The sequence below is a fragment of the Aristolochia californica genome, unplaced genomic scaffold (assembly GCF_029961685.1).
Source record: "Aristolochia californica isolate CCGP_79_NKW_82.1479 unplaced genomic scaffold, dmAriCali1.0.hap1 SCAF_14, whole genome shotgun sequence".
Lineage (NCBI taxonomy): Eukaryota > Viridiplantae > Streptophyta > Magnoliopsida > Piperales > Aristolochiaceae > Aristolochia > Aristolochia californica.
In genome coordinates, this window is record NW_027181815.1 from 26512727 (window position 1) to 26584815 (window position 72089).

At 36.8% G+C, this 72089-nt stretch overlaps 2 protein-coding genes and 1 pseudogene across 3 annotated transcripts; 2 read left to right on the forward strand and 1 right to left on the reverse strand.

Moving 5' to 3' along the window:
* Positions 1 to 12226: 12226 nt before the first annotated feature.
* On the reverse strand, positions 12227 to 13824 carry LOC137949474 (F-box protein At5g07610-like; the record flags this gene model as incomplete). Its single annotated transcript, XM_068795520.1, has 2 exons — positions 12227 to 13545; positions 13808 to 13824. Coding segments are annotated over 2 exons (1161 nt in total), but the record flags the coding sequence as incomplete, so codon positions are not given.
* A 19513-nt stretch (positions 13825 to 33337) lies between these two features.
* Positions 33338 to 34790, forward strand: LOC137949475 (pentatricopeptide repeat-containing protein At5g46100-like; annotated as a pseudogene).
* A 28571-nt stretch (positions 34791 to 63361) lies between these two features.
* Positions 63362 to 65548, forward strand: LOC137950467 (protein FAF-like, chloroplastic). 2 transcript variants are annotated; one of them, XM_068796946.1, is made up of 2 exons: positions 63362 to 63546; positions 63714 to 65548. In XM_068796946.1, the coding sequence occupies exon 2, from the start codon at positions 63731 to 63733 to the stop codon at positions 65093 to 65095; it is 1365 nt and encodes a 454-aa protein (XP_068653047.1). In that variant the 5' UTR covers positions 63362 to 63546; positions 63714 to 63730; the 3' UTR covers positions 65096 to 65548. The 2 variants fall into 2 exon arrangements, with proteins under 2 accessions (XP_068653047.1, XP_068653048.1); XM_068796947.1 differs by having other exon boundaries at positions 63371 to 63437.
* Positions 65549 to 72089: the final 6541 nt, after the last annotated feature.

Below are 72089 nucleotides of genomic sequence, written 5' to 3' on the forward strand. Positions count from 1 at the left end.
TCCATCTCCATTCATTGTCCCATCTTCTGTCTAGCCCTATCCGCTGCCTCCATCATCATCTTCCTTACCACCACTAAAAGGTGCAAGATATCTCTTTCTTAGATTTTTTACCTCCCTCTACCTACTCTCTTTAGATGAACCTTTTTTTTCTGAGAGTAGGTTCTGCTCTCACTTCATTTCAGCTTTAGAGATACTCTATCGTTGTCTAGCCCTATCCACTGCCTCCATCATCATCTTCCTTACCACCACTAAAAGGTGCAAGATATCTCTTTCTTAGATTTTTTACCTCCCTCTACCTACTCTCTTTAGATGAACCCTTTTTTTTTTAGAATAGGTTCTGCTCTCGCTTCATTTCAGCTTTAGAAAAAACTCTATCGAGCAAGACACAAATTATTCTTGTTTATCTAAGACTTCCATGTTCCACCAAAGGTAATAAATGTGCCAGTCCTAGAGTGGTATAATATTCCCTTGGGTTATCCTTAGTTAAGCCATAAGTTTTCAATTAGATGATTTGTATTACTTTGTCTTTAATGTTTTTCTCTCTTGAGATTCAGAGAGGTTGGTTGCAATCGCTACCATGCAAGAACCTTATGTAGTTGTTGATACTTTTCTCCCCTTTCTTTGGTATTTTTGCTCAAGAAGTTCAAAGTTGATGGAAGGCGCACCATAAATACCCCTGTTTGTTGTGACTTGGAAAATGATGTTGAGTTATTTAGCATTTTAGAAGTTTATGGTGTTATGGTAAGAGTCATTTTATTGACCAGAAAATAGGCTTATTAAAGCTGTAGTAGCCACTCATGGTTTTGCAAAGTAGGTTGGTTTTGCTAGTTGTTATTTTAATTGTTAGAAGTTCTATTGTGAATGGTGGATCCTTGTTGTGATTTGAGTAAATTCTGGTTTACATACTTTATGTTGTTTAGGCTAGGGGCGTTCAACAAAAAACTATTTGAAAAAAAGTGATTTTGTGTAGAATTATTCATAGACCAGTATTCATACTTGTAACTTTGCTTGGATTCTCCACCAACTTTATATCTATCATAAAAGATTTTCTTTTATACAAGCATAATAGTAATGTGTACTAAGACTCTATAGCCAAATGGGTAAGGCAGTGACTAATCAGAAATTCTGGGTTCGATTCCCAGCAAAGTATTTTGAAATGATTCTTCCTTCAAAATAGCTTTGTAAAAAACAAAAAAAAAAATAACAAGGGGATGATTGACATGTGTTGAATTTCATCTAAACTGTTTAGCTGCTTTATCTTGTTCCTAAGTTCATTTTTTGGTCATTAGGTATATAGCTACAATGGCAAGCAGGAACTTAGTTTAAGCCCAGTTTAAAGGTTTTTTACTTTTATGCACTCATCTCTCTCTTTCAATAATATATTTGAAGAGAGGCAAGAAAAATTACTCTTATTCTTGGTGTCTTGTAGTGTTGTCCAAATCTATAGAGGATAAGTAACTTCCTATAAATCAAAACAGCTCATAAACAATCATACAAGCTAAATGAGACAGTTATCCTTTCTCTTTGTCCTCCAATGTATCATCCAGTTGCTTTTATGCTCCTCTTTATTATAATGATCATTATTTCAATAATGAGACATTTTCATGATCTTTAAGCAACAACACTATGTATGAGATTTAGAATAGCTTGGATTTTACTTTTGTGCAGTTGTATGATTGTAGTATGTTTTCATGAAATTTGGTTATGGTTTAAATTTGTATTCGCTATATGAGTGTTTCTCATGTCAACAATTTCAAATGTTAGACATTAACTGTTATCTTCAATATTTGAAATGCTTTCCTTAGACACTCAACAATTTTTCAATGTTTTCCAATCATGGAGATTTTGATTATTTAAAAGTCTAAGGTAACAACTCTTTTATTGACCAAATTATTGAGAAATGAGTTGAGGAAAGCATAATAACACCTTGTTGGGAATTGAACCCATATCTTCGATTAGATCAATGATTTATTCATTATGCCACAGAAGTCTCTTACATATTCAACAAAGCCTTTTTGTTTTTTTTTTTTTTTTTTTTGCATCTATTGCCTTGTAAAAATAATCCGAGATGATATAAAAACTATAATATTATCGAAGGTTGTCAATTGGATAAACATATATGTCAGCACCTCCATTAAGGTTGGCAATGTAACTGAAAGTATCATAGTTTATGCCAAAATTACCAGCCAAACAAAGAAAGAGAAGCAACCTACAAGAAAACGAATACTAACATTAGTCATAAATGCTTATGTGAAACAACTGACAACTTATTTTTTTTTGGTTTTTTACTACCAGTGCTGCAAGGTATAAGAACCCAAAGTTGTTGGTTGGACTAGAACCTTATCTATTAGGTATTGAACCTTGAATGTTGAATAGAAAAGAAGATGTCGTTAGGGAATGGAATCATGTTGTCTCATGTTGCTTTGATCAAATATAGATAAAACAATATCAATACCATATGAGAAAGAGCTAAAATAGTAGTAAACAAATGTTGTTAATTAAAAATCAGCACCTAATCAATAATAACCTCAATAAAGAGCACTTGAAAAATTAAATTGCATCTAGTAGGTCACTATAGAAACTCTATTCAAGTGCATTTCCATTAAATAAAGGACAAGAGAAAAAGAAAGGGAAGAATTTGACCATTTGTCCAATGATATCCACAAGAGCATACTATAATATGACTGAGATTAGTTTTTCAACCACTTGTGGCAGTAACATAATTAAAATTTCAACCAGACTTCTTCACCATAAAATAAACTTGAATGTTTTGTTATTGTTGGTTTGGTTAAACAAGATATTGGTATAGTTTACTTATTCCAATGAAAATAGATGCATACAAAAATCAATTGGTCTGCAAATAGAGAAATAGGTGACTTTATTATAACATTTATCATTTCCTAGTAAGTATCTATAAGCATTGTTCCAAGCACAAATGAAGGAATTAACAACAAGATTTGTTGAAGCTGCAAATACGAAAACAAAAACATATTATCGTGGTCACCTGATCAACTCCAGGATATCTAAATGTAGTCGCCTCAACAACAATGGAGCAACTATTTTGAGTAGATCCACCTTCATATATGATGGAATTATCATGTATCGGATTTCTTCCCCTATTAAGGGGATCATGGAGGGTACCTTTTGGCTCCTCTATCATGATTGTGTTATATAGTCCAAAAATACTTCCATAAATAAATTCTTTTACTTAAATCCGTGAAAGTTGAAGTACTTAAAACACATTGGATAATTATTAACAAAATTATTGAAGAGAGACATCAGATTTTACCACCATGTTAGAAGATGGGCCCAAGCCCACACGTCCAAAAGGTGTGTTGAATTTCTTGAAAAGAAGAAAACTTCATTGACTTGATGTAATCTGAGTACATGAGCCCCTATTTATAATAGAGGAAAGTAATAGAGTCTACTTACAATTAAAGTACCCTTGTCCCAATTACACCCAAAGTCTAACACTTGAAGATAGGTCCCAGCATAATTAAACAACTCAACATAAATAAAAGACTAACATAACTAAAACACCTTTAAATTGAGACTCTTTTATGAGACCATCATCTGTGAGACTCTTGAGTCATGTAAGAGCCTTCCATATCTTCTCTACAACACCCCCTCCCTCCCTTAAGCTGGAGTTTATAACTTCAACTTGCAATTTTCTTTGTTGCAAAAAAAAATCTTCATAGATGCAAAAACTTTATCTTTTGTGCTTCCCCTTTCTTGAATATTTTGGTCACATAAAAATTACCATAACATGTAAAACAAAATACCTATTTCTTGTACTTCTTCTATTTCTCCCTTTCAAGCTAAGGATAAAAAACACATAAAGACTCAGCTTGGACACAACACAATATAGGAGCAGAAAATCACTCCTAGTCATACGACAAAACTCCATACACCAATCAAAACGGTCATAGTCTGAAACAGCCTCCACTCAATTTTAAAGGTGAAAAACTAGCCCAATTTTAGGGCTTAAAAAAGAGTAGTCACTTTTTAAGGGTAACTCAAACACAACTCACCTCTTGGGGTGAAAAATAAACGACTTGACTCAAGCTAGATGTTGGGCACACTCCTATACTTTTTAGGTAGTGGGTCTAGGCATTGCTCTGAAGTGATAAAAACACAAGATGATAAATTCAAGAAATACTTGAGGAAAACAACTTTAACCGGAAAGAGACGACTATGCAACACTCAAACTTCCAAAGTGAACTTTTTTTTTTTTTGGAAAACTAGGGGAGACTATAATGGTAGAACTTAATAAACTTGACCAAGTATAACTTTTTTTTGGGATGATCACAATTTTTCAGAGTTAACTATGTAGAAGATATATAACCAAGTAACAAAAACACAAAACTTGAAAACAACATTGATGTAATATATTGCATATCTTGAATGAGCACATCATGGAGTGATTAAGTTGGACCAAAACTCTCTGATTAACAGAAAATTTTGGCTAAGAAACTCAAATTTTAGGGGAAATAGGAAACCCAAATCATGCCAATGCCTAGAGAGATGATAGGAGAGAAAATAGGAAAAAAAAAAGAGATTTTTGGTAGAACTGGCCTTTAATACTTCTAATATCAATATATCCAAAAATATGGCTCAGAATCACAAATAGTTTGTTTATTAAGAAACTAGACTCAAACATATTTAATTTTATATCTAAATTGACATAAAAAAATCGTTCACAAATCCTTTATGACCTATTGATTCTCTTCATTCTATATCTTGACCCTTGCCGATTGCAATACGAATATCACCTTAAATATAGATCAAATTGACATGAAATTTTCCTCTTACGAAACCAAACTTTAATATATTTCATCCAAGTATAATTTTACCTCATAAAATATACTTTGTTTAAGATAAATAAGTTGATTTATTTAAGGAATTTAGAATCTAGTCGAATTGAGAACTCTTTCTTCTATGGCCTGCATCACCATTGACTCTTCCAAGATCGATATCTCCCTATAAAAAAAGTCAGATTGAGAATTGGCTGAATAGTTAAGAAAATAGACTTACATATACTTCTTTGGAGCTATATATCTCTATATAAATCCTCATTTTTATGGCTTAAAACGGCTACAAAATTGAAGTTTTCTGCTGCTGCTCGAACCTCTCTTGCAATTTGACCTTTGCTATATCAAATATCGATTCCTCTTTGTAGAAAACTTTGATTTCAAAAATTATTTTTGAATTGGAAAGTAGAATCGAATAAATTTCCATAAATATATAATTTTCGATATAAAAATCTCAGTACCCTATTACAAACACCAGGAAAACAATGCATATTTGAACTGAAAAGAGAAAAAAAAAAGATAAATATGAACCTAAACAACTAGAGATGATAGATCATAAAAGGATCACATTATCTCTGTGGTTGACCCCAACTCACATAATCTGCTATGATACCATGTTGAATTTCTGGAAAAGAGAAAAACTTCATTGATTTAATGTAATCTGAGTACATGAGCTCCTATTTATAATAGACGACGCTAATTCAATTACAATTAAAGTACCCTTGTCTCAATTACACCCAAAGTCTAACATTTAAAGATAAGCCCTCATAATTAAACCACTCAACATAAATAGAAGACTAACATAACTAAAACACCATTAAATTACAACTCTTATGTGAGACTCTTGTAAGACTTCATGATATTAATTATGGCTTTGTGAGACTTCTTACTATGAGAGTCATGTTTGGCCCTTCCATATCTTCTTTTCAACATGGTGGCATCTTGGTAAATAAGAAGACTTCTCATGAAGATGTAATTAGTTGACAAGATACATGTCTATTTATGTCTTTTCTATTGTAAAGATTGTAGCCCTAAGGGCATTATAATCATTGTAACACACTCTAAAATTATAAGTAGAGGACCTTGGCTAAGAGGTAGAGCATTAAGTCCTCTCCTCTCTTCTCAAAATCGTCCAAGGTATCCTCTTCCTTCTCTTGGTAGCCGAACTCTAAACTCTCTCATCTTTCCTTCTTCTTCTTCTCTCCCTCCTTTACTCGAGATCAATATGATGGAGTCCTACATTCTATACACCACAAATGAATAGTATCACAACCCTAAAATTAGCACATTGCTCAATAGATCCTATATCATTCCAAATGATTTTTGTTAGAATTTACTCAAATGACAAAAAAGAGATCCATCAAGAACTTCTAACATTCTAAAACAATAACTAGCAAAGTAGTCGACCATGAGTGGCTACTGCAATTTTAATAAGCCTGTTTTCGTATCAATAAAATGACTCTTACCATAACACCAAGAACTTTTGGATGCTAAATAATTCAGCATCATTTTTCGAGTCAACACAAACAAGGGTATTTATGAAGGGCCTTCCATCAACTTTGAACTTTTTGAGCAAAAATACCAGAGAAAGGGGAGAGAAACACCAACAACAACATAAGCTTATTGCATGGCCTTGATTGGAGCCAACCTTGTTGAATCTCATGAGTGACTTGATTAAAGACAAAAAATTATAAATCAGCTAATTGAAAACTTTTGAGGGCCAAAATCTAATCTTATAACATAACTAGTGACAACCCAAGGGATTATCCTACCATCGTAGGCCTGACACATATATTACCTTTAATGGAACATGAATGTCTCAGCTGAATGGAATAACTTGTGGACTTGCTTGATAGAGTCTTTCAGAAGGTGAACTCAAGTATGAGCACGACCTCTTTTTTTTTTTTTTTTAAAAGGATTTGTACAAAGAGCATAGATAGTGGAAGGAAAGAAGAAAGAGATATATAGAGAAGAGATGTTGTGCATCTTTCATTGCGATAAGGAAGATGATAATGGAGGCAACGAATAGGCTAGACAAAGGAGGGGATGACGAAGGGTGATGGCAAGTGACACGAGGATATTCCTCTCCTCACTGTCATGGGGAGAAAGATGAGGGGAGGAGCTTGAATGTGCTTGGAGGGACCAACGAGTGGGACACCAAACAAGGGTGGCCAAACTTAGGGGCTTCCTCTCGGTTGGCAGGAGGCAAAGAAGATAGATGAAAAATCATTTGGAAGTGTAAGTTAGGAAAAATGAAATACAAAAACCATTGATCTATTTCATGTGTTGATCCAATGGCTTAAATGCAATTTTTGCATGTTTCACATCTTAAACTGTTTCGTATTGGATCAATATTAGTTGTTTCCCCAAGTGATCAATCTTTCATCTCCAAGGCTTCTATAACCACTCCAAAGCATAAAATACTTTGAAATTAGATTTGGAGATTGAATTTGCGCTTTCAAAAAGACAGTCCCCCAAGGAACTAAGTAGTTTTTGGGCTTTTACTTTATAAAATATTTATTTGCTTAACATCTTTTGTGCTAGAATCATTGTTCTCTTACTTCAAAATCACATTATTCAATCTAGCAAGTTGATTTGTTGGGGCATTTGAAATATCATTCATCATTTGGGGCTAAACTTTTAAATCCAAGGGTCAAAGTGATTTTACTTTGAAATCTTTTTAGAGGTCTTTTACTTTGAAATCAAATTACCTTATTTAGATTATTACTTATTGGGCTTAAATTATGAATTTTTTTTTATCGAGTTGCCTTTAAGTGATTCCCCTTATCTGAAAAACTAATCCAATTTTATCTTGAGTATTAATTTTGAAATCAAGTCAACAAAGACTTTTGAGTTGCTATTACAGAGTATAAAAATATGGGATTGGTTGTGCTTATCAATTGTGTTTGTATTTAAACTTTCATATTTGAGAATTTTTTCTGAATGTTTGAAGTGTATGCAAGTAACCCTTGCAATCATTGGTCAAGTCTTGTGTAGACCAGAGTTACCCTCATCTCAATTCGATTGAAAGAAGCCTTTAGTAAGTTTAATATATGTTGCTCGTAGACTGCTAAAATCCACTTGAAGGTAGATATTGTTAAGCCTGGTTTCCTACAACTAAAAGTCCTTATGTAGGCCTAGGTAAGTGTACATAGTTTCTCTTGACTATTATTAGAAAGCTTGTTATGTTTTCAGTTTATGATCTATGTATTATACAAGATTAAACGTGCCTAAGGGTATCTTATTTATTTTGGGTTAAAATGTATCCACCTACTTAGAGTGGCAGATAAATAGGATAACGCTTTAATACGAGGAGACATGACTTCATAATTATACAAGTTGTTGCCTATGTCTTTGTGTCTTTTTTCTTTTGAGAGATGTATCCTAAGGACATTAATGACATAGTATACATCACTCTACAACTATAAATAAGATTCAAGGGGAATAGAGAAGAGTATCAAACTCTAGCATCTCTTTTCTCTAGTTCATTTCTTGTAAATATTCTCTCATCTCTCTCTTTCTCTTTCTCTTTCTCATGGTATCTAAGCATGCATGACCATGCCATGGAAAAAGAGAAGAAGATAGAAAAGAAAGGGAAGAAGAAGAAGAAGAACAAGAAAAGAAAAAGAAAAAAGAGAAAAAATAAAAATGAGTGTTTTTTCTTCCCCACTTCCCATAATTTCACTGGATTTCAAACTATCATACAACACTTTTCATATTTCAAATTATATATTTTAAAAATAATCTTTAAGTCTAGTATCCAACAAAAAAAAATCACAATCAGAGTTTTCTACATAGAGTATATATGAAACAACAAAGGTCAAACACTAGAAACGTTTTAAACAATAGTAGAAAACTTCAATTTGCAGGAGTTTGTGCCAACAAGATCAAGATTTTATATAGAGAATTATATGCTAAAAGACATCTCTATGAGTCTATTTTTTAACCCAATAAACCATTTCTCAATCTGATTTTTTAGGGAGATATGAAGATTGAAAGAGTCAAAGGTCAAGTAGCAAGTATGTTGCTTGTGAAAATTTGATTTTCAAGCACCCATTCCTCCTTTTTTGTATCCATATTTTTTGAAAAATTTCCAATTCCTACCATTGTTTATGATTGGCGAGATTTTTTCACTTAGGATTTGTTATTTCAAAAGAAAAGAAAGTTAATTTTCAGTCAAGTTTCCTCCTACAAGTGTATTCCTCTTACATTTCTACTTTTGGAAGTTTACCTTGACCAAGATAATTCATGTTCTTTCTTAAGGAGTTCTTATATGTTGGTCTCACATTACTTAGATAAGGAAAACTTTCCCCACCTCATGTGAACCTCCCTTCATCAAAGAGAAATTCTTTTTCCCTTCTTCATGTAAAACATGCAGTCAGTTTCTATTCCTTGACTATGTCTTAAATGTCAGAATTAGAAAATCTTGTTCTCTCATTATAAGTTCAAAATATATTTGTCCTAAATGTCCCTTATTCTATACTTTATATCTTGCAAAATTCCTCTCTTGGTCAAGTTATGTTGGAAAGCAATTGCCTTACATGAGATTTTTTTTAGAAAGTTTCTTATGTTCCATTTCAAAACTTTCAGTATTAGAGTTTTTTTTTTTTTTTAAATAAATCATACAATGTTCATAGAATAATATTTTTTTATCTCCCTTTTGAGTCAAACCTGGTCACTTTTCATCTATCTTTTAGTCTAAAAGTGTCTTTTTCTTATTTGGAAGTATAAAGAGCTACATTGCACGCCTTGTTTTGTTTTGAAGTATGAGAACTGCTATTTTTTTATTCACACCTTTAATTCCTCAAAGTACTTTCTTTAATGTACCTTTTTTTTAAATCAGTTCAAAGCAAGGCCTGTAGACCCACTACCTACAAAGATCAGGAGTTCATTGAGCATCTAGCTTAATTTTATTCTTTTATTCTTTTTACCCAATTGGTATTTTGAGCTACCCTTAGAAAGTTATTACACCCTTTTCGTTGCCCTAAAATGGGTTAGACAACCTTTAAATAGGAACAACCATTTTAGACTATGGTTGGAGTTTTATCATTGGGCTAGGGGTAATTTTTCTGCTCTCACCACTATTTTGTGCAAGTTGGGTCTCTTAAAAGAAAATAAAGAGATCCATAACTAAGGATATGGGGAGGGGAGCAAATTTTGGTAATCAATTTTTATGTGATTAGAATATCCAAGGGTGAGAAAAAAGATAAAGATTATAAGCAATATGTGAACAAGAACAAGATGAATGAAAACAATCAAAATTTCTTTTTCAAGCCATACAATACCAAAATTTCTTTTTCAGCCACATAAGATCTATGGCCAAGATTTTTTGCAAGCTGAAGTTATAAGCACCAGTTTGAGGGGGAGTGTTAAAAGTCACCCATGTGTGTAGGGTGACATTATGGTAAATAGGATAACTCTCCTATAAGAGGCGGTATGACTTTGTAATTATACAAGTTGGTGTATGTCACTTTGTGTCTTTTTTTCTTTTGATAGATGTAGCCTAAGGGCATTAATGATATTGTGTACATTACTTTGCAACTATAAATAAGACTCAAGGGGCATGGGGAAGAGTATCAAACTCTAACCTCTCTTTTCTCTAGTTACTCTCTTGTGATTATTCTCTCCTCTTTCTCTTTCTCTTTTTTCTCTCATAATCTCTTCTTCCTCAGGCATGTCCACCTTATGAAACTTAACATAAGTTCAAGTTTATAATCAATAAAAGAAGGAGAACGAGGAGGAAATATTAGGGTGAGTGGGGGTTCGTTCTTCCCTATCTCATTTTGTCTTCTCTCCCCTTTTCCTCTCGAATTTGCTCCCGCTTCCCTATTTCTTCTTTTTTTCTTAATTCTTTCTCCAACACATTGTTTCTTCTTTAATCATTGTGATTTACATGGTATTAGAGCAGGATCTTTAAAATTTAAAAGATCTTAGTGTTTGACTTTTTCTTTTTCTTTTTTTAGTTTCAATTTAAAATTTAACCCTTTAGAGGGTTAATGGAGCAAACTAGCTGATCTTAAATTATGAACTCAAAAAGGATCTTCAACAACTCAGGTAAACACTCATGAAAAGAGTGTTAATATTTGATCTAGGAAAAAAATAGTTTTATTTTTTTTCTAGTTAATTCATCATCAAATTCCTATAGGGTTAGTCAACTTGAAGTCTGAGATGATCTTCAACCGCTTGACGCCCTTCAACACTTGAAGTCGTTAATGGAGAGCAAATGACATTTCATCTGGATGAAGGGGATGAAGCGGTCCTTCATCTCCACGGTTTAAAATCCTTCATCTCAAAGAAGGCCATATTTGATCTTCTTTGAGATGAAGTACGTGCGACGCTTCCTTTTTTTGGTTTTTCCCCTCTCTCTCTCCTCGCACCCCCCTCTCTCACGCGTCCTCATTTCTCTTTTTTACTCCCTCTCTCCCGCACTCCCTCTCTCGTCTCCCTGCGCCCCCGACGTCGTTGCTGTATCTCTCTATGCCATTTTAATCTCCCTAACCACCTCTACATCGAGCTTCTGCCCGAAACACATAAACTCAAGCAAGCAGAGCATGGCGAGCTAGAAAGATTTCAGATGCGAACGCTTCCTGCCGTTTGGGACTAAGATTTCAGACTTTGGAAGAGAAGCTCCAAAACCCAGATGCAGGCTTCGCCGTAGGACCTGGTAAGTGAATCACGAGGTTGAGGCGAATTATGGAGACGCCAGAGAGGACCTTACTCAGTGGAGTTAATGTTGTGTTGGTTAGCGCTGAGAATGCGTCCGCTATGAGTTGCGGCGGCCGATCGGCGATGGTAGTAGGGCCTTTCCTGGTGAGGGCGTAGTGGGCTAGGGCGTGATCGGAGACGAAGGTGTTGGAAATTAATATCCCGTTCTAACTTCTGAAAAAACCACCCCTTAGATCTGACGGTTCAAAATATTAATGCCCAACCTAACCGTTAGATCTGTAATCACTTTCATATGACAGTTCAGATCTATAATAGTTTTTTATCTTACCCTTAGATCTATAATCCCGCAATCCAACGGTTTATATCTTATAATTGAATTGTAACTGCCTGATCTGACGATTCATATTTTAAATTTCAAAGATGAAGATGAAGATAAACTTGTTCACACTAATACCATCTTCGAACATGAACTTGTCCACACTAACACCCATTTCGAAGATGGAGATCATTTAGATGCATGAGATAAAGATGAAGATCAAATTTCTAGTCCCCCCCCCCCCCCCCCCCCCTCTAGTCAACATCCTGCTCAATTTTTTTTGTGGTCCATTGATTGGTTAATACTCGAGGTAATTTTTGTTATTATTCTATTTCTTTTTGTCCCCTTCTTGGTATAAAAAAACATTTTTGTTAGTACTTCGAAAATTCCATAATATTTTGTGTTAGCAATGAAACCTCTTGTATGTCTTCAATTTATCATATTTTATTTTATCATTTCTATATAATGTTCACAAAACCACAGGATGTAATAAACAAGAGTGCACCCAACAATCCGACATGAGTCAAGTCTTTTTATTTACATAAGTAGTGATTTTTCCTGAACTACCCTTGTCGTGAGAAAACATGTGGCTGCTTGTCATCTTGTCCTTATCCCTGATCATTTGAGGGCATCCAGTTCAATGCGTTTGGCCATGGTTGATACAAAGCAACTGACTCAAAAAACCATGCTCTGTGGGAGCTACCTGCAATGCACTCCTCAGTACAACCCAGCTCCTCCAACCTCGAGCTCATGAAATCATAGGAAAATAGCTTGCAATGTGTTTTAAGGACAATAGCTTCTCTCTCTGGATGAAGCTCAAATGGCTGCAGTGAGCAGTAATATAAATCATGCCAGAAGCGGTCACAGATTGGTAGGCAAATTTGCTTTTCCAAAGCTTTCATGGCGACAGTATGCTTCAAAGTCCAGTCACTGCTAGAAGTATCCTCCAGAGTCCATATATCAATCACAGAATTGTCATGGCTAACGTAATACAGGCAACCTCTGAAGCACTTCAAAAATGAATAATGGCGACGACGTTCAGGTAATCTGATCAGGTGACTACCCCCTTCTCCGAAATTGAATCCCAAAATATACGAAGGTAAACACAGAATATATAGAATCCCGCTCATGAATTCACCATCTTTTGGGAGAGAACCATGGCTGACTGGTACACACCGGTGGATTGACTCCACCCACTGGCCGGAAGCGGAGGAGAAAGTCTCAGTCATCAAACTGGTAACGTCCCAATCAGATGGGATCAATATATGAATGACTTGGAAATCAGGAGAAAGAGAAGGATCGAAAGCCAATCTGGTTATGTCAAAACCCACCCACCGGCGAGGTTTAGGTAAAGCTATCCATCTCTTTGTAAGTGGGTTACAGACATAATACTCTATTTGACAAGTTCCTTCTTCCATCTCCGACCAAAGAAGAAGTATCAAACCGTTGCAGGAGTCGATAATTTCTAAATTGGGATAGCGAGGCAAGAAACTAAGGCTGATATCTTGAATTCCACCATCACTAGAGTTTGAATCTGACAAACAAATGTATCTGTATTCCTCCGGTTCAGAATCACAAGCCTGAAATGGGTAGAAGAGGCCGTGTGGCAGCAGCAGTCTTCCATGTAACTGATCAGAAGATATTAGGCGATTCCATAATTTGCATACACTCTTCAATCTGAACAGAGGCTTGATAGGCAAACGAGAGAAGATCTCCGTGAACAGATCATCGCCCAGATAGCTATTAATACTTCTATTAGAAGTGTGATCACTCAAAATCAGATTCTGCATCTTCGTTTTCCTTCACAAATTTGGAATTAGACAGACACAGACCCTAACAATATGGATCATATACAGGAAGTAAATTAGGGGAATCTACAAACCCTATTTTTGACAACAAAGAGATTAACTTACTTCAATCCGTTCAAATGGTTAGAAAGCAGAGAAAACATAGACGATTTCAGGTTTAAAGTAACATAAGTTCAGATCAGATTCGAAGTAAGTCAAGAACTCACCGCGGACGAACAGCCGACGTTCAGACGTTCAAAATTTCTTCAAGGGGTTGTCGGAACTTCCAAGCTCATCTAAGAGACAAGTAACATATGCAGTTAGCAACCAACCGGAGGCGTCAACCCGGCGACGGGGTTCTCTCAGGCAGGGCAACGGGGGGCTGCAAATGGGTAGGTGGCATTGGATTGGATTGGATTGGATCAAATTTTGATTTCGGTGACTTTAGATTAGGTATCGATTAGAGCATGCTACAACTTGGAATAGTTTATTTACTTATTTTTTCACTTGGGGTTCAATTCTGAACTTAATATTTTACTTAAAATTAACATGAAACTATTCTATCCAGATTTTAGCATTAGTTGAGTTGATAATTAGGAACTGAAGAAGAAAGAGGTGAAAGTTCCTTGTGTATATTGAAAAATCAAATGAAAAGTGTTAGAAGATAGGGCCCAAACTCACACGACTAAGAAAGACCCACATATCTAAGTGTGTTAGAAGATGAGCCCAAACCCACAAGACCAAGGAAGACCATACATCCAAGAGATGTAGAAGACGGTCTCAAGACCCACAGATAAAGGAGAAGACCCATAGGCCCACATACAATGATGACAGGATGGAAAATAAAGGGTTATCTCATAGAGATGTCATTGATATAATTAAGTTAAAGTTCCAGGGTTAAAACCCTAAATCCTAAACCCTAAGTCTAGGGGTATTATTGTAATACAGTAGTTTTATTAATCTATAAATAGAGTTTCAGGGAGAGAGTTAGGACATCAAGTCCATAACCTCTTCTTCTTCCGGTTTTCTCTCAATGAGTCTCTCTCCATTTTTCTCCATAAGCTAAATCTATGGAGTCCTGAAAATCAACATGGTATCATAGCTTTGATTTTCAGGATTTTGACTATGGTTTTTTAGGTTTCATTCTCCTTGGTTTAGGATTAGAATTTTTTTTTTTCATCATTTTGTTGTTCGTTTTTTCCATAGTTACTCCTGATATTAGTTTCCGAAAACAATCTTCTGCCAATTTATTTTATTTTGAGGCTCTAACCAGATAACAAGGTCTATACTGAATCTCGTTGTTGTTATCGGAGAAGACGACAACACAAAAACTCTACCAAGTTCCTTTTCCAGTTTCTGTTACTACTTGCTGGAAGGTGGCGTTATTACCAGGTGTGAGTTGATAATATGTCTGAGTTATCTTCTATCTCCTCTCTGAAATCGTCTCAGCCTGTGATTTATCTCTGGACAAAAATTTTTGTTGGATCAAATTGGTCCGACGTACTCTAGAAAATCTACTGCTACCATATCATTACAACCGATCTGGCCAATCATCAGAGATCAACTCTGCCTTTCCATACCAAGATACAAATTCTGATCTGGCTTGCTGTCATTATGCCGAGTTACTGCATATAAATGATTATCTCTGTTACTGTTATCTATCGTTGCCTCTTCCAAAACTTCGTTACTGCATATACCAAGATTTTTACCAAGTTGCTGATTATAACTGTTGGTTCTTCCATGTTCATCTTTGCTGCTTCATCTGAAGATCTTACTACTATTTTTATGAAACTTTCTATTCTTCTCAGAGTTGCTTCTCCGTGATCTTCCTGGTTCATCTCCAGCTTAATTGTCCTTTTTGGTTTTCCTCTCCGTTCGGAAGTGGGGAAGAAGACGATGTTGTTTCTGGATTTAATTCACCAACTTAGGCTCTCACTACTTTTTCTTCTAGGCTCGGTCTTGCCAAGTGATTATGCAGGTTGATTATTCGAGATGCTGAGAATAGAAAAAATTGAGAGTTGTTGAACTAATTCCTGCAATTGATTCTACGTGATTACTGTTTGGACAACAAGATATAGTAGCTAAAAATTATTTCTGGAAGATATCTCCCCTACTGGATTGATTTTTATTCGAAAAGTTCCTCTGCTGATTCTCCGTGAGATATATTCTGCTACTGTTGGAAATTTTCCTCCCCAAGAGCTCTGGTTTTCCGCTCTGTTCGGCGCCAAGAGGAAGAAGAAGGTACTATTGTTTTATTTAGATTTCCTTAGGAAAATTTCATTGCGCCGGTTCAGTGCCTGGTCTAGCCCAACCTGGACCGGTCCGGGTAAACCCAGCAACCCGAGGCTGCCCTTCTAGCTGTTGTTGAGCAACACCAGTCTACCGAGTCAACCCAAACCAATTGGGATCGAGTCAACTTGACTCGGGCTACTTATCTTCTACCTTGGTATACGTGTCTGGACCAAAGCTTATACAAATTTCTGCAACGACTCGGATATATTGGTCTACTATTGGACTCGGCACGACTCAATAAATTTTTCTCTGGTTGGATTATTATTTTGAAGAATTGACAGATTATTCCTTGGTCAGCATATTATTTGGTACAAATATGTGCATTGGATTATTTCATGGGTTAATTTTACAAGGATTATTTTGGTTCGTGTTATATGGGCCCAAACCCATTTTAGCTATTGCTATTGTGTCTCTTTGGATGACACAACATTATTAAAGAAGAGGTAGCCTCAATACCTTTTCTTATACCATAATTTATTTCACTTCTCAAAAATATCACGGTAGGGACACCACCCCACCCCAATATAATGTCATTTATTACTCTACCATTTGAGAGTCATTGTCCTGTGAAGGGACACGGTGGTGGAGGTGGACACTTCAGAGCAATACCGATAGACACACTACCTATAGAGGACTGAGTGTGCCCTACATCCAGCATGAGTTAAGACTGGAGTACGAAATAATGTCTTAGCGGCTAGGAGTGATTTATTTTCACTTATATTATGCCAGTTGGGCCTCATGAACGAGAGCACCATTGTTAGGGGGAGTGTTGGAAGATGTGCCATTTTATACAAAAAAGATTTTATGCATAATTTGCAGAAAGTTGGGAGTTCATGTTGTTTTCTCATCCCTAGCTTGAGGGGGAGTGTTGGAAGATAGGCCCCAAGGCCACACGACTAAGGAAAACCCACATATCCAAGTGCGTTAGAAGATGGGCCCAAGCCTATAAGACCAAGGAATACTATACATCCAAGAGATGTAGAAGATGGGCTCAAGGCCCATAGATCAAGAAAAAGGCCCATAGGCCCACATACAACGATGGTAGGATGGTAAATAAAGGGTCATCTCATAGAGATGACATTGATGTAATTAAGTTAAAGTTTCAGGGTTAAAACCCTAAACCCTAAAACGGGGTAATATTGTAATACATTAGTTTCATTAATCTATAAATAGAGCTTCAGGGGGAGGGTTAGGACATCAAGTCAATAATCTCTCTTCCTTTAGTTTTCTCCAATGGGTATCTCTCAAGTCCATAACTTCTTCTTCATTTGGTTTTCTCCCAGTGGGTTTCTCTCACTTTTTCTCCATGAGCAAAATCCATGGAGTCCTGAAAATCAACAAAAAGAATCCTATGATTCAGAAAATCCAAATATACTCATTACAGACATCATAGTAAACTGAATATACTGAAAATTGGACACCATTAAATGACTAAAGAAACAAAAACATATCATTAGCAAAAATGATAAAGAGGAATTTTTTTTTAAAGTAACGAAACTTAGTAAACTTCCGTTGGGGGTTCAATGGAAGTTGGGAAGGAAATGCCAGCGTTTTTTTGTTAGGGGCTTGTTTGGAACCCATAGAAAAGAAAAAAAAAAAGGAGAGAAAGTTATTTTCTGTTGTTTGGCAGCAAATAATTATTGAGAGAAAAGAAAATAAGAGAGAAAATCACTTTATCTCTCAATTAATAAATTTTCTTTCACAAAATGATGAAATTTGGGGAGAAAAGAAAAGAAACAAAAATTTGAGAGAAAATCTTAATCATCAAAATTTTAAAATATTGTTTTTTTATTCTTTTTTCATGTTTATCCAAATAATATAAACTATATTTCTCTTCTATTTTCTCTCTCATTTACCATGGGCATCCAAACAAGATAAAAAAACCCTTTTATTTTCTTGTCTATATCCTTGTTTATTTCTTTATTATTCCAAACATAGCGTTAGGGTCGTAGACAAAGGGTTGAAAATCAAGTCAATGAAAGTAGGATAAGGATTAAACAATAAAATTGCCACAAAAAGAGGTAAATTAGGGGATAAAGGGAAGATAAATGCATTGGAGTAGGATTTTCGGTAAGCGAGGGTAAGGAAAAATGGAGAACATGGGGAGAAACGTTAGGCTTTCTAGAAAGCTTAACTTTTTATTCCTAAAATGCTTTTACATGATTTTATTTTTCCAAGTTTAATGTATTTTTATTTAAAACAATGGCCTTCAATGTCACAATATAAGTTGCTTTAAAAAATTGTTTCCTTAAAATACCTTTAATTACAAAATTCCATGTATATGTTTGGGAGTTTAAGATCTTTAAAAATAAAAAAATAGGCTACAAAACCATAAGAAAGAAAATTAATTTTTTTATTTCCATAAATACACCTAGAAAAAAGTAACAAAACCTATCGACTTCTTAGTAAATATATAGAAGTTTAAGGTCCTTTTTGCCAAAATAATGGATTTAAATGTCATAAGGAAATCTTATTTAGAAAAATTATTTCTTTCCTTAGATACCTTGAGATAAGTTATGGAATTCAACCTATTTATATGTCAACATATATGACATGTTAATTTTCTATAGGTAGGGAATTCTGGGATGGGTCAAGTTCAAAATTTTTAAATCAAATCCTATCCATTTTAAATTACAAATTGGATTGGTTCGGGTTGGGTTTTGTTAGTAAGACATCCACATATTGATCCATATTATGTGTGATCAATATTTTTTTGACTCACATACTAATTCAATCCATTTCTTTACAAATTTGATAATATTCTATGGATCGGGGGTAGTTTTATTGTGGATCAACTTGTTCCATTTGTAGCCCTACTCTCAAGGGTGGCAAAATTTAACCCCACCTAGTTATTCGACCTTAACCTGACCTATTTATTTAGCCTATGCCTAGCCCAAACTTGATCCAAATTATAAACAAGTTGAGTATGGGTTGGCTTCATCTTTCACACTAGGACTCAACAATCCTGGTTAATTAGACAAAAAAAAAAAAAACTTGATTGAAATAATACGATTAAATATATTTACTAACCATACCCTTTATTCTTGATTTATTAATACTTATAACAATGTATCTACCAATACAAATTTTAATAACATTTTATCTTTTAATTTTAAATAATTACATTTTGAGTAAAGATTATAAGTATATGTTGTGCCTCACCTATGTTGAGGAGTAAAGATCTTGTTGGACAAACAAAGGGGCAACGTGTATGCAAAAGACTAGTAGTACATTTTTCCTCACCTATAGTGAGGTGTAAGGATCTTGTTGAACAATCAACAAGACTATGTGTGTGTAAAGGAATATAAGTACATTGGAATATGTTAATTGAGAATAAGGAATGGAAAATTGACATAGGTAGTAAAAATAGGTATATTAAAAAAATGCACTTGGTTGAGTAAATCAATGAAAGCATATCATGAGATATTGTTATAAAAAATGTATGTTTCACAGGATCTAGTAGCATCTATATTTGTACAACTGAGAAGTTAAGGATGAAGCGGATTCATGTTTATGCTAAATTTCTTCATGAATTTTCCATGTCCAATCGATGTTATTATTAGATAGTATCCATTGTGTTAATGGAATGATACTTGCAAGAGTGAATATATAGAATTGGTTGATGGTTGACATATGTAGGATTTCTGAATTGGGTTAAATGGTAAATCTTATAGAAGCATGTATAAGTTTTAGGTTTGAATATGTGCCATCTTCAGTAGTGCTAAATAATGTTTTGAACTTCTTATTTGGTTTCGAAGTTTTTCAGTGATTAAGAGTAGGACTTACTAGGCAAAAGCTCATCCACCTATGTGAACATTTTTCAGAGGTGTAAGGGAGTTGAGTCGCTTGCTTCACATGTAGGTAAAAACACATAAGGAGTCATAAATATGAGATTGGGTAGGTGTAAGAGTTTAAGTTTGTTGAGACAATTATACATTTTTTATTTACAGTTTGGAGGGTTAGTACCCCACTGGAAATGCATTTAAGTAAGTAGGTTACAACGAAATGTGTATGATAATAGGCCCTTCAATGTATTTATATATATATATATATTTTTTTTTTTTTTGTAAATTAAAGGGTTTTTTGTAGAGTATGACATTATTGCATGTGTCAAAATGTTACAATGATGTGTCATCAAACACAAAAAATTGCAACACTCAAAAGAGGTTTTGTCATGCCCAATATCCTGCAAGTTAAATGTTGGGATGTGATACTATTAGGGTCATCCTTCCATATAAGTTACTTGCTTTCCATTCTGAAGGCCAAGCAGAGAAGAAGCTTACACCTCAGAGGCATGCAGCTGACGAGAGGATTCCTACCCAGAGGAGAGAAACTAAAGAGGAGCTTCCTCAATTTATTCCCTCTCTTTGCAGTGGATGCTTCCAAACTGACCACATACAATAAGTAGAGGAAAACTATAACTACCACATTCACCAAAATGTCTTTGGCCTTTCTAATCCACATTGCAGGCACCATAACTGAACAATTTGCCCCCATACTAGAGAAGATTGACAATGACAACCACTTTCCTCAGTCCACCCACTGTCCTAGATGTTAGTCTTAGAATTTGTGTTCTTCATTCATGTACTGAGACATGTGGTCTCAAGACCCATCATTTTCTATCTCTAAAGGTTTGAACTATAAATAAAATAAAATATTTTTTATTGTGAAACAATCTTATTTTTGTATGCTTTTAAAAAAAATTATTTTGTTTTGATTTGATGATGTCAAAAGGAGGAGAAATTCCATGGCACATAAAAAGTTTAGTCAAAACTCAAACAAGGAGTAACCAAACAAACCAAAATTCATGCATTGAACTCTGGGGAGGGGGTGTAAGAAAGGGTTATCAAACTCACAGTGCGTTTTACAAAAATATTCATGCTTAAACACTCATTTGCACTTAAATATGTATACGGCCTTTAGTGTTTGTCATCATTATAAAGGGAGAGAATGTTGGTTTCAAGATCCCCAGTAAATGAATTTTGATGATACAAGCATTTACCAACTAATTATTTGAAGTGAAAAAGTATGGAGAGCACTTAAAAGCCCTATTCAAGAAATTGTAGAATATAACCATTTGACTAGTCATGAAGTGTTTGAACAGTCTATAGGAAAATAATGGAAGCAATTAAATGTGGAAGACACACTATCATAAAAACATAGTGGCACCTATTTAAATGATCAACTTTAGAAACATAGAAAAACTCTCATGAAGGAACTATCCAAGCCAGCATCCAAATGGCTAGATCACCATCCAACAAAGTAAGAGATGCAAAGGCCATCCATTTGAACAGCATGAAGCTTACCATTTGAATGATCAAGAGCAAGAAAGGTCTCTGTTAGGATATGTTCATCCAAATCTTTGAATGGCCAGTCTAGAGGAGGTTAGAAGCGAAAAGAAGAAAATAAGGCATTACCAAGGATACTATTTGATCGACAAGAATTCTTTTGAACAATCAGGAGAGAGAAAAGCTATTGTAAGGATCCTTTCGACCAAGCATAAGAATGACTAGTTCAAAGAAGCTAAATGACTTTAAAAAGATGAATGACTAATTATAGAAGATGGCTAGTACCATTAAAAGGATGGACCTAAAAGAGTTGTAGAAAGAGATTCATGGATTTGATTAGACCAAGATAGATCTTCAAATTTTGTAAGTAACCTAGCGATGCGACCTATAAGATTTGAAGAAAATTTGTATGATCTACAATTTTTATCAAGATTTCATCAAAATTTGCAACAGAATAAAATGCCTGTTTCTAAATTCAATAGTTTGATTTTTGAACGTTGAAAACTTGCTTACTTAAGTTGTTTTTTTCCCAAACAACCACCTTCTCGGTCCCTAATACATTCATGATAACTTCGAAGGATCATTACACTTTAAATTGAATTTGGAGTTGGAATTAGATCATTTGAAAAGCCATCTTCCTAAGAGCTAAGTATTTATATGTCATTACTTAGACATTATTATTTGGCATTATTTTTTATAGAATCATTGTACTTTTAAAAATCATATTGTTCGGTCTAACAAACACATTTGAAGTGACACTTGCATAGTTTTAAAATTTTGGAGATTAAACTTATAAAAATCCAACTATCTAGATGTATGTATGTACTTTGAAATCAAATCAATTGTACTTGGTCACATAAATATGAGCTAGAGCTTTCTTATTTTGGAACCAAAATATCCTTATTCAAATCACTACTTGTGGGGCTTGAATTTTGAAACCAATATCTATATTGAGCTACTTTAAGTGTGCCATTGATTTGTTAACCAATCCATAATTTATTCTAATCCTTGAATTTTGAAATTAAGTAATTAAAAACTTATTGAGTTGTTGTTACATACAATGGACACATAGGATCAACTGTATATTTGATATGTGTTTGTATTGTGAAATCAACCCACTGAGAGGCTTTATATGAATTGAAGTTAAGTAGTAACCCTTGTAAACAATGTTAAAGCCTTGTGTACGTAAGATTGTTTCTCATCTCAACTTGTTGAGAAAATCCACTAGAGCTGAGTATTGGCTATTGAAGATCCCTTTATGAGTCTAGGCTTGTGTGCCTAGTTTTCTGTTAAAAAATACTTCTATGGATTTAGGCTTGTATACTTGGTTTGTTACTAAAAATCCTTTTATGGGTCTAGGTTTGTATGCTTAGTTTGTTATTGAAAATTTCTTTATGAGTCCAGGCTCGAGATCCTAGTGTATTGTAATTATGAAAGGGAGAATTGTGTAAATTGGCTAAAATGGTCAATTAAGTGGAATAAGTCCATTTTTGGTAACATTGTAATAAAGACTTTGTGACTTATTGCTACTGGTGTCATTTGATAGTTGAACATTGTAAATTAACTCTAAAGTGCAAACACCTTGGGAGTGGATTAGCAATCAAAATAGGATTGAAACCACTACAAAATTGAAGTATCCTTTATGTGGTGTATACGTGTTTATTGTACATTGTGTCTGAGCTATCAACTTAGACCAATTCAAAAACGCATATGTCCATAGGAGTAAAATTATGCAAGGTTTAGTAAAAAGGGAATATTTTTACTAGTGTGAATAGACCTATTCACCTTGTTGGTTTTAAGAGAGGAAACATGTAAGATAGAAGAGAAGAGAGGAGAAGAAACTTGAGAGAGAAAGAGAGGACAAGTATAGGCACGTTGGTATTGGTTAGGAGAAGAATGAGAGAGATATGTCTTGTAGCTCTGTCCTTTTCTAATGGAATACAATATGAATCCTAGTAAAAATATTCCCAAAGTCCCCAATTACACCAAAGAATATCTCACTAAATCTAATCACTATAAGTTGTAATAGGGAAACTAGAAGTAAGTGAATAAGAGAAAATCTTACTCTTTTATTCTAGCCTTTTCCTTTTGAGCTTCATTTTCTTTCGAGACTTGTCTTTCATGATATTCTTGTTAAACTGCGTTAAGTTTGTGAGATATGCTTTGCATGAGACTCATCTTTGAATCCTTGATATGGCTTCTTCAATACTCCCCCTCAAGTTGGACTTTGTAAGTTCAAATTACAAACAATCTTGGTAAAAAAATTCTCATTTTGTATGGCTCAAAAAAGAAATTCTGACTGCAAAAAAAAATTTGATTGCCTTGATTCATTTTGTCCATTTTCACATCTTGCTTGTAATCTTCATCTTGTTCTCCCCCTTGATATTTTGGTCACATAAAATTTGGTTAAAGTCGATTATCATAATGCATGAATTTTTTTATGATCAGTTACCACTTTTTTGTACTTCTTCTCCTACTTCTTCCCCTCAAGCTGGAGATCTCTTTGTTCTTTGCCAAGAGATCTAGTATGCACAAAAAAATGGTGAGATAAGAGAAATCACCCCTAAAGCTAAGGATCTCTTTATCCTTTGCCAAAAGACCAAACATGGTCAAAATAAAGGTAAGAAAAGAAAAATCACCCCTAACCTAATGATAAAACTCCAACTCTAGTCTGAAAATGGCTGATCAAATGTAAGGATGATTTGATCCATTTTAGGGCAATGAAGAGATCTTACTCACTTTTTATTGGTAACTAAAAAATGCCACTTGGTTGAAAAGAATAAAAGAATTGAGTTAAAATTGGGTGTTGGTCGCATTCTTGAGCTTTGTGGGTAGTCGGTTTATAAGTATTTCTCTAAAGTGATTTAAAAAAATAAATTTAAGAAAGTACTTTAAGGAATTAAGGATGTGAATAAAAATATAATAGCTCTCATACTTAATTGGAAGGAGGCACATAATGCAGCTCTTCATACTTCTAAATAAGGAGGGGTTGTTAGTCCAGTTTATGAATACAAAGTGATCATGTTTGACTCAAAAGGGAGATGAAAAATAATTCCTTTATGAACAAGTATGATCAAGGAAATTAAGATAATCTAATATTTTTTTTAAGATGAAACATAGTAATAGAATCTTTTTAAAAATAAAATTCTTATAGAAGGCAACTACTTATTAACACAACTTGACCAATTTGGATAGAAAATATTCAAGAAAACAATTCTAGAATAAGGAGAATTATGAAAAATATATTTGGAGCCTAAAATGAGGAGACATGACTTTCTAATCTAGAAGTTTTGAGCTTTTAAAAAAAAGGAAACTAAACTCATGTAGGGAAAGAGTTTTTTTAAAATGTATAAAATGTGAAATCAAAGAAAGAAAACTCTCAAGGAAGGAAAGATACTCAAGTTGGTAAATACTTGAACTAGAGTTTGAAAACAAATAGGAATCTTAGCTAAACTAAGATTAAAAACTAAAAAAAAGAGAAGAAAAAAATAGCTTAAAATCAACTAAGATTTTGGTAGGCAATTAGCTATTAGTATTACCTTTGATTCTTTTGATATTGATATCTCTCTTTAGAAACATCAGTTTGAGAAACGATCTATTATGCTGGAAAGTAAACTCACAAATCTTTCTTTTGAGATATAATTATTTGTGTATTAAACTTCATATTGAACAACACATGCTCATTTTGAGGGGGGATGTTAAGGATGTAACCTGAAAGCGTAAACTTCTAATTGATAAAACTTGTACTAGAAGGAAGGGTGTTATTGTAATTCTCCCAAAGTCTATCACTTGATAATTTGCATTTCTCATTTTTCCTTCATTTGTAGCATGTGTATAACTTTGATAATTCCCCCATATTTTTCTAGCATGTATTCTAATTTTTCCTTCATTTTGTATTGCCTGTTGCTGTTTAGTGATGCTCTATTTTTTTTATTTTTTCGAATTTGGATTCTTGTTCCAAAACGGATCAATCAATATGTTTACATGATTTGTTTCTTACATAGTTTATTTATTCGATAAAACTAGTCTCACATTTCCTCACATACTAATGAATATTCCTTGAAAGAGGAAATAGGAAATAGGGAAATAACTGAGAGATCTCATGTGGAAAGTAGTGTAAGACTCTTCCGATAACGAAAACCAATATAGAGCTCTTCATGTGTAGATTCCAAGTAAAGAACAAAAACTTAATTCCAATATGTTATTAACTTAGAACAACAACAGAAAACTCTTTTTAGTTTTTCCATTTTTTTATTGGAAAAATATATTTTTTACTTGTTTTTACCGATTTTCTTTTGTTTGTGTGCTCTTCATCTTATTTATGTTTATCATTCTTATTCGCGCTACAAAAGCTGTCGGGTCATTCATGTTTCGTACGGGCCAATGAGAGGGAAGAGTTTGGCTTTGCAGCTAAATGAAAACTCCCATGTGGAAGACCGGTGTGAGCAGGGCCATCACAGATAGCAATGGTGTTGTATTTCTGGCATTCCATAGACCAGTGGATTTTTGAGACTCAAATGAAGCAGTCAAGAGCTCATTCTGAAACATCATTTTGAGGTGTATAAAATTTTGTTGGAATTTTTTTAAATATGCACACATGATGTTTGTTGTTCCTTTTGATGTTTTACAATTATAGCTATTGTTACATATAATTGTTATATGCTATTCTTGGCAGTGTAGATGATTTGTTTACAAGCTTACTTGTTAGGAAAGGACATGTTTACTGGTGAAGTTAGAGTAAAAAATAAAGACTTCAATTTCAGTGTATATTCTCATTCACATCGTTAGTTTAAATAGCCATTTGATAGACTATACATGGAAAGATTACGGAGATTACAGACAGTTTACATAATTATAGGATTTACGGAATATTTACCGGATTTCTTCTTAAGGGAAGAAATATCAAAGAAAACTTAACACTCCCCCTCAAGTTGGTGCATAGATATCACTCATACCCAACTTGTCGAGACAATTGTTAAAAGCTCGATAAGACATTGCCTTGGTCAGCACATCGACAAGCTGATCTTGAGACCGAACATGAGGAACTTCAATGATTCTTGCTTCTAACTTTTCCTTAATAAAGTGCCTATCAACTTCAACATGTTTAGTTCTGTCATGCTGGACTGGGTTGTGGGCAATATCACATGCTGCCATACTGTCACAGTATAATTTCATAGGACTTGTCTGCTCAATATGTAGTTCTTGTAGATTTTTTATCCATAATAATTCACATATTGCCTTGGCCATTCTCCTGTATTTGGCTTCAACTGACGATCTAGCCACCGCCTCTTGTTTCTTATTTCTCCAAGTGACCAAATTTCCACATAAAAATGTAAAGTATCCAGATGTAGATCGTCGATCCTCTATTGACCCAGCCCAATCGGCATCAGTATAACCTTCAATTTTCAAGTCGCCTCCCTTTTTAAATAAAATTCCTTTATTTGGAGATGATTTCAAGTAGTGCAAGATACAGTTGACAACATTCATATGTTCTTCACTTGGAGAGTGCATAAATTGACTAACCACACTTAGTACATAAGCTAAATTTGGTATGGTATGTGCAAGATACATTAACCTCCCGACTAGTCTCTGATAACGTTCTTTGTTAGCAAGAACTTGATTTGAAAATGTTCCCAATTTTAGATTTTCTTCTATGGGAGTACTGACTAGACTACATGTTGTTATACCAGTTTCCTTCAACAAGTCTAAAGCATATTTTCGTTGAGATAGAAAAATTCCTTCCTTCGATCTTGACACTTCAATTCCAAGAAAATATTTGAAGTAGCCAAGATGTTTCATTTCAAACTCTCTGGAAAGATGACTTTGCAATGCCTTCTTTTCTTCTGGATCATTTCCAGTTACTATCATATCATCAACATATGCAATAAGAGTTGTGATTGCCTCCTTGTTAGATTTCAGGAAGAGAGTATGATCTGAGTTGCTTTGCTTATATCCAATAGATTTCATAAAATTGGTGAACCTTCCAAACCATGCCCTTGGGGATTGCTTCAAACCATATAGGGAGTTCCTCATTTTACATACTTATTTGCATCCTTTGGTTTGCATAATACATCCAGGAGGTAATTCCATATATACTTCTTCATGGAGATCTCCGTGCAAAAATACTTTTTTAACATCAAATTGATATAAGGGCAAATCAAGATTCATAGCCAGAGATAGTAGAATCTGAACAGTATTGATTTTGGCCACTGGTGCAAATGTCTCCATGTAATCGATCCCGTAGGTTTGAGTATATCCTTTGGCGACAAGCCTTGCTTTGAACCTTGGAATGGTGCCATCGGTTTTATATTTTATGGTAAATACCCACTTGCAGCCAATTGGTTTCTTTCCTATAGGTAGGTCAACCACTTCCAATGTTTAATTCTTTTGGAGGTACCTCAATTCTTCATTCATAGCTTCTTTCCACTTAGGATCTTTGAAGGCTACCTAGACACTATTAGGAATAGATATATCAAATAGTTGATTCACAAATACTTCATTTGCCTTTGACAATCTATGATAAGATACAAAATTAGGCATGAGATATTGAGATTTAGAGGTGAAAAGAGGTTCATAATTGACTCTAGGCTTTCCTCTTGTGGTTTGATGAGGTAGCACTCTTAGTTGAGTTTTAGAACTTACCTGAGGCTCAGACATGGACTCGGACTCAGAAAGCAATTGATCCACTGGTACACAATGAAGGGTGGAAGATGTCAGTTGAGACTCTGGTTGCATCAGTTCCATCTGGTCTTGTCTGTCTCCATCCTGTGAATCATGCTTATTTGTATCATTTTGATGTTCACTACTGTAATCTGAATACTCACCACTTGTAGTGTCCAAGGTGTCCAAATGATGATTAAGGGTCTTCAATTTAATCCTGTTCTCCCCCTGTATTGAAGACTCGGGAGTAGAATAATACATGTTATCTTTGTGAAATATCACATCAAGAGTGACATACAATTTGCAAGAGGAAGGATGATAACAACAATAACCTTTCTGATGTTGAGCATAACCAACAAAGACACACTTGAGAGCTTGGGGTTCCAATTTATTTCTCAATGGCTTATGGAGGTGAACAAAAGCTACATGCCCAAAAACTCTAGGTGGCAGATTCGGCACAATAGGTGAACTTATGGTTTTATGAAGAACACTCAAGGGAGTCTGAAATTTTAACGCACTCGAGGGTATTCGGTTGATAAGATAAGTGGCAGTTGTGATGGCTTCACTCTAGTAACTAGATGACATATGAGCTTCAAACAAGGAAACACGAACAACCTCAAGAAGGTGGCGGTTCTTTCGCTCTGCAACCCCATTTTGCTGAGAGGTGTATGGATAAGCAGTTTGATGAGTAATATCATGATCATCTAGATATTCTTTTAAACTTTGATTCACAAATTCTCCACCATTGTCACTTCAAAGAGTTTATATCGTAGAATAATACTAAGTGATTATTATTCTGTGAAATTTTCTGAACAACGAACTAACTTCACTTTTTAACTTTATTAAGCAAATCCAAGTCATACGGGTGTGATCATCAATAAAAGAAACAAACCGCCGTTTATCACTAAGAGAGGCTATATTTGCTGGACCTCATACATCAAAGTGGATAATCATAAAGGGTGTTGGACTCCTATTCATGATTATTTGAAATGGAACATGATGGCTTTTAGCCAATTAATATACATCACACTTAAAATCTGAAATAGATAGTTTTTCAAAGAGTTTTGGAAACAATTTCTTTAAATAACCAAAGGATGAGTGACCCAACCATTTATGCCATAACCAAATTTCAAAATCTGTAGATTTATTCTTCATGGAGAATGCATGGGCTAACTGATGAGAACTCTTTGGCTTCAGATCAAGGTAATAGATTTTTGCTTTCTAGTACCATAACCAATTGTCTTCTGAGTTCAAATGTCCTTAAAAACACAAAGGTTATGCAAAAAAATTACAAAATAATACAAAGTGCGAGTTATTTGAGCCATTGATAATAAATTCTGATTGAGGGTTAAAAAAACTAATACAAAATCCAGACTCAAATTTTTAGTGAGGGTGATGGAACCTTCTCCAATAACGTGAGAGAGAGTTCCATTTGCTGTAGATACGATATGTTGTTCAGATGGTTTCATACTTTTAACGTGATGATTGTCAAAGGTCATATGATCAGTAGCACCAAAATCAATTATCCATTCACTATTTATACTAGGAGTGGAAGTATTAAAAACCTTACCAGATGTAGCAATTAAAACTAAAGTGTCCTCTATTGTGTGAGAGGTGGAGGTTCTGCTACTACAACAAAAGCATGATTATTTGGTTTGGAGTTCCATTTGCAAGGCACTTAGGTAGGATCCTACTATTCTAGATACCCAATAAGTTCATAACATCGTGACTTCGTATGCCTAGTCTCACCACAGTGAGTACAAATGCGCTCTGGTTTTGCTGTTCCAAGCTCATAGTTGCGATTCTGAGATCCTGATGTTCAATTTTGATCACTGATCGAACCAGTTGGTTGTGCTATTTTAGGATTAGCTTGACGTGCCACCATCGTAGATGACTCAACATGATCAACTTCACTATTTAAAGTGGTTTTACGAACAGAGTCAAGATGTATGTAAGCATAGGCTTCTTCAAGATCCAATATCGGGTCCTTTCTGAGAATTTCACCACGGATTTGTTTTAATTCTGCTTCCAATCTGTTTAAGAAAATGTGTACACGCAATCTTTCAATAGATTTTTTATAGGCGATAACATCATCATGATCTTTCATTATAATCCTGTCAAAATGATTAAGTTCTTGGAAAATTTCCACAAAATCACCATAACACGTTGACAGAGGGCGACTAGTCTGTTTGGTGGAGAAAACTCTCTGATTTAATGAAAATAATTGCGATTCATCTAACCTATCATAGAAAGCTTTTTCCAGAGCATTCCATATTCCACGTGCGGTGCGCAGTCGAATATAGCACTTCATAATATCTGGTGATATTGAGGTTATCAACTACCCTTTGACCTTTTGATTTTCAGCATACTACTTCGTATAGGAGGCATCAGTTTCTTGAGGGAGTGATGTTTTTCCCATAATATATTCGAGCTTCTTACGTCCTGCAATTTGCATTTCCATGATCTGGGACCATATATCGTAGTTTACTTCTATAAGAATGGCGCTGGTTGTAAAACTAGAGTTTTTGAATTGAACATGAATAATCAGTATTGATTCCTTCGACATGATGAAAGAAGATCAGCGGTGATCCGAATAAAATCACCCAAAAAATATTGGTTTGATCCAATTCCTGCCAGTAGGTTGACCTGGTTTGGGTCTCTGATACCGATCCAATCAAAGAACTGGTTTGGTCTATTTTCTATTCACTAGGTTGACTTGGTTTGGGTCTCTGATTCTGGTCTGGTCCGAGAACTGATTCGGCCTAGTCTGGTTCATTTTCTTTCACTGGGTTTACCTGGTTTGGGCCTTTGATTGTGATTCGGTCCGAGACCGGGTCACTCGACAAAAATAATAGAAAAATGGAACCTAAGTTAAGTGGAAGCTAAATTTTTTTTTCTGTACCTTCGTCTTCTTCGTCAAGACAGTGCGGCTCCTTCTTCTCTAGCGACGTTTGGTCTGGCAGTTTGCTGGAAGGCCGAGTGGTAGCTCGACTACAGTTGTCAGCAACGTCAAGAAGGTCCACCGGAGTAGGTGACGACCATTCGTCTTTGTCAAGATGAGCACTGGTGCGGATCTGGTGCAGTTCTTCGTCGTTGGCGACGTTTGGGTTGGTGCTGTTTGATGGAAGGCCGATCAGTGGCTCTACTGTAGTCATCGGCGATGTTCGGAAGTTCCTCCAGAGTGGGATGATGGCAGAGATGAATCAAAAGTACTTCTAAACAGTGTTGTTCACGGTGAAGCAGAACATACATGCTCTGGGTTTTTTTTCGGCAACTGAGATTAATATTGGATAGTCTTCGTCGATGGGAAGGGACTGGAGATTCATACGGGACAAAACTTTTGCTCTGTTCTTCAACGACGGGAAGCTATGGGATAGAGCTGTTGCTCTGAGATTAATATAGAACAGAGTTGCTGCTTTGTTATTCAATGATGGGAAGGAGAAGGAGGAAGATTCTTCTGCTTTGATACCAACTCGAACATGAGACTTCAATATCAGTGTATATTCTCATTCACATAGTTAGCTTAAATAGCCATTTTATAGACTATACATTGAAAGATTACGAGTGATTACGGGGATTACACACAATTTACATAATTACAAGATTTACGAAATATTTATAGGATTTCTTCTTAAGGGAAGAAATCTCAGAGGAAATCTCAACAGTTAGGTCTATATCTATTTATTGTCATGTTGGTTTCAATTCTTCTTTGTTCATTTGGAAATATAATGGAAAGTAATCAACAAAGACATTGTGCCGCCAGTAGTTGTAATACCATTAGAGCTCTTGTCAGACTAGGATTTGGTAGACCAAAAACAGTGCTTCCTAGTTAGGGTTGTCAATGATTGAAATGTAAATCATTGACCTAACCTGTTATGAAAGGGATATCAATTAAGAGTGTTAATACCCTTTCTTAATAAGTTGGATTGGGTTGATACCAATGACCTGACAAAACTTAGCTCATGAGAAACCTTTTTGTTGGACTGTTCATGAGCTCCTTTCATCTTATATCATTCAGTCTGTCCTCCTCTTCAGTCTTTTCAATATCAAATTTTCTTACTCTATTCTTTCAGTTGCACAATATGAGGTGCCATCTTCAGGAAATTCAACATCTCAATCTGTCAATCAAACTCTCACAGTTTATAGCATAATGCCATACATGTGGTAAAGCTTTTTGGAGAAGTTGTCTCATGGAGCCTGGTTAAAAAGAATGACAAAACATTCAACAATAAGCACAACTCCCTTGGGTCAGTGATTGAGCACTCAATTTACCACACTTTGCTTTGGGATAGCTCCCTCCAAAATTGTCCCCTTTACTGAGATATGTCATTAGTTTTGGCAGCTAGTTGTTACTTAATTTTCAGCGGGTCATCAATTGACAATCCTGGCAACTGGTGTGGGGAGGGCAATCACATATAGCAATGGTGATGTACTTCTAGCATTCTCTGGACCTATGGGCTTTTGTGACTCAAATGAAGCAGTCAAGACACATAAATGTTTTTGTCTTTGATTATTCAGGTTTATGCATAATATTATGTAGCGTTTATGAACAATTTTATGCAGAGTTTATATACAAAGGTCATGCCAATTTTATGTAGAGGTCATGCCCAATTTTATGTAAAATTTATGCATAATTTTATATATAGTTTATTTAATATATATTTTATGTAAGACTTTAAATATAAGTTGGAGCTCGAACTCAGTTAAAATTAGTGGGTTCGATTATAATTTTAGGCTCGAGGCTGCAGCTCACGAATTGATATCGAAATATTTAAATCAAGCCACCCATAGAATTCCATCCCTCTTCCCACCCGTTCTTTAACGGTTTCTTATCCGATTCGCTCCTTAGCTTTATATGATCTCAGAATCAATTCCGGTGACTCTTTTCTCTTTCGAGTCTCATCTTGTATCAGTTGAAGAGCTCCTGGCTTATTTACGAGTTCATTTTCGAATCGATAGCTTCAATTCTTTGGTTGTACAGAATACAAGCTAGGAGTATTTGGAGCTTTAATGGGTGGTATTATTAAGCCATCTTTGATTCTGAGGCAAAGGAAAAGACTAAAGACTCATGGCGACATTTGTGACCCTCTGAATCGTGTTTAATAATTAAAAAGAGTGAGATTTTCCTTGGGCAACTTAGAGCAGTGAAGACCCTTGACGATTGAAGGAGAAGATAACACGAGAGGAGCTGATTCAGCTGACTCGGTCATTGACTGTAGGTATCTTCTATGCCTTTCTGTTGTTTTATGAAATGTTTGTGTGCCTTGTCCACATTTGGAACTAGCTCAGAAATGTGGAACAGTCACTGGATTGTACAGTGGAACAACCCCCGCGATTATTGTAATATAAAACATGTTTATTTACATCTCTCTCTTTATATATAAGATGTTTATTTCCATCTATATATATAACATGTTTATTATCAGCCTTACTTTTTTTTTTAGAACTAGTTATTCTGATTAAGCCATTTTTTTCTGGAAATTCTTAGGTTCTGATTGTAAAAGAGAAGTTGCATCAATGGGCAACAAAGTTTCAATCAGATGGTCAAAGAAGATCACACCATGCCAAGTTCAGTAGCTTATACTGGCAGAACGTGATGCAAAAGTGAGCCCTTATGGTATTTGATGCTGCAACAGCTGAGTATGCGAATGGCTTCAAACATGATCATACCACCTATGGCCTAATCATCCCCAGGTTGGCCTTTGCTAACCAGTTCTGGTCTGCTGAAATGCTTCTTTACAGAATGAAAGAAGAGGAATGCAAGATCACTGAGAACATTTTTCTCTCCATTTGTAAAGCCTATAGCCAGGCCCATAAGCCACTGGATGCTCTGAGAATTTTTAACAAGATGAAGGAGTTCCAATGTGAACCCACTCCAAAATCGTACGTCATAATATTCGACATTCTGGTAAATGAAAACAGATTGAAGATGGCCCAACACTTTTACAAGCATATGAAAAAAGTGGGTATTCCACCTAGTGTTGGCTCTTTCAACATCCTTCTGAAAGCACTCTGCAAAAGCAGTCATACCCTTGATGCAGCATTTAAGGTGTTTGAACAAATGCCTGGTAGGGGATGTGTTCCTGATTGTTATACGTATGGTACTCTGATTAATGGGTTGTGTAGGTTGGGGCAGATTACCAAAGCTAGAAAACTGTTACTAGAGATGGAAAAAAAAGATTGTTCTCCTTCAGTTGTTACTTATAGTTCGTTGATCCATAGCTTGTGTTTATCCAACTGTATGGACGAAGCCTTGGAGATGTTAAATATAATGAGTAGTAAGAATATTAAACCAAATGTGATTACCTACAATTCGTTGATGGATGGTCTATGCAAAAGAGGTCGGTCCTCTAAGGCAATGGGGCTGCTAGAAAAGATGGTCAGTCAATGTCTTTTACCAAACAACATCACTTATAGTTCATTAATAGATGGACTATGTAAAGATGGTAAACTTTAGCAAGCTTTAGAAATCCTGGATAGAATGAAACTCCAAGGGTATCAACCAGATACAGGGCTCTACAACAAGTTTGTAAATGGCCTATGCGAATCTTGTAAGTTCCAAGAAGCAGCAAACTTTCTTGATGAAATGATCCTTAGTGGGGTTTCTCCAAGCCAGTTCACAAAAAACGTTCATTTTTAGATGTACAACATGGTGGTCAAGGGACTTTGTAGTTAGAATTTTTTTGACAGAGCTTTTCAGGTGTACCGGTGTATGCAAACAAGATGTATTTCTACTGAGCACGAGACCTTTCATATTTTGATGGTGTCTTTTTGCAGGAAAGGGGTTTTACACAAATCTGCACACATTGTTAATGAAATGGTTCTTTCGGGATACACACCTAGTGAAGCCACTTGGAGTGCCATCATTGGTGGATTTTGGGCTAGGAGGAAAGTGAGGGAGGCAGCAGAATTGATGTAGAATACTTTAATCAAGGAACATGCAGGATTAAATGGAACAATTTTGAGTTGAGAGTGAGAACCTAATCTTTATAACCCACTTGACCTTTCTTTTGTAGTATAAGTTGTTAATTATTCTTTGGCCGACCTTTTGCCATGTGGTTGAAGGATCATTTTTTAATGAGGATGATAGGTTCAGTGTTGGAGGTAGAGAAAAGTTCAGATAGTCATTACGAAACTGCAGTGTGGAATCTATGTTCGCAACAATTGTGCAAGGGAGATCTGCTTCATATATGTCTACAGCTCAATATTTATTAGGTTTGATATCTATCAACAAGAAGATGGGTTGGAGTTGTTTACTTTTTACTTGTTCTTCAATATCCTAGTTTCCCAAATATAGCAATATCATATTTCTCATTTATTTCTAAAAATATCCTTCTCACTTGTTGTTCAGTGCATTTTCTAGTTACTGAGGTGATGCAACCTTTGCAAGAGTAGAAAATAATGAGCTAAGTATTCAGTTAGGACTGAAAAGCAAACTATTTGCACTAGACTCCATACTTGACCTTAGAAAGGATTTGCAAAACTTCTGTGCAAGAAAACTTGTAAAAACCCTAAAAAGTTTTATTAACGATTAGAAAAATAATATGTATTGTTAGGGAGTTACTTGGTTGTGTCCTTCTGGTCTTCTCTGCCCGATTGAACACTGTGACTCCACACTGGCGGATTTAAAGGCTCTCCTCCATGGCCCATGACTCTGCTTGGATAGTTTCTCATCTCCCCTTGTAGTTGCAATTGTTTGTTGATATACTTTAAAGAGATCGATGCATATGGTGTGACTTCACAGTACTTGAAATTATACTCCCAGAGATGCAAATAACATAGTAGTATAGTAGTGGCATTGGCAAGAGGAGGAATCACCAAGCAGCAATACCTTGTTGTCAGAAACTCCCTTCCCATCTGATGATTTCTTTTTCTTTGCAGATTTTTGTAGTTCATTTTGCAAACTTCATATATATATATAGTGTTGCCTAGGGGTGGCATTGAGCCGAGTCGAGCCCGAACCTGCTTATGTTCGAGCCGAGCTTCATTTAAATATTTTGAGTCGAGCTTCGAGCTGAGCCTCGTCTCGAGCCTAAAATTGTTATCGAGCTCGATCCCAACGAGTTCGAGCCGAGCTTCGAGCCGAGCTCAAGCCTCAACATACATTTAAAACCTTTCAAAAAATATATATCGAATAAAATGTATACATACATTTTACATAAAATTGGCCATGACCTCTACATAAAATTGGGCATAACTTATATATATAATACGTGTATAAGATTGGGCATAACCTCTATTTAAAATTGAGCATAACCTATATATATAATACTTGTATAAAATTCAGCATGACCTCTACTTAAAATTGGGCATAATCAATATACATAATACCTGCATAAACACTCCATAAACACTCCATAAAATTGTTCTATAAACATTTCATGAAATTGTTTATACACTCCATAAAATAGTCTAAACACTCCATATACTGCATAACATTATAAATAACTCCATAAAATAATCAAACACAACAAAATTAAATAAAATATCACTATCAATTTATAATCACCCAAATAAAAACTATAAATCCTTTAAATAAAATCCTATTACTATTACAGACTTACTAGAAAATTACAAGAAATATTTTAAATTTTTCTTAGAAAAGTTAAATGGACCTCTTATTGCCTTTTCTAAGGAAATAAATAAAAAATAATAATTAATCTAATATATTATTATACTTATCGATAAATTTTTAATCACATAAAATGTCAAACACAAAATTGCTATGAAAATTGCCTCATGCTCAAAGTATTGTATCATCAACTGTCAAATACTTATTCAAAATTTTTCTATATGGTTTTCTAACCCATCTTGGCAATAAAATCTTACTTAGAAAATTATATGATTTTTTAAAAAGAATTTATAATTAGAAAAATATTTTAAAAAAACATGAGGCACTAATTGTCCCTATATTTCTATTAAAAATGTCTTTTCAACATTTATTGAAAAAACCACTAATAGTCTCTAGAAACGTATTTCTACTAAAATATCTTTTCAATTTATTTAAGAGCCATGACGTGGAGGGAAGGGGGTTACGGCGCCGGGGAGGACCTATCGTCGGGGATGATGGCTACGACGGAGGCGGCGGCGATGGAAGCGGCGGTAACGGAAGCGACGGCGACGGAAACAGAGGCGACGGCGAAGAGAGGAAGAAATCAAACAGACAGCCACAGAGGCGGCCGGCAAGCAGCTGCGACAGCCACAGAGGCGACCGGCAAGCAGCTGCGACGGCGGTAGAGACGGCCGGTGAGCAGCTGTGACGGCGATAGAGGCGGCCACAACAACCGATGGGAGGGGTCGACGGTGACGAGGGGGGAAGCAAAATTTCCCCCCTCGCTCGCGATCCCGATACCGATCCGACTCACTTCGAGCCGCCTCGCGAGCTGACGAACCGAACCTGGCTTCGGTCGAGTTCGGCTCGTTAAGGTAAACGAGCCGATTTCAGTGCTCAAGCTCGGCTCGAGTTCGAAAGATAACGAATCAAACCGAGCCAGTACCGAACCAAATCGGCTCGCAAGCTGGCTCGGTTCGAAGCCACCCCTAGTTGCCTTACACCTAAAGATGAACTTTCATGGGAGCTGGAGTTGGCAGTCCCATCAAGAATTACAAATGCAGCATCCTATTTGTCTTCTTTGGTATTGTTGGTATCTGTAACTCTATTGAAGCTGAAGCCCGTGCCTTCTGTAGGGGCTGAGATTCTACAGAAGTTCTTTCCCTTTGCTACTAGGGGGAGTTGGCTTGTGTCCTAAGCTGGTCAAGACAGTTATCACATTCCTGATGGGGATTAGTGCATGTTTTGATGAAATTTATGATATTTTTAATTACTTAGATGTTTCCTGGCAAAGGACTCCTAGATCAGCTAATTTTGTGGCTGCATGCTGAAGTTTTTAGGTTGGCTCCCCTTCTCGGTCTGCTTATACTTGTCACTATTCATCCCCTTTCTAAGCTATTTGTGTACCAAATTTTGCTCAAGGGCCAATTAGAGTAGCAAAATGAGTTCCAATTTTTCTAATCCAACTTATGCTCTGCTTCATTCTCGACTAAAGCTCTTACAATTTTTTTTTTTTACTTTCTATGGTCACATCTATTCACTTGATGTGTTACAGGCTTTTGGCACCTTGACTGTAATTGAACTTCGGCAAGGTGTACTGTTAAACACCCAGTATACTTCGTTTCTAATTCTTTTAGGATTTTCACAGAACAGTTTTGTGTACACCATAGTGGATAGGGAAAGAAGTTATCACCCAAGGTGGATCCATACGTCACTCCTTCCTGAACCAAACTCCTCTCCTTTAAACTTTCTCTTCCTATCTTCCGCTCCTCTCCTATGCCCATCCTCTTTTCCAAATCAACATGTCCATCGTTTTAAAAACCCTCTGCTCTCTGCTGTCTGTGTTCTGCACCTCTACCATGTTTTAGGAAGATAATCCAACACCTGGTAGCTTTCTTTCTGAATACTTATAAAGTCTGAGGCTGAAAAATTCTCTCCCTGCAATCTGGTTGCTACCATGGAATGAGTTGTTTCTTATGCCACTGCTGATTCTGCTGAAACATCACCTAATTCTTGGCTGAAGACTAACGTCTGTGCATATGAGGCATAGTTGCTCAATTTTGTTGTCTAGCTTGCTTCTCCTAGGGTATAAGAGTAATAATTTTCTTCCACTGGGTTTACCAGATATAGAGATGAGGAAAGGTATACATCCACAAAAGCAAAGGACCTAATGTGACTCATAGTGGAAGATTGATTTAGGTAATAAGGACTAGAATACAGATAAAGCTATCTTTTTAGAGCTAAGTGTCAGATGGCCCAAAGTATTGTCAAATTGCAAAGTTCAACTTTTGGTATGGCAGGACAAAGCAAGAGGAAGCTGGGAAATGATCCTAGTGATTGAAACAGTAAATCATGGTGGGCTGATCCAAAACAGTGTTATTGATCGATATACTTTTTATTGGTGCTTCAAGCGAATTGTCTGTGAATTGTAATTGTTGTTGATAAATAGAGCTGAATGGCAAATGGTTTTTTTCATGGGGTATGAAATGGTTCTTATGTTGATAATGGATAGCATAGGGTGGTTGCTTCAAATGCTCAACGTCCCCATTGTTTAGCTTGAAACTAGAGATTGTAGTTGTAACAAGTAGGACTCGAGCTCGGCTCGGTTCAGTTTGATTCGATTTATCTGGATCTCGAACGGAGAAGTCTCTCCACTCAATGGATTTTTCCTCCTGCAATATCCTTCTTTTCCAAATTTACTTCTTCCTTTGTTCCTTTTCTCCGTCCATTGTTGGTCGCCGAAGATGCATTCTACTCATCTTCTCCTCGAAGAACCGATTCGGATGGCTTCCATCCTGGAGCCCTCCAAGAGGGTACTGATCAGAATTCAGTTTATTTTATTTTTGTTTGTTTTGGCGGATTTTTGTATATTTTCAATGGCTAAAGTGAGATCTTAGCGGTGTTGGTCTTTTGTGGTTATTTCTATACGAAATCGCAGCAGCCCATTTTTTTAATGCTTGGATGGTTTTGCAGACTTTCTTTCCTGCGAATCTGACTGTCCTACGGAGGGCTTCTCCTCCATTGATGAGGCACCGGAAGCTTTGCGCCGTGGGCAGGTCTGTGACTTTGCATATTTCAGAAATTTTGCATTTATCCCTTGAATAATGTAAAGCTAAGCTTAGTCGAAGCTATGCTACTACTCTCTCTAGTCAAATGTAATAAAAGGAAAAGAAGCTAAATGAGGGGCAGATTTTGGCACCGTCTTCTCTCACTAACATCATTCTCCCTTGTCTCTATTCAAGAATTCCTCCCTCTTCGTCTTCATTCTTCTTCACTTATCCTTCTCTCAGTCTATCTACGTAATTGTTCATTGAACATCCTTCCATTCATCCTTGCAAGCAACACCATTAGAAGTGGTTTACAGTAGCCCCCCTCCCACCATCACTTCCTATGTTTCTGACACTTAAGCTCTTGCAGCTTTGAAAGAAGTATTAGTGGACCGTGATTGTGCTCCCAAGGTCACCAAGCATCATCTCATCCTCATCTAGCAACGAATAAAACTCCATCAAGACGAGAAGCATTCGGAAATGGAGTTTGTTGTTGGTGATTTAGTTTATCTCAAGATCTAGCCATACTGCTCGCTCTCTTCGGCTGCTCATCGATATCAAAAGTCAGCACCTCGCTTCTTGGTCCATACGAGGTGCTAGAATGAATCGACAAAGTGGCCCACAAGCTACAAATGTCGCATGGCACAACAATTCATCTGATCTTCCATGTATCCCAGCTAAAAAAAGCATTTGTGCAATGGTGAAGCTATCTCTTTTGCCCTCCAGCCTCTTATGGAGGATGACACTCCCATCCCCTTAGCATTCCTCAAGAAATGTTGCGTCCTCCATGGATCCCGCCTCTACACCAAACTCTTGATTCAGTGAGACCAAAAGTTTCCTGCCACTTGGGAACTTGAGGATGACTTCCTCCTTTGTTTTTGACTTTCCAACCTTGAGGACAAAGTCTTACTTCTAGAGGGCGCGAAACGTTACAATTCAAAAGGGAACTTTTATATGTATTGAGTTAAAAATATGGAATAATGTAAATCAAAGCTTAATTGAAACTATGCTAGCATTCTCTCTAGTTAAATGTAATAAAATAAGAAGAAGTTAAATAAGGGGCAGATTTTGGTACCCTCTTCTCTCACTCATGTCATTCTCCCTTCTCTCTATTCTTTCCCTTTTCGTCCTCCTCGATTCTTCCTCTCTTATCATTCTTTGAATCTAGCTAGCTAATTTCAAGTTGGGTCTCTATCAAGCTAATCTATCTTATGCTTAATTTTATTACTTTGTTAAACTATGACATGCATCATTTAAAGATAAATAGATTGTGGAGGTATTGTCATAGTAGATAGGGATAAAATCAAACTCTTGGTTATAGACTTGGAGTGTTTGTATCATCCAAAGAACTTGAAAACAACATGGTACATGGGTCTATTGAAATTTTGTGTGGAGATGCATGTGTTGATATTGCAATCTATTAGTAGGTGTAGATGTAGTTGGCTATAGTTGGGTGTTTACTAGAAGCACCATCCTATTGGGCCTTTTGAGTGATACATAGCATGGTTAGTTACCAAATGATACAATCAAACTTATGCAGTAGACTAATTTGAAACATTTTGTCGGATGGCTAAATTATGTTTTGTTAGAATTTTGATTTTTGTTACAACAAATATGGGGTGGTCATTATTCCAATTAGATATTCAAAATATTTTCGTATATGGTGACTGAATTAATTTATGAAATGTACATGGAGCAAGTATAAGGCTTTTCTTGTTAGGGGAACAAGGCAAGTTACATTAGCTCAAGAAAATTACTTCTGGTTTGAAAAATTTAGTATTGTGGTCATGACTTTTGGTTTTATTCGGACTACTTCCTATTTATGTTTATGAATTGTTGATAATAAAGGATAATTTTATCAATTATATATGTAGATGATATTATTATCTCTCGAAATATCTTCAGTTAATAGGAAAACTTATTTATGGCATTGTCACTAGACCAAACACAAAGTTTGTTCTAAATGTTATGAGCTAATTCATGAAAAATCCTAAAAAGGTTCATCTTGAACTAGTTTATCGAATTTTAAAATATCTAAAAGGGGTTTCAGGCAACGGATTACTATTCTAGAAAAATGGGCATCTTATCGTAACTAGCTTCTTAAATGCAAATAATGCAGGTACACAAAAAGACAAAAGATCTACTAGTGGTTATTGCACCTTCTTGGAAGTTCATTTCGCTACTTGAAAAAGAGACAAATAGTAGTTCTAGCAAGATCAAATGTTCAGATACAATACGTAGCAATGGCTCAAATCACCTAGGTGATGATGCGGATCAAGTAACTTCTAACAAAGTAAACCGGTGTTCCATGAAAGAATTAAGCATATTGAATTAAGTTACCACTTTATTTAGAATCTTGTGATTAGATACCAGATTGCTAATCCTCATGTTCGTTTTGTAGAGTCATTGGGGGACTATTTCATGAGAGCTTCCTGAGGAACAATTTCAGGTTTTTTCTAACAACCTGGGTACGATTAATATCATTCCACCAACTTGAGAGGGACTATGAGAAAAAAATATTTCTTGTATTTTTCAGTTTCTTGGAATTTTTTTTTTTATTTGGTAAAGGACAAAGATGTAATTTTTACATTTATGACTTACTATCAATGGCACGGCTGGTGATCTTCTCCATAGACTCTTCTTGTGAGAGTCCGGCAGGCTGGACAAACAGAGTGCTCGAGTGGTGCCAATAATGGCTGCCCGGCATCTCTGAGTATCAAATGGCATTGAGCTCTACCGCAGTATAAGACCATTCTCTTCTTTGCCGTCTTTAATGGACACCAAATCCCGAGCTTTGCATTAACAATCCAAAACCTCTATTTTCCTTCGAATCTTGCTTGGACAGTTCTTTCTCTTTTTTTCCTCTTACCAACCTTGGCATCTCCTAATGGTTTTCTGAGTTCTCTGTGATTAGAGAGGAGCTCTACCCCATCCGCCACGAACAGCTGCTGAGGGTGGCAACTCCTCCCCAACAGTCGTCCCCTCCATACATTTACATTGTTTAAGAAATTTTCCTCACCCATAACTTGGCCAATCGATCGAACTCCGCAGGTTCAGTGGATGAACACTGTGTTCCAGCTAGATCAACCAGTTTCATCCTTATCCCATTTTTTCAGTTATTTGACCTGGACAAAGCTCCAGGCCAGTCAATCTGATCTATAAACAATGGCTGGAGATTAATTCTTTAATCTTTTCCCTTCTCCTTATTCTACACAAGCTCCACTTTCGGGTTCTCTGACGTTAAAAGTTGATCCTCTTGCTTTCATCTCACCTCATACTTCCACTAGACCCCTGGTTTTCAATTGCCACTATTAAATAACAGAAGAAAATGCTGCAGAATCTACTCATTCTTAAGACTATGGGTGTCAAAAGGTTGACAATTTGCAGAATAAGTGGCTTCCTTTTTTAAAAGTTGGCTAAATAACATAGTTAAAGAGACACATGAGAGTGACAGATAGCTAGGGCAGAGGGTCTGCTCTGATACCATGTAAAATCTTTATTTTTCTTTATGAACGGGGAGGAATCTTTATACAAGGAATTTACAATACTCGATCGATTTCTACAATCACGCGAATTCGTGATTTTAAACAATCTATTTACAGTAATGTACATCATCTTGATCTTGTCAATCTTCTCAACACTTTCACTCTTTTGTTAGTCAAAGGAGAACAACAAGGAATTTCTTTTCTCAGCTGGCTTCTTACGACCAATTGATAGTCAGTATTAAAAGTCCAACTATGAAAAAAGAGAGGTTTTCTTGAAGCAGGAACGGGCTTAAGAATGATGTAAATGAACATTATAAAACTAAGTAAGATGCTAAGTACTGATGACTCTTTTGAAAAAAAAAGCATTTCCCATTGTTAACCTTCAAAAGGTACATTTAACTTTGCATCTTCACTTTTGTGAGTTAAATGAATGCCTTCCTTTTCTTTTTATGAAGTTTAAAACTAAAACAGTCAGGCTGCTGCAGCCACACAAGAGGATTCTTATTTGCTGCATCATTTGAAAAGAACCGTCCTTCCAGTTTCTGCAATGAACTGATAGATAAGTGAAAGTTCCTTTACATTTCTGAAAGAAAGCTACTTATTCATTGTGGGTTGTGAAGCCTAGGTTGACTCCCATTATCATATGTTGGAGCTAGATGCTGCAGCATTTTACTTGTTCCACCTTTAAACATTTGGATTAGCCTTTTTGTTGTTTTTGAAGACTGACGTTGGAGATCGAACATACATACACACAAAAAGGCTACTTTTGCACCATGGAGAAAATTTACATGGTCGTAAGGGTCTGTTTGGAACCCCTATAAAAGAAAAGAAAATGAGAATTTGACCATTATTATTCCCAAAAATAACTAGTGAAAATGAGATAATGATCAAATTCTCCTTTTTTTTTCCATGGGGTTCCAAACAGATCCTAAGTGCCTACATCGATGGAGAGAATTTAAGATCTACTTATCCATTCTCTCACACTCAAATTTTCTCACTTGTTTCTCACCATTTTCTCTTATGGATAGATAAGATAATGAGTAAAAAGTTTAAAAACCTTACCCAAACTATGACCCATGCAGATGCATAGGATATACAATGAAACATAATATGTGAATCTTCACTAAATAGTTTCTTATCAAACTCAAACTAGACCAACCAATTGAACCTGGCTGCATCAAACTTAGCCCTCTGTCCAAATCTAATATTTCAAAAACTGAAGAAAAGGGTAGACCACAAAAAAATCCACCTGAACTGAAGGGGTAGCCCTATCTACATTTGCATGCAATTGTGGAGTGAGGAAAACCAGGTGTGCGAGGAGGTGTTTTGAAATCCTGGATTAACTTGCTGGGTTTTCTCTGGAAAGTTCAGTTGCGAGGACGTTACTTTTCACCTCTCTTCTCTGGCTTTCGAGGTACTGCATAGCCGGTTCAGGCTGATAGTTAAACTACTGCCAGTTTCGAAATCTGCAAGATCTTAGAATAAGTGAAGTGGTGAGGCCTGATTAATGTGCTTCTATTTGCTGCTCTCTTTGCAGGGTAGTGGACAAAGAGGGATTGATAGAGATCAAGAGGGAACCCATGGAAGAGAGAGAGGAAATCTTTAAAGAGAAACAATATGGGCAAATTAAGTTGGTTCCAAGGAAGTGACAAGGTTTGATATGGGTACTACGAGTAAGGAAGATCTTCACCAATTTGTTAGGAAATTTTTACAGCCATCACAATCCTCACTTAATAATAAGATCTTAGACAATAATAATCTGGCCCTTTCCTCCTCTAATGCATTGCTACTCTAGCTCAAACAGGTATTTCAGCTCTTCTGGCTTCTCCATGTCCCCCTCTTCTTGGATCATTGACTTTGGAGCATCAACCCATACATCAGGTAATACTTTGTCTTTTTCAACCCTATCATATTCTAAAGAATGTGGCTAGTTACTTTAGTTTTTCGTAACTCCTCTCAAGTTACTGGATTCGGATCAATTGAAACCTCTACTTCCTTATCTCTAGATGATGTCTTATTGGTGTCCACATTTCTTGTTAATCTCTTATTTATCAATAAAATTACCAAAAATCTTAATTGGCCTATGACATTTTTCTCTCATATGTGTTATTTCCAAGTCCTTCAGAAAAAGATGGGACATGAGAAAAAAAAGGTCATATTATCTAGAGAAAGCATTACCACCAACACCAGATGCATTAAGGACTTCTATATCCACATATGAATGACACCTTTGACTTGGACATCTTCGAGCTAGAAAATTGCAACAACTCATGCCATATTTGGGGTCAAACTTGTAATTTAATTATGAAGATGTCAGTTAGGAAAGCAAAGTAGAGTTTTGTTTCAAGAAAACAAAAGTATTAGTAGTTCTCATATCTTGCAATTAGTTCATTCCGATGTATGGGGTCCTTGTCCTATTCCAAGTAGAGGTTCACATAAGGATTTTACTCATGTTAATTGGGAATATTTACTCAAAGACCATTTAGAAGTTCTTCATGTCTTTAAACAATTTATTTATGAAATGCAAAATCAATTTCAATCTGCTATTGGCATGCGTAGATCTGATAATGCTAAAGATTATTTTTTGAGTTTTGAGTTTATACTTTTTTTTGTCAATCCCATAGTATTACATCAAACCTCATGTTCATATATTCAATAGGAAAATGGGATGGTTGAACAAAAGAATCGATACTTACTTGATACAATAAGGTCTCTATTGCTTCATATAAAATTGGGTGAACATTTTTGGGGTGAAGCATTTTTTACATCTATATGTCTCATAAATCGTGAAACCTTTTTGGTTCTTAGAAGCCAGATCCCTCTTAGTCGATTAAATCCCACCATCAAGTTGTTTTCCTTGGTTCCCAAGGTGTTTGGTTATGTCTACTTTGTTGACAACTTTAGTCTCACTAGTAGTAAATTGTCTTCTAGGTCCATTAAATGTGTTTTTTGGGATACTCTTGGATATAGATAAGTTGTAAGTGTTTTGATCCAATAAATGGTAAATGGTCGGTGTTTATGGATGTTACGTATTTTCAACAAACCTTTTACTAATCACTTAAAAGATACAGTCCTCTGTTAACTTCAACCTTGCCTACTCCAGTAGTTGCTATTGATACAGATTCATTGCCCAAGACTCCACATGCAACCATGTTAAATGCTAATGGCTCTTCTCCAGTCACTTCTCTTGATGGTGGGTCTACTTGTTGTGGACTCGATAGCAGGATGAGTCATCCATAAGCGACGCAGATGAGTTGACTCAGGCGTAGTTGGCACAGTGGAATTATGAGTTACATGTCTTATGCATGACATGTCTTTTAATTATTCATTTCATGTAAGTAGGAAAACCTTAATGGCATTATTGTAATAACTCTTATCTCAGCCTTAGCTTAAGAGGCTATCGAATGGAATGGGAAGCCAAGAAAGAATTATGGGATCTGTGTTCTCCCTAAAGAACCAGGGTTGGCGTTCCTCTGGAACCCAATGTGTAGACTACCTTCGACGAATCTAAATATCCCCTTTTCCATCAATCCTTCTCCTTCTCCTCTCTACCGTACCCCCTTCTCAACCCGATTTCTCACAAATCCAACATCATAGAGAGACCTGAGAGATCTCAGCGACCAGGCTCTGCCCCAGAAAAGCAAAACGATCTCTCCCATAGACGAGTTACTCGGTCCATGGTCAAAGACCACAACATCTTGGTATCAGAGCAGGCCGACATGGGAGAACCACTGAACAATGAATATAGGAGATCTACCGTGAGGGAAATGATACAATCCGAGCAGGAAGAAACAAAAGGGTGTCTGGCTATACTGATAGACAGCAAAGCTTCTCAAGTAAATGTCCAAATTAAAAAAATAGCTTCAAAACTTGATGAATTGATGGGGGTAAGAAACCCCACACCTCATGAAGGAGGGAGGAGCCCTGCGGCTATGCAGGGCGACAACTTTGTTGGTAAAACAGACCAGACAGTGAATGGCACGAGCTCGGGTTCTAGTGGTGGGACCATCCCGAGGTATACCAAGTTGGATTTTCCACTGTTTAAGGGATCCAAGGACTCCTTGATCTGGCTATAGAGGTACGAGAAATTTTTTTCCCATCAAAGAACAACTAAAAATGACAAAGTGGGGTTGGTCGCCTTCCACTTACTCGATGAATCGCAACTATGGGACCACCAGTTAGAAATGGAAAATTTGAACCTAGACTGGGAAGAATTTAAAAAGTTGTGCACAATTCGGTTCGGACCTCTTACTCAGAACAAAGTTCTACTACGCCAAACCGTCACAGTTGAACAATACCAGAAGGCTTTTCAGGAAAAATTAGCCAGGGACGGTAAAGTAGTTCTGGTGGATCAACAAGTGGGATTCTTTATTGCTGGATTATCAGAGTCTCTCAGGCTTGAGGTCGAGCTACTCGCTCCCTCAAATTTGGCTCAAGCAATGAACTTAGCCAGGACACTAGAGGCAAAATAGAAAATTCAGAACCGTTGGCCCACTTGGCAAAATAACATATCAGTTTCTAGCAGCACATGGCATCCCAGTGCCCCTGTAAATCCTTTTCCAACACCCAAGCCCAGTCCGTCTCAACCGACATTTATCAAAAAATTGACTAGAACCGAAATGGAAGACAGCAGGTCAAGAGGTTTGTGTTATAATTGTGATGAAAAGTACACCTTTGGCCATCAATGTCAGAAGTTGTTTTGGCTAGAAGTTGAGGATAATGAGGAGGAAGAACCCATACACGCAGAGCTGGTTGAGGAAGAACAAGAACCTGAAATTTCTCTCCATGCCATTACTGGCCTCCAATCTACCCAAACTATGCAGTTGTGTGCCATCGTCAATGACCAACTTCTCCTCAGTTTGGTTGATTCACGGAGTACCCAGAACTTCATTAGCTTCAACGCGGCCCAACAGTTACAACTTCAGGTGCAACCTCGCCCAGTGGCTTTAGTGTCAGTGGCCAACGGAGAAAAACTTCATAGTTATGGGGTCAACAAGGCCGTCTTATTTTCTGTTGAAGGCTCTCAGTTTGAGGCAGAATTTCTGATCATCCCCTTAGCAAGATTCGATATGGTTCTCAAAGTTAAATGGCTGCAAACGTTGGGCTCAATTTTGTGGGACTTCGCCGCATTAACTACGACGTTTGAGCTGGCTGGCCAACAGTTAAAGTTACAAGGGAGCAAGGTTGACGTTCAGCCACAATTTCATCTACTCCAACAACAGCCTCCTTTAGCCACGTCATTAGAAAATTTATTGGAGGACTATTATGATATTTTTCAGGAACCTATAGGCCTCCTGCCTTTGAGAAGATGTGACCACAAAATTTGTTTGAAGGCTGGCTCTGAGGTGGTAGTGGTGCGTCCCTATCGCTACCCCCATTTACAGAAAGATGAAATTAAGAGGCAATGCAAAACATTGCTAGAACAGGGACTCAACAGAAGGAGTACATCTCCATTCTCTTCCCTAGTCCTACTCGTTAAGAAAATTGACCAGACTTGGAGATTTTGCATGGATTATAGAGAACTAAATTCCAAGACTGTTAAGGACAAGTTTCCTATTCCGATGGTTGATGAATTATTGGATGAACTACATGGGGTCCAATTTTTCACGAAGTTGGACTTGCGTTCGGGATATCATCAAGTCCGTATGTACCCTCCAGATATTCAGAAAACAACTTTCCGCACTCATACAGACACTTCGAATTTCTCGTCATGCCATTTGGTCTCTCTAACGCCCTTTCCACATTTTAGGCGCTCATGAACAAGGTATTTACTAATTATCTCAGAAAATTTGTTCTTGTATTCTTTGATGATATCCTCATATTTAGCAAGTCGTGGCCTGCACATTTAGAACATCTCCAAAGGGTTTTTCAACTTATTCGAGCTCATCGGCTTTATTTAAAAAGGACCAAGTGTACCTTTGGGAGCCAACAGGTAACTTATTTGGGGCACATCATTACAGCATCAGGGGTTACAGTGGACCCAGAAAAAATTACAGCTATTACACAGTGGCCCGTACCGAGCAACATTTCCACTTTTTCTGGGCTTAGCCGGCTATTACCAAAAATTCATTCAGGATTACACGGTCCTAGCAGCACCTTTAACAAATCTGTTGCGACTCAATTCCTTCCAGTGGAGTAATGAGACCACCACAACCTTCCAGACTCTCAAGACAGCACTTGCTACTGTGCCTGTCTTATAATTACCTAATTTTTGGGAAATATTTATTGTCGAATGTGATGCTTCCGACGGCGGTATAGGGGCGGTTCTGCTACAGGCTAACCATCCTATCGCCTATTTTAGCCGACAACTTCCGCTACACCAACATAAATTGCCAGCATATGAAAGAGAACTTATTGGTCTAGCGAATGCAGTACGCAACTGGCGTCTTTATTTATGGGGTCAATATTTTATCATCCGCATTGACCACTACAATTTGAAATATCTCTTGGATCAGCACATTTCTACATCCCGGCAACAGTTGTGGATCAGTAAATTACTGGGGTTTGACTTCACAGTGGAACATAGGGCTGGCCGATTGAATACCGTAGCTGATGCTCTCTCCCGCCGGTCTGAACCTTCGGGCCAATTGAATGCCATCAGTCACCCAACTCCTACACTGCTGGAATCTATCAAGACGGTGCACAACACCATTCCCGAGTTGCAAAAATTATACCAGAAAATTACAGTGGGACACATGGCCTCTTGTAAAATTCATGACAGCATTATTCTTTACAAGTGTCACATTTATTTGCCTCCAGAGTCTCCTCTCATTGACGCAATGCTCTCAGCATATCATAACAGCTATCATGAAGGCATCTAGAAAACTCTATTTCGGCTCTGAAAAGATTTTTATTGGGAAAGTATGAAATCCTTGGTTACTTCATATGTCACTGCGTGCACCGTATGTCAGCACAACAAGGCCGAGCACTTAAGCCTAGCGGGGGTACTCCAGCCACTCCAGCTTCCCACACAGGTTTGGTCCGATATATCCATGGATTTTATTAAAAGTCTACTGAAATCCTCTGGCAAATCTATTCTCCTGGTGGTCGTCAACAGATTCTCAAAGTATGGACATTTCATTCCCTTGGAACACCCTTACACAGCCACATCAGTAGCAAAAATATTTTGTACTCACATTGTTCGGCTCCATGGCATTCTAGAGTCCATTGTCAGTGATAGGGACGTCGTCTTCACTAGCCCGTTTTGGCGTGATCTATTCCACCTATGCGGCACAAAATTAAATTATTCATCAGCCTATCACCCTCAATCAGATGACCAGACAGAGGTGCTCAACTGCACCATTGAAATGTTTTTACGGTGTTTGGTGGGAGATCGTCCAAAGCATTGGGTGGACTGTATTCCTTGGGCAGAGTATGTTTACAATATATCCTTCCACACGGCCTTACAGGAGACACCGTTCCAGATTGTATATGGCAGGGATCCCCCCAACTCCTTTCATATGTTCCAGAGTCCACCAGGGTGGACGCAATTGACACTGCTCTCATTGAGCGGGATAAATTGCTAGCGGTTACCCACCTACATTTGTGGCAAGCCCAATCCAGAAGGAAGGAGTATTATGATCAAGGACGCAAAGACGTTCAGTACAACACCGGTGACTTGGTTTGGTTACGCCTCCAGCATTACCAGCAATCTTCCATGGCAGGCAGCAGGCATAAGCTATAGCCCAAATACTTTGAGCCATTTGTCATCTCTCAGTGGGTGGGTGAGGTCGCCTATAAACTCCAATTGCTCCAGACGCCAGGATCCACGATGTCTTCCATGTGTCATTCCTCAAGCAATTCAAAGGCAACGACCCTCCCCTCACATCATCTCTACCACCCATGGAAGAAGGTCAGCTATCTCTCATGCCAACCCAAATTTTAAATGCTCGGCAGAATGCACACCGTAGGGAGGTCTTAGTTCAATGGGCACACTCAGACACCATCAATGCTACTTGGGAGGACATCAACGTCTTCCAGCAAGCCTACCCCACGTTTAAGATTGCACACAACCTCATTTTTTAGGGGGGGGGGGGGGGGTGGTGGGGGTTTGAGATTGCGCACAACCTCATTTTTTAAGGGGGGGGGGGGGGGGGGGGGGGAGTGATGTTGTGGACTCAATAGCAGGATGAGTCATCCAAAGGCGACGCGGATGAGTTGACTCAGGCGTAGTTGACACAGTGGAATTATGAGTAACATGTCTTATGCGTTACATGTCTTTTAATTATTCATTTCATGTAAGTAGGAAAGCCTTAATGGCATTATCGTAATAACTCTTATCTCAGCCTTAGCTTAAGAGGTTGTCGAATGGAATGGGAAGTCAAGGAAAAATAACGGGATTTGTGTTCTCCCTAAACAACCAGGGTCGGCGTTCCCCTGGAACCCAAGGTGTAGACTCCCTTCGACGAGTCTAAATCTCCCCTCTTCCATCAATCCTTCTCCTTCTCCTCTCTACCGTACCCCCTTCTCAACCCGATTTCACACAAATCCGACATCATAGAGAGACCTGAGAGGTCTCAGCAACCAGGCTCTGCCCCAGAAATGCAAAACGATCTCTCCCATAGACGAGTTACTCGGTCCATGGTCAGAAACCACAACACTCCTCCTCCAGTCGTGTATGATCTTGAGTTACCAGTAGCAATTAGAAAAAAAGAGTAAGATGATGAACGAGATATCCTATTTCTAAATATGTGTGATTCCATAAAATTTCCCCATCATACTATGTTTTTGCTAAATCTCTCAATTCAATTTCTATCCCAACATCCTATGTTAAGGTTTTTTAGGTTCCTCGGTGCAAAGCTACAATGGAGGAGGAAATATCTACCTTACTTGCTCTGGCCACTTGGACTCTGTGTGGCTCTCCTTTTGGTGCTGCAGTTGTTGGTTTTAGATGGGTACTTATTGCAAATATAAAGTCAATGGAACCATTGAAAGATATAAAATTCGTTTGGTGGATAAAGGGTAGATTCTGGCGTATGGAGTTGATTATGGTGAGATATTTTCCCTAGTTACTCGACCAAATTGTGTTCGGATACTTATATCTATAGTTGTAAATAAGGGAGTATCTCTTCATCAATTAGATCTGAAAATTCCTTTCTCTATGACGATTTATCAAAGGAGGTCTATATGGAGCAAGTGCTCAACTCTATTACTCAATGGAAGTAAAAGAAAGTGTGTAGGCTTCACGTGGCTATTTATGACCTTAAGTAAAGTCTTAAAAAATGGTTTGATAAATATAGTCAAATAATGATATAATTTGGCTTTGAGAGAAGTAGTTCAGATCAACCAATTTTTATCATATGAAAGGCATTTGGTACTACGGTGTTAATTGTGTAAGCAGATAACATTATTATTTCATGGGATGATTGATAGGGCATCTAAGATATCAAAAGCTATCTTAGACAATAGTTTCAAACCAAAGACTTGGGGCTACTACAATACTTTCCCCTAGTTTTTTTTAAAGGTCACATTCTAGATTCATTTGAAAGTATGAGTGGTGCATAGGCGCCTCCTTCCGATTAAAGTTATTTCCCTCTAGTATTTCTTCAATTTTTTTTCATCGTTTCAAAGCAATGCCTAAACCTACTACCTAAAAAGTATAGGAGTGTGTCCAATATGCAGCTTGAGTCAAGTGTTTTATTCTTCACCCAAGAGGTGATTTGTGTTTGAGCTACCCTTAAAAAGTAAGTAGTCTCTTTGTTGTGTCCTAAAATTTGATCATTTTTTGCCTTTGAAATTGAGTAGAGTGTCTTTCAGACTATGACCATTTTGACTAGTGTATGGAGTTTTATCGTAGGTCTATGAGTGATTTTCTTATCCCATATTGTGTTTTATCCAATCTAGGTCTCTATGTCTTTTTCATCCCCAACTTGAGGGGGTGAAGTAGAAGAAGAAGTACAAGAAATATGTATGTTATTCCACATATTGTGGTAATTTTTATGTGACAAAAATACTCAAGAAAGGGAGAGAACAAAAGATGAAGATTTTCACCTATGAAGAGTTTTTTTTAGCAAAAGAAGATTGAAGACTAAAATTATTTTTCATTGCAAGTTGAAGTTATAGACTCCAGTTTGAAGGAGAGTGTTGAAGAATAGGTATGGATTAGTCTAACATGACTCTCACAACAAGTTTCACAGATCTAGAATTGATATGGTAGAGACAAAGAGGAATATCATAGGAAGGAAGTCTCACAAAAGAGATTCATTTTATAGGTGTTTGAGTTATATTAGTCTTCTATTTATATTCAATTGTTTAATTATGCTATGAATTATTTTTAAGTGTTAGACTTTGGGTGTAACAGGGACATGGGTAGTTCAATTGTAATATGATTCTACTTATTTCCTCTACTAAAAATAGAGACTCATTATAGTCAGTTACGAACAAGCTAACGAAATATTTCTCTTTTCCAACAATTCAACAGATTCTCACACATCTATGCTCTTTGACTAAATGAATACATTCTTTTTGTACTCTCAGACTTAATAGTGTGTTCCATCAAACATTAGAGCGAAAAAAGAATCATGACCATCTAGAAATATAATGCAATCAAGAGATGCCATATATAAACCCCTAAGGGGATAAAGGCTAATATGATATTTTTCTAATTATCAATTGGGATTTTTAAGTCTAATGTGCCACAAACTTTGATACCTCTTGTTAGATCCCATGAGGAACAAACCTAGAGGGGAAGTTGAATAGGTTTGTTTTCTTTGTAGCTAGGTTTTTATGTCCTTTTACTTGTTTCATGTGTGTTTACACTTTGGAACAAGTTTTATGATCAAAAGAAATGTAGAAGCAATGAAGCACACAAAGAACATATATATATATTTATAGTGGTTCACAACTCAAGCTCAAGTTGCTAAGGTGGTCCTCTCCCAAGGTGTTTTCACCTTATAGTTAATTTAGTTTACTCAGGGAGCCAAATGACATTTACAATGAATTATCAAGTGTAAATCACAATATTGTCAACACAAGGACATATGTCACTCAATTGACTACAAAAACTAATTTACAATGCACTTTCTTACATAGATTTACAATAACAAACTAGATTTTCCAATTGAAACTCACAAAGAGATTTTTCAATAGCCGACTATAGGCACTCTTGTCTACACTCATAAAGGGCTTTATCAGCAACTCACGAAGTACTCTTGCCTAAAGCCACAAAAGAATTTCAACAATACATGTTAATAGAGGGACTTATGGTAAGCAACTACTAGGTACAATTACCTACACCCATAAAGGGACTTTTAGTATTGCTCATTTACATAAGGACTTATAGCTCTCACAAAAGTAAACAAGACATATCAGACTCTACCCTAAGAGAATCCCACGACTGACTAGGCAACATAACTTAAATCCATGTAGAGCTTATCAACAACTAATCAATAGTTACACAAGCTTCTCTTAAAAAATGAGATGAGAATTGGTCTTTCCCATACAAGGCTTTATCAAAAGCTTTACAAGTATTTCCTGCTTTACCACTTCTTAATTAGGCAAATATTGTAACTACCTGAACAATTTTGATGATTTCAAAGTAGAAGACCTCTAGTTTAGATTTACACAAGAAGTGTACTAATTGATTTTATTAGAGCACACAAGCACTTGGATTTTTGAAAATCAGCCCCAAATTGTTAATACTTTGTAAATACCACTTCAATTTCTCTTGCTATTCTAAATGAAATTATTTCAAAGTAATGGTGCACATATTCTAGAAGTAGTTATGCTAAGAAAATAATTATTTCCAAGTAAAATCTCAAAAATACTTTACTCCTTCCAAAGTAGCATCTCAAATCTTCAAGTTTGAACTTTAAAAATGATTTTAAAAGTATGAATGTGCTTAGAGGTGGTTCAAGGAGCTTTAGCAGTCAAGAGTCTCAAATTTTGAGGCAAAATTAACTTAAAATAAACAAGTTCTTAATGTCTAAAAATTAAATCATCGAGCTTGAAAAGGGATATTAAGAGCAATTGATTATATGATAAGTCACTTAAAGATTTTGGAGACCTATCTTTGTTGAATCAAAGCCTTCAATATCTTTTCATATCTTTTCTGGAACGTGTCATTCAAATGGTTGTGATCTAGTCTAATTGTCTTCAATAAATGCACTTTTGTTTTTCTTTAATCTATATGTACAAATAGTTGATCGATTTGTTACAATGTTTTTTTGGCTAGACAGTTCGGATGTTCTATCAAATGGATGCTTCCAGTTACTTTTATATTTTATGTCTATTTGAATGGACTTTATATGGTCAAACAATCTTCTTTGAAGGGTTTGTTTCTTTTTTTCTTGCCTTTGTTGGGTTGGTCCTTCAGATGTCTGGGTGAACACACTCCAATAGCCTTTCAAATAGATAGTTTCATACCGTTCAAAGAGATTGGTTTGCCTTGCTTGTTGTGTTGAGTGTCCTCCTCAGCCTTTTTCACGGATCCCTAGACAATTGACTCCGAAGAACCTTTTCTAGTTTGTCTAGTCAAATGGGTGTTGCTAGGCTATTCACATGATGCACTTCTACCTTTACCTACTTGCTCTGTTTCTTAATAGACCATCTAAAAGGTCCTTGGCTGATAAAATGGTTTTGCTTCCAGAAATTTCCTTGGGGCTTTTCGTATTGTCGAAGCATACTTAATGCATATTATTAGAAGTTGAAGTGTTTATTATTATCAAAACTAATTTAATGAAAATCTTGAGACAAAAAGTCATCTTGAGTAAATTTCTAGTCAAACCATTTTGAATAGGATTAGACTCAATCATTGTTTTGGATTTCTTATGATCTATCAAAATGAGGAAACCGATATGTTCTACTAATAAAGCCTAGGGAAGACATCACTTAGCTATAGCGGGCATGAAAGGCCTTCTTGACATCATGTCTATGAGAGGCTTCCTTTTTTCTTATTTCCATGGATAATTACAAGGTTTAGTTTCATAGGGGTGTTAAATAGACTCATGAAGAAGATAAAAGAAAGGAGTGCTCCCTGATAGGTGTGGGCAACTTAGTTTTTCGAGATGTCTATTCCATGTCAGAATCTAACACATCTCAACCTTATAGAACAAGACATCTCAGATGTAACATTACATAAAATTATTTTTTATACACAAGGGTGGATGAGGGAAACTTCTTGCATCTCTAACAATCCAACACATATTGCCTGATACACAAGGCATCTTAAGAGATGGCCACCATAACTCCATGTTAGTTACTACTACTAGGGTTTGCAATTTGACTTACTTATTATTTTCAACTTTCCTCATTTATATCATGGTAAGTTATAAGACAAATTAGTTACTTGTTGAAGGATATTAAATCAGGTCAAAATTTTAAATATAAGGGTATTTTATTTATTTCAATAGTTCACATTAGTGTTTGAAATGTTCTAAGGACAAAGTTGTAACTTTTCTTTCTCTTTTTAGGTGTTTATATATTGTATTAGACATAAGTGAGATAATGGGGCATTTTTTGCCATATTGATGTTAATTTCACGAAAGTCATTAGTAAAACCATATAAGGGCTCAAGGGAGACTAAGTGAAAGTCTCTAACTCTCTCTATCCCTCTCCCATCTTCTACCTTTCTTCTCCAAATTAAGTTTTTCTCTTTTATTTTTCTTTTTTACTCAATTTTACATGGTATCATAGCATTGCGGTCCACCAAGGAGGAGTTCGAAGGTTGTTTTTTTTGTTCTTCTTAGTTTACGAGTTTAGGAAAGTGAATTCTACATCTGCACTTTGTTGATTTCTTCCTTTGTTTGTACCCTAGGCGTTAATGGTGTGTACTACTCTCTGAATAATAGTTTAATGTGCTCATGCCCTCACAAGGTTAAATTATCATAGAAGTAAGGTTTGGACCAGATTTGTGCCTATGCCATTATTACTGAGTTGTAGATTGTGTTTTACACAAGTCACAAAAGTTTGGAAAATTGTGTTTCTGGCTAATTTCTACATAAGAGTTTGCATCTTTTGGTCTAATTGTGGTGTTGAAAGTTTGTTTTGGGGTGCCATAGAAATGTATGTGTATGTGGTCAATAAGACTTTGTGAAAGTTTTTATTTTTGAATTATTATTGATTTCAATTGAAGCAATCAATAAATTATTTTGGCCAATTTGTGTTGCAAAATTTTGAGTTTCAGAAGAGCATTCATAGGTGATTTAGGAGACATTTTTACCCTTCTTAAAGTGTTAGATAGGTTAGAAAACAAGGATTCTAATTCTAATTCTAATTAGATTGCAACTATTACGATGCATGGAGAAAATTATTTGAGCTGGTCTAGATCTATCAAAATATTTTTTAAAGCCAAAAGAAAATTGAAATATCTCTTGGTCACTCCTACTCCTACAGATGATGACTGGTAGGCAAAAGATTGTTAGTGATGACTTGGTTAGTGAGCAAAATTGATGAAAGAAAAGTAGTTATGATTTGTACTACCTTAAAGGTGATATGGAAAATCTTAGAGTCATAATTTTTTCTCAAAAAGTAATCTATCTCGAGTTTATGATTTATATACTAAGTATTTTAGCATGATTCATGGCGACAAAATAGTGATTGAATATTTTAAAAAGGTGTGGGGTGCATTTTACGAGATTAATGTAGTCCTTCCCTTCACTAAATTTGATAATGAGTTCAGAAAGGAGAAAAGGCAGATTTAAGTTGCCTAGTTCTTGAATGCTGGCCGAGAGTATGAAGTTATACAAGCTCATAATTTTGCTGATAATGATGTTCTTACACTAGAAAAGGCTTATAATTGGGTGGTTATAGTAGAAAGTGTTGTGAAGAATGGAAAAAGTGCAAAAGGATTGGATACAACTACCCTTGATACCTCTTCTAGACCTCCTACATGTAAGTCTTCTAGAGGATGAGTGATAGGTACGATGATAGTGGTCATAGAGGTCACAATCAAGAAGATAGAAATGTGTTCATTATAGAAGTGTCATTTGATTTGTTATCAGTTATTTTTATGATTCTTTGACTTGTCTTTGTCCAGTATATCTATTCCCACTAAAGTGTAGGATGCCTTGTTGTCACCTAAGTAAAAATGTTATGGACGGGGAAATGGTTGTTTTAATTGCTGGGGGGGACATGGACATTGGTTGATCCTCCAGATGGGGCTATTGTTGTTGGACATTGGTGGGTTTACATGGTAAAATATAATTCTAATGGGATAGTGGAACGCTACAAATCAAAGTTGGTTGATAAGAATTAGACCCAAACACATGGGGTAGATGGCTTTGATACTTTCTCGCCTTTGGCACAATTGAGTATTGTTCAATTCTTGATTTTTGTAACGATTAATAAAAGTTGGTCTTTGTCATATTTAGATATTAAAAATTCTTTCTTATATGAATTCACAAGAGAAAATCTATATGGAGCAACCTCCTAGGTATATTGCACAAACATTGTTTGATTAGTAAGGCCGCCTCGTCTTTGGATTTGCTTGGAGTCATTGTGATCACTAATTATTTATTCTTTGTTGTTCCTCAGGTATGGTGATTTGGTAGTGATGATGTTAAGGAGATTACAAAAGTGAAAGAATATCTCAAGAAACACTTCCAAACTAAGACCTAGGGTTACAAGTTTTATTGGGTATACAAGTTGCTATAAGTAAGAGTGGAATGGTGGTGCCTGAGTGGAAGTATGTAGTTCATATATTGAGTAAGCATGGATAGGTGTATCCAAATCTATATGATGAAGAAAGTCCTTTACTCAAGAACAAGACAATGTAAAGAAGGTTGGTTGGCCAATTAATTTATACTACAATTACTAGATCTAAAATATCTTTTGCTATAGGAGTGATAAGTTCATCTATGGAGTATCCCTAAAAGGTTCACCTTAAGATTGCCCAAAGGATTTAAAAATACTTAAAAAGAAGCTTCTGGTAGAGGATTGTCTTACAAGCCACATACACATCTAGATGTTGAGTTATTCAAAAGAAAATTATGCATGATTAAAGCTTGGTTGAAAGTCTACTATAGGCTATTGTGTGTTTAATGGTGGTAATCTTGTGCATTAAAAAAATAAAGTAAAACACATATTGTTGTGACAAGATCAAGTGCATAGGCTAAAAAACAAGCATGGTCACACTATTAGTGAACTCGTATTAGTGAAATTCATATTGAACAAATTTGATCTAGCATCTAATGTACCAATGGTGTTCAAATATGATAACCAAGCAATTTATTACTAGTAACCTAATATATAAGAGAACCAAACATAGTAAGGTTGACTATCATTTCATGTGTGGTGTAGTGAAATGTGAGAAAATAATTACACCATATGTCATGACAATAGGTTAAATTAGATATGCATTTACAAAGTTCCTTGGGAGACGAAAACCTGTTCACTTTGTACCGCAACTTGAGGGGGAGCTTTGGAATAAAAGGGTATTTTAGGCATCTCAATAGTCTGCATTAGTGTTGGGAATTCTATCTTAGCGGAATGTTAATTTGTATGATCAAAGGTGTTATTTCTCTCCTTTTGGGTGTTTATGTGTTATATTAAATTTGACTAAGATATCGGGCATTTTTGCTATTTTGATGTAATTCCAGTCAAGTCATTAATAAAGCTAGATTAGGGTTAACCCAGAGTTAACGAACTGCCCTCGCTCTCCCACTTTTTCCCGTTCTTCTCCATTTTCTTCTTCTTTTTCACTCAAGCTTACAAAATTCATATTCATGGTACACATCTCGTTCATATACGATGAATGGGTGTGATACAATTCATAGGATTCACTTCAACGAATCTCAAACATTGTAAAAGAGAAGAGGGAAAATAGCTAAGACATAGATGGCCATAAAAATGGTGACACATAACATCATATTGTCCAAATGCAATCCATATCCTGATATGCAGATCTTACTGCAGTTACGCCTGTCATCCCTTTTCCAAACACGAACATCATAGCCTTCCTGAGCAACTAATTTACCTAGATTCTTCGTTCCTTGTTTTAATCAAGACTGGTTGAAGCTGGAGGAACAATCAGCTGCTGCACATTGGAATCCATTGCCTCCAATCTTTTCTGTCTATTGTAAATTGTGGTAGACAAGACCAGGTGTGGAAGCTTTGCAGAAATATAATTCCGTTGTCCCTTGAATCTTGATGCTAGGAGGCTACTCAATCAGTTCTACTAAACGATTGATAAACAGATTCACAGTAGTCTATGCTGCAATATATTCTACCATTCATGGAGTGAGCCTAGTTACCTGGGAGCTCTAACAGGACAGAGAATCACAGATGTGGAGATTTACTAGCTTTAACAACTCGAAAGAAAACAAAATCCGAGTTCTAGAATCTAGACCAGGAAACCAGTGAATCCGAGGGTTCAAATGCAGCCAAGGGAACAAGATGATTATCATCAGAATTCAGCGATTCAACATTTCAATTCACTCCCTCTGGTCAGTCACTGGTCAGGTTCTTCTGCTGCCACACTCATAATCCTCAAAATCATGTTTGTGAGGCTGTGCCCCCACCGCCGCCTTCACGTGTCAAACTTGGCCTGCTCCCCTTTTTCCTTCCTTGTTCCTCGAGTAGATAGAAGAAAAGCGAATGTTGCTCCTACACTCAGATTTCCATTTCAAACTTGGCTCAGACATTCAACGCAGTCGCCAATGATGTCGTTTCAAGCAAAACCTAAGATTTGTTTTAAAATTTTGGAGACACAAAAGTTTAAGAACGGAGGACAATGACAAATGATGTAGCAGAATATGGTGACAAATGACAATGACTCTCAAATCTCATTATGTTAGTCCTCCAGTGGCTCGTACGAATTTTCTCGACGTAATTTTAGCAGTGAAAAAGATAAAATTATGACGAGTCCGTCTCATGAACATGTGTTCAATTATTATTTGTCATCTATTTTCATTGTTCAACTCTTTGACAAAATGAAAAACCAACAGAGAAGGTGGGGGAGACAGGCGTTTGGAGTCCTTTCCGGTCAAAAATTGATGGATCCATTGGTTGAAAAGATAAAACTCAAAAGTCTAACTAAATCACTCATATATGACTATTTGTTGGCGAAGATTCAAAGATCAGAAACTTTTTTTAAACAAGATCCTGCTAATAGGCATGGTTCTAAGATTCAGTGTCAGGAATCGCATCGAAATCAAGGTTTTTTTACTCAGATTCAGGAAACCTAACTCAGATACATCATCAGTCGGATAGGTCGATTTAGACTGATACTCGTAGATCTCAGCCAAAGAGAAAGGTTGAATCCCAATGCCACCACTCGGCTCGCCTACTACCAAATCCAATCCACTCTGATCAGAATTCGAAAAAGAAAAAACAAAAAAAAACTCCGATCTAATTCAATTGTTTCAATACAAGAAATGCTAACCCGATCACGATGGACCTGAGATGTGATTTCCAGTCTCCGGTGAAACGAACCGTTCCAGAGTCGAGATACCGACCGACACGACAGCACGGGAAGGTAAGAAAGAAGGGGAAAAGGAGGAAAAAGGAAAAGAGAAAGCAGAAGGGGGGGAAGAAATGGATCCATCCGCTCCTGTCCCTGCGGAAATCCCGGCTGACACACGAGTACCATATCGCCGCTCCCACGTGAGAGAAAGATATAGCGAGATTCTGCCGAGCTGGCCACTCGCTGCGATAACCGAAAGCCAAACCCACCAGCACCGCTCCCCGCCCCGTCGCGGGGCCCGTACAGTGTCGTCATAAAAGCCGCTAGAGCGACGTGTCCGCCGTGCTTTCCACCACGTGGAGCTTCTTCATTCGCAGGTTCGTCATCGTAAAAATGAGAAGAAAAAACACACAGGGAGGATCCGCGCCTTTATCCGGTGCCTCTCTTTTCGTGCCCTCCATGCAAAAAACACATTTCCCAGTCTAAAACAAGCTAATACAATGCCGCTGACGTAGCCGCTTTCCAAAAGTGGAGAATTATTTTAGGCAAAGTGGGCGCGGCAGTATTTTACTCCACTGATCTGACATGGGACTTTCCATGTTTAGAAACATGTAGCTGACGTCATCGTGACACTCTTTTCCATTTTCCTTTTTTAATAATCTCAATTTCATTTTATTATACCTATAATAAAACCCTAAACTTTAATCGATCGATCGATCATCAAAACTAATCGTGTAAAAAAATCAAAACTATTATCGTTGTTGTAATTCTATAAATACCTGTCTCAAAAATCACGGTAAATATTATTTTTTTCCCATGTTTCCCGCCAATTTGTGCGTAAAGGGGGGGACAAATGTTGCATGACTCAAACGTGTTGGAATTTTATTATTTTGGAGGTTGGATTAGAGCACTCAGACTAATGGGATTAGCCTGATTAATGTTCATGTTTTACATAAGAAAATGTGCTTTTGAAGAGGAGATGGCATTAGTCAAAGCATGTGATGTGCTTGTCTTTATGCTTAAAAAGACGTTCAAGCAACGTTTTGTGCAAGATTTTCATCTACCATACACTACAGGAACAAAATCTAAATTCAAGAATATATTGGTGATGTAGCCACTGGTATCTCTTTCGAAACTCTCCCGTCTTCCCCACACAACCTGTAATTCTATAGACGGCACGAATGACATCTTTGGAGAATGTGTTTGGCATCTAAAGATGAATCAGGACCATATGGGGATGATAACCTCCCTCAGTCTCTGTCTTTAGTCCTGCATCGTAAACTCAGAAGCAGAAACGCAGACGAATGCTTAAGATTTTCCTGTTTCAAAAGCCTTTTGAACTTTACTGGAAGGTGGAAGAGAAAGGAATTCGGTGTTTCAGTGGATAATAGTGGGATTGTCCTGTTGCGGGAGCAAGTGGGAATCAGGGGTTGTGGTGCAGTAACCATTTTCCTAAAAGCAGCAGAACCATATGCTCTGCCACGGAGTAAAAATTCAGTGAGTGGTTTAGCTTTATTTGGCAGACAAGCGCATCTGGGTTTTTATTTCATGGCTTGGTTTCTTGTGCTTAAAGCGCCCCACCTCGAGGCGATGCTTTTTTTACTTGTGTGCCTACTTTGGGACTTCAATTACTATCGATCGTTCCTGTGTCTGAACACTGAAACCTGAAGCCTGAACAATGGCAAAGGGCATTTCGCTTGCTTTGCTTTGATTTGATCAACATCACTGCCTTTTTCCCCTCCAAAGCATGACGCACAAGTTTGTTCGATCGCGGAATACTATATCTAATTCTATCTGATGGGCCATGGCGATTCCGCTCTCTCAGACATTCTGTCGAAAAGTTGATCGGCAGGATAGCCCAATCATGGAGCGCGGTCTGCGCAGGGTCCCCCCTTCACCTCCTGCTGCTTCAGCCTTAAGCATTCCATTCCAATGGTTATTAAGACCGAAAAGAAATCGGGGTTTTTCTCCTTGCGATGGAATTGACGAGAGCAGGGCGGGTGGGACCGCCGGAGGTGGCTTTTTTGGCACTATAAAATGCTGCCTTCTTGCCTTCCTTAGTTATCCGCCACTGGCTCTTCTTCCTCATATATCATCATATCCACATCAAGTAGAGAGAGAGAGAGAGAGGGCGAATTCTCAGCTCTCACTCCTTGCGTCGTCGCTTCTGCTTGTTTGGTGATTGTTGTTTGAGGTAAAATTTAAACGCCCGAAGACCCAACTCGTGATTCTTGTTCTCTCTTCCTCTGTCCTCGTTTTGGGGTAATAATTTAGAGCAAGTCCCCTTCTTCCTTCGTCCTCAGGTGATCTTTCCTAATTTTGTCCACTTCGATCACCACTTTTAAGTTGGAGTACTCTCTGCTAATTTGCTTTGTGGCCGCGGAGGGACGAGAGAGGGCTAAAAGCTCTCTCTAAGACGTTTATAGCTATTGTTCAGCTTTGTGAAGACAGATTTCTCTCTGCTTTGCAGTGAGAATCTTTTCCGCCATGTCGGCCGTCAGCAAGAGAATCCGTTCGTCAGCCATCGAGGAAGAAAGGAAGATCACCGAGAAGCAGGGAATCGGGTCCATTCTTCGAACCTCCGACAAGCTGACGAGGCCGTCTCTAAGGCGGACTTTCTCGGCTGACATGTCTTCCAAGAAGTGGCTGGCTGATCAGACCCTGAAGAAGGTCCCCTCCACGGAGGAGTTTTCCACCTACGGCAACAGAACTTCTGATTCATCATCCGGATCTTCATCGGAGCAAGAGTATGAAGAGCGCCGGCGGAAGGACCTCGAACAGCCTGCACAGTTCGATATCTGGAGCTCCATCCTTGCTCAGAAGGAGAAGGATTCCAATCCCTTAAATCTTCCTCCCTATCTTCCTCCTCTTGCAAAGCGATCCTCCAGCTCGCTGAGCAAGAAAAGCCTGGAGACATGCACGGAGAACCTCGGGTCCGAGACAGGGTCGGACGGGTTCTCCTCCAATTTCGACAGTTACTCGTCTTCAGAAGAAGAAGAAGAAGAGCAGCCGCAGGCTGTGACAGGAGGAAAAGTGTTGGAAAACGAAATCCCTGTGACGAAGTACAGTTTCTCTGCTCCGACTAGCCGGAGATGTCCACCTCGTTCCTTCCCTCCGCCACTGTCCTCCATCTCTCGCCCTGACGGTCCCCGCATCCACATGCGACCACACCGAAAAGACGGCCGGCTCGTTCTCGAGGCTGTCCCCCTTCCAACTCAAAATTGCCTCCATGCAGAGCGCCAAGATGGTCGACTTCTTCTCACTCTTATTAAACCTCCGGAAAAAAGAGAGACACGACCAGCAGAAGACGGAGAAAAACAAGATGAAATAACACCTTGTGAACAGACTCAACAAGAAAAAGATAAAGCAGGGGAACATCAACAACTCCAACAAAAAGAAGCAGAAGAGGAGATCGTTCGAGAACCGATGGTCGACAAACAGTACCTACTGGAAATGAAGGTGCACAGGTCAGTGACGAATTATAGGCTCATCGATGGCATATCATTCAGGAATCCAAACCCGTGGTCCAGCGAGAAGAAGATAAAAACGGATGATAAGCCGTCCGTAGAACCTCTCAGACTAGCCGCTCCGCCTCCGCCTCCACTTCCGACTCTACTCCAGTCGAAGGCTTTTAACACATACGAGTGCAGCTGGAAGAGGAGTACACGACAGTCAACGGCGACGCTACAGTTATCGTCCCCACATCAAAATCACACCAGTAACCTCCTGCCATCGAATAAGCAACTCCTGCTTACCAAAAACCAGCTCCCCGCCTTTACCGTAAACACCTCCTGCAAGGAGCCCAGGAGGACTTTCATCATTCTAGAATCCTACTGCGTTGCCACAACCTAATTGTCCACTCTACAGTCTCCTTTAGCTCTTACAGAACTCAGCAAAAACCAGAGAAAACAGAACCAAATCTTCCCTCAAATTAATTACCATTTACAGACATAATCGGTACAAAAATCGCTCATCTGCTTCTCCCACGCCACCCTTTAAGGGCCATTTTCAGCTCTTCTTCTTCTTCTTCTTCATCCTGTTTTCCTTCGATTCCAAGATATCTGCGTGTGTTTTTTCTCCTTTCTCCCACACACATATGGTATTTGATATTTCTTTCCCTTCTTTCATTTTTAATCTCTTTTTTTTTTTTTTTTTTTTTTTACTTTTGGTTGTTCCTCGTACGAATCGAGTTCTCAACCGAAGGGTTACTGCTGTTCGGCGCATTGGAGCTGTAATAAATAATTACAATAATGACCCACATGTGTACGTGTGACTTGCTTCTGATCGTAGCCCATGGGCCGTGGGCCGTAGTACAACAATATCTGATGAAAATCAACTGATAAATAAAAACTTTTCAATCAGTACCAGAACATACCGTAAATATGGATCGTGGGCCATCTAGTACAATGCTTTGCTTTTACTTTATTGGGCTGGGCCCTTCTTAAATAAACGTTTTTCTTTCCAAACACTTCATATTGGCCCATATAAAGGAAGCGTATCGGACGGTTGATGCTTCTAGAAGAAACTCCGCGAACTGGTCTTCTGCCTCTGATTCCTGTACTAGGAACTGGTATTGCAAGTTGAGCGTTAGATTGGAACAGACATGAAACTTGGAGCAAAAAAATAAAAATAAAAAAGACATAAAATACTTTTGGTGAAAATATTGGCAACACGCAGGTGAGATAATACATACTACATATAAAGTTTGTTAGCACCAACAAGTTTTCGAAGGAAATGATAAATCTAATTCAACAACATGTGAGAAACTGGATTTACATGATACTATGAAAAAATTCAATTCGGTAATAAGAACTAGTCTTCCGACTTCTGTCACGGCCTGTTATCCTTCACAGTAGCAACATTTTCTTGCGTTTGGCAGAGCAAACTCAGAAACAGGAAAGGTGAAGCATGTCTTTCAGATGCTCAGCTCACCGAAACTTCAAAACCCCTTGATGGTTTGAGAATTATGAGTTTTTATCAGATACTGAGATAAGGAGTGCAAGGAGGTAGTCTCTTCAGAGAGAATATAGAGTCTCTTTCGAGCATGGAAAAGGAGGAGCCATAACTCGAAAGAGCTCAGAATCCAGCAACGGATAAAAGTTTGTTCTTGACAACTTGACTCATCGGATTCTTTCGCGTAAAATAATGGCTGTTATCCGATCCATAACAGTAAAATAAACAACAAGGTCGGCCGGAAAATATAATTTACAGTGAGAAAAGACGGTTCGGTGAAGGAAGACGAGGAAAATAGAATGAAACGACGCACACTTTACAAGAAGTTCTTCGTTGCATGATTGACTTCCATTACAGCTAGCTATTGGAGAAGAAAGGGCCTTGTGCATGGCGGGCGACAGAGACAAACCAGTTCCTGCCAACCTTTCGTTTGCCATTCTTAAAGTAGAAAAAACTAATCGTCGGCCATGCTTGCATGCCTCCTCCAGTTGTCGATTCGGTGCTGGTTATTAATCTGATTGGATTTTGATTCTGGTGAACTTGTTGCTTACGAAAGAAGTACAAACAAAAAATCGTAACCGGCAAATAGATTTTTGGATTCAAGTGAAAAGATTTTTGAACGAGAACCTGAAAGCACTCTCTTTAATTACCAGTTGAAGTGAACCAGAAATCCTGAAAGAAATACAGTTGGAGAATTGGAGCTCTTAGATTTTTTATTTTTTTCCAAGCGTTCCATTAAATGAGGTTGAAATGGTAGTTCCCATTGGAAGGAAATAAGCTAGCAAAAACCAAGGAAATCATTAAATTACTGGGAAATATATATATTGTTGTTTCCTTATTCAAAGATACCTCAAGAACAAATCATTAGAGATTCTCACTTCTTTTTTAAAGCATTTTGATGAACTGTGTGCAAATATATATTGCTCAAATAGTAGTTATTGTTGGTTTATGACAAAAAATATCGAACTAAAATACAAGAAAAGGTAATAGTGTCAATGTTTGAATGCATAGACTATTTGAACAAGGCTCGCAAACAAAGACAAGAACCTTAGAAGATTGTTCAAATAAAGAGGTTATTGAAACAAAATGCATCGGCAAGAATGTTGCTTAAGAAATGAATGATTGAACATGAGGATGATCAAAGAGTTGTGAAAGACATAAGCCCCTAAAAGAAAAGATCGTTGGAATAAAATGAAGAAATATAAAGCTCCCAAAAATGAAGATTGTTTAACCATAGCCATTGTTTAAACAAAGTGGAGAAACATAGAGTTTGTAGAAAAGAAGACCAATCGAACACAAGCGTTGCTGAAACTAAATGAAGAAAGAGAAAGTTCTTTGAAAAGAATGTTTTTCAAGTAAGGTCAACATTTGAACAATACAAAGATATAAAAAGCACCTTGAAATCATATTGTCGAATGAAGGCACTGTTCAACCAAGGAAAAGCAGTCCCTGGTGAAAATGAAATATTGGAAAAACAAAAATATTTGGATGAAGGCACATAGTTGGAAGAGTTGGAATGCAACGAGCTATTTGAAACAGTCGAATATGTGAACAAGCCCACAAAACAAAAACATGACAACATTCAGATTTTTAGAGGAGTAGCATATTTGAACAAGCTCATGAAGCAAAAACATACAACAATGTTTAAATGTTTGATCAGTCAAGCCCATTCCAATAAAAGTAGCCAAGATTGTCACAAGGGAAATCTCAACTCTCAATCCAACTTTTTTTGAAAATTTCCTTTGACTTTTTAGGAAAATTTATAAAAGGACCAAAGACCCCTTTCAATGCCCTACTATATTTAAGAACGTCAGAGATTGGCTTTATAAGCAGATTTTGCACCTCAATTTTACAGAGAATATGGGGAAATGAGAGAGAGAAAACATGATTGCATGATGTCTATCAATCAACTAAAAAAATGACTTAATTTCTTTGTTACCGTTTCTATCTCATTGTGTTTTTTAGGGCATCGAGAAAAAGCGCGTGATTGGTTGAGGCTATGAGAGAGGAGGTCTTTATTTTATGGATACCCCAAGCTTGATAGATATAACAGTTTTAAACACTGACGCAAACAAATGACACAATCGGCTGGACCATCCTTCTCTACCAAATTTGAAGTTTTTAGTTCCTTCCTTTGGTTATCTTTCTACATTATCATGTGAATTTTGTGAGTTTGGAAAACACTAGTGGTCTATGTTTCAGCCCAGACAAAACAATTGTTTCTAGTCCATTTGCTTTAATTCATTACTATGTGTGGGGACTAGTTAATGTCCCAAATATTTCTCAAACTAAGTATTTTATGATTTTCATGGATGACCATACACGGGTTACATGGTTATATTTAATGAAAGATATGTCAGCAGTATTATCTATCTTTGACAACTTTTGTGCTATGGTTGAGACTCAATTTCATACAATGATTCAGACCTTCCAGTGATAATGCAAAGGAGTTTTTATCCTTTTAGTTTCAAACTTTAAGTAAAAAAAGGGTATTGTCATCAGTCTCCATGTGTTTACACCACCCCACAACAAAATGATGTGTCTAAAAGAAAAATATATGTTTGGTTGAAGTTGGCCGAACTATCATGCTCTCTATGAATGTCCCACAAATTTTCAATTATTTGGATGCCCTCTAGTGTCCTATATGGTTAGACACCTTTCTCTAAATTATTTGATGATGTATCGCCATTTTCCACTGTGACCACATGTGATTGGGTGTACCTCCTTTGTTCATAATATAGCGCTGCTTCAAAATAAATTCTTTCCTAGGGCCATTAAGTGTATTTTCTTGGGGTACTCAAAAACTTAGAAAGGGTATGCATGTTAATCACTAATCCCAAAGAAAACTTTTGTTTCCACTATTGTCACATTCTTCCAAGACCAGTCATACTTCTTGGCTAGTTCTCCTCCTGGTTTTACACCTTCTAGAGGTATATCTAAGCACAATATGTTCGTTGATCACCACCTTCCACAAGATGAACAACCACATGAGTACTATCTCTCACCTTCTACCGACCTCTCACCTATGCAATCTCCTTATGCTCCTGAGGTAAGTTCTCCTCCATCTTCTCCAATTGCATTTGGTCTACCAAATGAGATTCGACCTATCGCCCTTTGAAAAGAACCACGAACCACTACTACTCATCCACCACCCACTTCACATTCCATCTCCAATTATGTTTCCTTCCATCAGTTTTCTTCAATGTTGTGTTTCAGTTTTGTCTATTGTATCATATTCTCATATTCCTACCAGTTATGAAGAGGACTCAAAAGATCCAAGGTGGAAAGAAGTCATAGATAAACATATCCAAGCCATGTATAAGAATTCCACCTAGGATTTGACCTCTCTCCCCGCCACCAAGAAAGAAGTAGGTGTTTACACTAAAGTATAATCGAGATAGGCTAGTAGCCAGCTATCAATCAAGGTTAGTTGCTAAGGGTTATATGTAATCATATGGCATTGATTATGATGAGACATTCTCTTTGGTGGCCAAGAGGAATTCCAATCAAGTTCTTGTCCTTCTTGCGACTAATTTTAAATGGGCCTTGTATCAATTGGATGTTAAGAATGCCTTTTTATATGGCGACCTAGAAAAGGAGGTCTATATGAGTCTACCACCAGGTTATGTGGTTGAGGGGGACAAGGTTTGTCGATTAGAAAAGCCCATCTATGGGCTTAAACAATCTCCGCATGTCTGGTTTGATAAGTTCACCATGGTTGTTACTCAACATGGGTTCCAAAGGTGTCAAAGTGATTATTCAATATTCACCAAAAACACTAAGGGCAAATTCTCATGACTATGTATCTTGATGACAATGTTTTTACAGGTACTGACACTAGTGGTATTCAACAAGTCAAGGAGGACTTAAAAAGGAAGTTTTAAAGAAAAAACTTAGGGCTTCGCAAATACTTTTTGTGCATAAAATTCCACAAATCCAGTCATGACATAGTTTTGTTACAAAGAAAATAGGTTTTAATCTATTTCAAGTAATAGGAATGCTTGGGTGTAACTCGACTGATACACCTATGGAGCCAAATATTAAACTTTGTGCAGAAAGTGATGTTGAAGATGGTGCTTCCAATGGTTAGTTAGAAAATTTATCTATCTCGTGGGTACTAGATCAGATATAACTTATCCAATAAGTGTTAATTCATGCATCAACCTCAACAATCTCATTGGATAGCATTGGAGAGGATTTTCCCATACTTAAAGAAAAACCTAGGATAAGAGTTGTTATTTAAATGACATAGACATATCAATAGTGAGGGCTTTGCAGATGTAAACTGAGCTAATTCTCCAAATGATAGGAAATCCACCTCCGGCTACTGTATAATTGTTGGAGTAAATTTAGTCACATGGAGAAGCAAGAAACAAAATATTGTGGTAAGGTCAAGTGCATAAGATGAGTACATGTCTATGGCACATGTAGTAAGTGAGCTATTGTGGCTCAAATCCTTAATGACTAAGTAAGGATTTTATACCTAAACCCATGTAGCTCCATTGTGACAATTAAGTTGTTGTTCACATTGCAACCAACCAGTGTTTCATGAAAGTATAAAATATATTGATATAGATTGTCACTTTGTTCTTGAAAAGTTACAAATCAGTGTGATATCCATGCAGTACATCCCATCCAAGAATCAACTAGCAAACATCTTTAACAAGGTCATCTGCTACAAAACTCTATCATAGATGTATTCCAAGTTGGGAATTGTATATGTTTTCTTACCAACTTGAGGAGGGTGTTGAAGGAGATAGTGGAATACCTATTTAATTAAGTGACTAAGTGACATGGGATGTAATTTTGTAACAACTTAAGTTATTTCTTTAAATAATGTGTCAAGGTTTTACCCATCACAAACTATAAATAAGAAGCAAGGGGGAGGGCACTAGATGTGCTCAAAATTTCCTATCTTCCACGTCACTCTCTTGCCTCAAAAGCTCTCTCTTTTCCAAATTTCTCTCTTCTCTTCTTCTTCTCCATTGAAGAGCAGATGTGGAGGAGTATTACATGACTGTCACAATAAGAAGTCTTACAAAGCTTAGAATTATTATGGAAGGAGGTCTCACGGAAGAGTTCCAGTTAAAAGGTGTTTTCAGATATATTAGTCTTCTATTTATGTTCACTTTTTTAATTATTTTAGGATTTATCTTTAAGTATTAGGCTTTGGATGTAATTGGGACAAGGATAGTTTAATTGTAATTAGACTACAACTTTCCTCTATTATAAATAGGGGCTCATGTACTCAGATTACAATAAGTTGCTGAAGTATTATCTTTTCCAAAAATTCAACATGGTATTAGAGAACGTTCTGTGAGTTGACTTGGTCAACCCACAAAGATAATGACTTCCTTTTCTAATCTATCATCTCTAGTAGTTTAGGTTTATATTCTCTCTTTTTTTTCTCCTTCTAGTCCCTATATCCATTATTTTCTTAGCACTTGCACGTCTATAATGAGCTTTTCGTATAGAAAATTATATATTTATGGAATATCTTCGAGTTTAATTTTTAAATAAAAAAGAATTTTTGTCATCAGAGTTTCCTACAAAGTAAAATCGAGATTTGAAGCAGCAAGGTCAGATTGCACGAGAGGTACAAGAAACAACAAAAATCTTCAACTTTTGAACTATTTTATGTCATAAAGAACGAGACTTTATGTGAAGAATTATATATCAAAAGAAATATATATATATATTATTACATATTCTATTTTTCAGTCTAATTTTTGTAGTGGGAGATATCGATCTCAGAAGAGTCAATGGTCATGATGGCTAAAGAAGAAAGAGTACCCAGTTCAACCACATTACAAAGTCTGCAATATATTAGATTTTTATCTCAAAATAAGTATATTTTTGGAATAGTAGTTATATATGGATTAAAGTTATTAAA

Excerpts from the sequence above, each read along its gene's own strand:
- LOC137950467 (XM_068796946.1), top strand. The coding sequence starts at position 63,731 with ATGTCGGCCGTCAGCAAGAGAATCCGTTCGTCAGCCATCGAGGAAGAA.